The sequence below is a fragment of the Brachyhypopomus gauderio genome, chromosome 10, assembly GCF_052324685.1.
Source record: "Brachyhypopomus gauderio isolate BG-103 chromosome 10, BGAUD_0.2, whole genome shotgun sequence".
Classification (NCBI taxonomy): domain Eukaryota; kingdom Metazoa; phylum Chordata; class Actinopteri; order Gymnotiformes; family Hypopomidae; genus Brachyhypopomus; species Brachyhypopomus gauderio.
The window spans coordinates 16664026-16729025 of NC_135220.1; the positions used below are offsets into that span (position 1 = coordinate 16664026).

A 65000-nucleotide genomic window follows, 5' to 3' on the forward strand; every position below is an offset into this window, starting at 1 on the left:
CATGTGCCTGTAATTTGTCTTATGAATTAGTCAAGCACACCAAAGTTGGGTTAATATTTTTAGTGTCCCAGCCTTTTGTTGGAGATGTGGTGCGAATGGTGTCTGTGGTGAGCTGATCTGTTGCTTCTATCTCCTAAATACTCACGTTTCATTCGCTGAGAAGATATATGGAATGAAGTAGTAGAGGAGGGAGGAGTAGAGAGCGAGAGGGAGTGACAGAGAAAGAGAGAGAGAGATAGAGAGAAAGGGAGAGAGAGAGAGAGAGAGAGAGAGAGAGAGAGAGAGGACAGTGGGGTTTAGGTTACTGAGAGAGATTACATTTCAAAAATATCACCGACAGGACAGACAGGATAATCAATCACTCCAGGGAGTACACACAGACACACACACACAAGCACACACACACACACACACACACACACACACACACACACACACACACACACACACACACACACACACACACACACACACTGTGTTGAAAAGAATTGGAGCCATAAATCAGTGCTAGCTGTCATTGGGGCTAATGTGTGCAGAGTACTGGAGAGGGACAGTCACAAGGCCTTCACACTGTCCCACGCTTCACTGCCATCTCCAAACGATAACAGCCACACTCACTGTGTGTGTGTGTGTGTGTGTGTGTGTGTGTGTGTGTGTGTGTGTGTGTGTGTGTGTGTGTGTGTGTGTGTGTGCGTGTGTGTGTCTGCCTGCATGTGTGTCCTCAACCCACAAAGGCTACAAACCTCATTACAGTGACACAGTGCAATTGGCTTCACTATGTAACCCCATCATTCTCCACTCACAGATAAGGACAGTGATTGCCCTGCATTCTTATAACGACAGAAGTGTGTGTGTTTGTTTGTGTGCGTGCGTGCGTGTTCATGAGCTCATACAGATCTGTATCCAGACACACTTTATTACGACCAGCTCTTCCTGCACACAGCCATGTGCGACTGGACAGGATTATCCCTCCAGCCCTGACTTCCCTGAGCGTTTGCCCCGCAAACAGTGAAACCAGACTACTGTTTTTACAGCAAATCGCCTCGTGATTTATGTGGCTGTCAGAAGTTACGACTCCAAAGGATGGGATTATATAATTAGAGTGACCTTTCGTTTGCTCTGTGTTTAGTTTGCCTTGTCTTCTCGCCACAGAGATACTTATTCCTCCATTAGCCATTCGGAGTGTGTGTGAGTGTGGTCCACTGACACACAGACCGGGGAGGACCTAAACTGGTCATTATTTGTTGGAAGGCCTTTTCACTACACTCTGTTCTCCTCGCAGGTCTGAGTTTGTACAGCTGAAGGTTGTGGGAAGGAAAATATCGCAGTGATGACAGTTGAAATAATACGGCTGAATCAACGGTAACATGGAGCTCGTGCTAAAAGGAACCTAAACTGTTCTGATGTGCACACGCATGCACATTGTCTCTGTCTGCACATAGTCTGTGTGTGTGTCTCTTGCTCTCTCTCTCTCTCTCTCTCTCTCTCTCTCTCTCTCTCTCTCTCTCTCTCACCTCTCTCTCTCTCTCTCTCTCTCTCTCTCTCTCTCTCATATATACACACACTGACACACAGGCTTGTGGGGACCACCCACTGTATCTTCATCTCAAATGTGGCTTTACTGTTTGGAGCAAAATCCTACTTCGCCCACCTAGCTTGAGGGTCAGCTCGATCGGCCTCGTCACACTCGGCTAACGATAGCTGTCAGCACGCCGTGCTGGGTAAAACCGTAACAGATTTACATATTTATTCAACCAAACAACATTACACCTGGTTTTATATCACTTCTGAAAATGTCGTGACGTCTTGCTTGTAAAGGTTTAACTACTGGAGCCAGTAAATGTGATGGGTGACCCATTACTGTCAGCCCTACTCCCCACAGACGGAAGCTGGGACTGTGTAACTGAGGTCGATTTTACGATGAGATGCTGGAGGCTTAGTAACTGTTTCACGACACCGGCGCAGTTCAAAGTAATAGCTCTGTTTAAGCATAAGAGGGAACTCAAAATGTCTCCGTAGTTTCGTGTGCAGCCACTGTTTCTAAAGTGGGGCACGTAATGGATTTATAGCGCGGTAATGACACAGTGCTCTCGTTCAGAGTGTCTTGCTCCTACTGCGGACCCTTAACCACACGGGTCTAGTCCAAACTGACAGAAGTGTGTGAACGTCAACGCTCCTCTTTCAGGAACTGAGACACTCTCTGTGCGTGGACCCCTAAGGCTGCAAATATGTACAGACTCTCCCCCTTTCTCCCACACACAGGAATGCTGAGGCACTTTCTGATGGACGGTCAGAAATAGAGAGGTCAGCACCCGACCAGCGGCCGACGGCCATCCATCATCTCCTTCCCTCGCACGTACGTGCGTGTGGGAGCCCCACGTGAGCCCTTTCTGTTTGATCAATGTCTCAGGGCGGTTTGGAACGGGAGTGTGAACTTCTCTTCTGCGAGCAAAGCAGAGGCCATCTTTTTCTTTCTTGCCCCACCCCTCCCTGGGAGCAATTCTCCCTCCCTCTCTCCCCCCCTCTCTCTCTCTCTCTCTCTCTCTCTCTTTCGGTCTGTCTACCTGTCTGTCTCTCTCCCAGGTGACTTTGTGATTAATAGTGCTCAGCTGTCAAGCGCACTCTGGCCTGAATTTCCTCCCACAGTGACACCTTTCTCAGTCAATCTCCATCTCGCTCCCTCTCCCTCTCCCAGATGAGCAGAAAAGAGCCCACTCACATGTTATCTGGGAGAGACAGGCCCAGGAACAGAGACGGGGGAACAACTCCTCAGCCTCGCTCAGAGCACAACCACTCAGACAGCGTTCAGATATTACACTGCTGCCTGTTCACTCCGGCACGCTTGTTATCCGTTCATCTTCTTTTGTATATTAACAATTCATCCATTTCATTTCAATTTAAGAAGGAATTCGTTTTCTTTAGCATGTTGCATAAACGTGTTAACAGGTCTTTTTATTTCAGTACTGGAATATCAAAGGTACAATACAGATGGCAAATAATCCGGCCTGTTGATTAGCATGCCTGTAGCTAATAAGAGAAGAGCAGTTTGTTAGGTTCACCCCAACTGCCAGCTAGCAGTAAGCATGGCTGCATTAGAAGGCATGTGAAATGCACCTAAACCCCCGTCTCTTAATTATGCTGCAATTATGCAGCTATGTCCTTGCTGTAACTTCACCATTGCCCAAAGCCTGCATTTACGAACCTTAATCTGCCATGAGCTCAAGGGCGTGTGTGTGTGTGTGTGTGTGTGTGTGTGTGTGTGTGTGTGTGTGTGTGTGTGTGTGTGTGTGTGTGTGTGTGTGTGTGTGACACACACACCTGATCCATGGTCCTGGGTGAGCTGTCAGTCTGGGTTGTGGTGGGACAGCTGGATGGCAGGGGCAGACCCAAGAGCACTGACAGTTAGAGACGTCTCCCTCCCTGTCTCTCTCACTGTCTCCTTCCCTGTCTCCCTCATTGTCTCCCCCACTGTCTTCCTCCTTGTCTCTCTCACTGTCTCCCTCCCTGTCTCCCTCATTGTCTCCCCCACTGTCTCCCTCCTTGTCTCTCTCACTGTCTCCCTCCCTGTCTCTCACTGTCTCATTCCCTATCTCCCTCATTGTCTCCCTCACTGTCTCCCTCCTTGTCTCTATCACTGTCTCCCTCCCTGTCTCCCTCACTCACACACACACACACACACACACACACACACACAAACACACACACACACACAAACACACACATGCTTACACACTCAAACACAAATCACGCCGACATGCATGCATGCACAACACAAACTCATGTGCATGTGCACATATGCACATACACACACATGCACACTTGTGAGTGAACTTCAGTATACACTCACATGGACACCTAGATTCAACACAACACAAACAACACACACACGTCTATATCATGCAACTTAAAACCCTCAAACATCAAACCAGGAGGCCACAGAAATGGACCTGGAATTCTGCTGGGCCAGTACTCCACTGGGAAAAAAGGGTCAGTACTGCACTGGTAAACGGTGAAGTTTGATTTTGGTCAGTTGGCATACAGGCCCTGCACTAAAGCTCACCATTATATCATTCACTACTCAGGCATAACAAACAGTGTTTCATAGCATGTACAATTTCTGAATATGTTAAGAATTAATGGCAGTGTGGGTCCAAACATTTACATTTACACTGGGCATTACATTCACAAAGGTCAAATCTTCATTATATTTCTTCATTATTAGCTGCTGTCTGACTTTGCAACTACTCATGAGAAACATTTCTTCCTCAAAACCTTGAACAATCTGCCCCCTGGTGTCTGTATACTATGGTGAGGCATACCTCATGGTGGTGCACACTTTCAGTATATGGCAATGGTTGGCACAATTTGGTGAAGTAGCTGAACACGTATAAACAAAATTGTAGGATGAAATATTCTAACATGCTGAATTTAACCCACATGCAGTTTTCTATTTTAAATGTTTAGCCGTACAGGACGACAGCTTGTCCTCCGGAGGATTGAGGCTGTGGGTGCATGTTGGCCTGCCTGTCCCAGCTGTAATGTAGTGCTGTGTCTGTGTCCCTTGTTTCCTCAGTGGTTTCTGTCCTGGCTCTTCTCTCTCTCTCATGGGCTCTCCCAGCTGATCTCTTTCTCACATTGTCTCCCAGCTCTTCTTTTTTTATGGTCTCTAGCTTTTCTCTTTTCGTGGTCTTTCTGGGCTTTTCACTTTCTCGTGGTCTCTCACAGCCTTTCTCTTTCTCATGGTCTCTCCCAGCTCTTGTCTTTTTTACAGACTCTCACAGCGCTTCTCTTTCTCATGGTCTCTCTCAGCTCTTCTCTTTCTCATGGTATCTCTCTGCTTTTCTCTTTCTCATTGTCTTTCCTAGCTTTTCTCTTTCTCATGGTCTCTCTCAGCTTTTCTCTTTCTCATGGTCTTGCCTATCTTTTCTCATTATCATGGTCTCTCTCAGCTCTTCTCTTTCTCATGGTCTCTCTCAGCCTTTCTCTTTCTCATGGTCTTTCCTAGCATTTTCTCTTTCTCATGGTCTCTCAGCTTTTCTCTTTCTCAAGGTCTCTCTCAGCTCTTCTCTTTCTCATGGTCTTTCCTAGCTTTCTCTTTCTCATGGTCTCTCTCAGCTTTTCTCTTTCTCGTGGTCTCTCAGCTCTTCTCTTTCTTGTGGTCTCTCTCAGCTTTTCTCTTTCTCATGGTCTTTCCTAGCATTTTCTCTTTCTCATGGTCTCTCAGCTTTTCTCTTTCTCAAGGTCTCTCTCAGCTCTTCTCTTTCTCATGGTCTTTCCTAGCTTTCTCTTTCTCATGGTCTCTCTCAGCTTTTCTCTTTCTCGTGGTCTCTCAGCTCTTCTCTTTCTTGTGGTCTCTCTCAGCTTTTCTCTTTCTCATGGTCTCTCAGCTCTTCTCTTTCTCATGGTCTCTCTCAGCTCTTCTCTTTCTCATGGTCTTTCCTAGCTTTCTCTTTCTCATGGTCTCTCTCAGCTTTTCTCTTTCTCGTGGTCTCTCAGCTCTTCTCTTTCTTGTGGTCTCTCTCAGCTTTTTTCTTTCTCATGGTCTCTCAGCTCTTCTCTTTCTCATGGTCTCTCTCAGCTTTTCTCTTTCTCATGGTCTCTCTCAGCTTTTCCCTTTCTCATGGTCTTTCCTAGCTTGTCTATTTCTCATGGTCTCTCTCAGCTTTTCTCTTTCTCATGGTCTCTCAGCTCTTCTCTTTCTCATGGTCTCTCTCAGCTTTTCTCTTTCTCAAGGTCTCTCAGCTCTTCTCTTTCTCATGGTCTCTCTCAGCTCTTCTCTTTCTCATGGTCTCTCTCAGCTCTTCTCTTTCTCATGGTCTCTCTCAGCTTTTCCCTTTCTCATGGTCTTTCCTAGCTTGTCTATTTCTCATGGTCTCTCTCAGCTTGTCTATTTCTCATGGTCTCTCTCAGCTTTTCTCTTTCTCATGGTCTCTCAGCTCTTCTCTTTCTCATGGTCTCTCTCAGCTTTTCTCTTTCTCAAGGTCTCTCTCAGCTCTTCTCTTTCTCATGGTCTTTCCTAGCTTTCTCTTTCTCATGGTCTCTCTCAGCTTTTCTCTTTCTCGTGGTCTCTCAGCTCTTCTCTTTCTTGTGGTCTCTCTCAGCTTTTCTCTTTCTCATGGTCTCTCAGCTCTTCTCTTTCTCATGGTCTCTCTCAGCTCTTCTCTTTCTCATGGTCTCTCTCAGCTTTTCCCTTTCTCATGGTCTTTCCTAGCTTGTCTATTTCTCATGGTCTCTCTCAGCTCTTGTCTTTCCCGTGGTCTTTCCTAACTTGTCTATTTCTCATGGTCTCTCTCAGCTCGTGTCTTTCTCGTGGTCTCTCCCAGCTCTTGTCTTTTTTACAGACTCTCACAGCTCTTCTCTTTCTCATGGTCTCTCTCAGATCTTCTCTTTCTCATGGTCTCTCCCAGCTCTTCTCTTTCTCATGGTCTTTCTCAGCTTTTCTCTTTCTCATGGTCTCTCTCAGCTCTTCTCTTTCTCATGGTCTTTCCTAGCTTTTCTATTTCTCATGCTCTATCTCAGCTCTTCTCTTTCTCATGATCTCTCTCAGCTCTTCTCTTTCTCATGGTCTCTCGCAGCTTTTTTCTTTCTCACAGCCTCTCCCAGCTCCTCTCTTTTTCCCGGTCTCTCCTGGCTCTTCTCTTTCTCGTGGTCTCTCCTGGCTCCTCTCTTCCTCTTCCTCGGGGGGCAGATGAAGGACAAGCATCAGAGCAAAGGAGGTCAAGCATTACTGCAGCTATCTAATAACCGCACGGACCTCAGACAAGCCATCTGTCACCGGCCGTGTGTGTGTCAGTGTGCGTGCATGTGTGTGTGTTTGTGTATAAGCTGGCCTCTCCATTAGCGTGGCACCTGAGTGATGCTCCTGCCCCAGTGCACCCGCCGCTCGTACATCTCTGTGGCCAGACACCTTCCTGTGGAGAGAGGATCAATGCCTGCAGAACCATGCATCATGTGTCACTGGCCAACGCTTGCTTTAATGAGTGTGTGTGTGTGTGTGTGTGTGTGTGTGTGTGTGTGTGTGTGTGAGTGTGGTTGGGGTAAACAGACAGGGGCAGAGAGGTAAAGGGTAAAGGTGAGCTGTAGTGGGTGTGCAGGGTGGATGGGGATTGAATTTCAGGCACATGGAGGTGCTTGGTTAAATAGGATCATTATGGCCTGTGCTATCTATGACTTCATATAGCAGAGCTGGGTTATCAGTCATGAGCAGAGCAGGAGGGAGTGAGAGAGGACAGTTACTTCACTGCTTTGCTGAATGTACTGTATGGTGGGATCACCTTAAATATGGGCAGGTCTACTTCTAACTGAAACAAACAAAATTCTACATATTAAAACATTATATTAATTAAAATCCCTGATAAGTGATAAGCCCTTATCTTAAATGTCATGGTGGCTTGTGTGTGCTGAGAATATTCTGAGACCCGTGTGTGCGCTCTCTTACTCTCACCTCCATCACACACACACACACACACACACACACACACACACACACACACACACACACACACACACAGTTTGCACTTCCATAACTCATTTGTCTTTTTTTAATGATTGAATTCTAGGTCTGCTGCAAGGGGCATTGGTCACCAGCAAACCACCCCCCCCCCCACGTACTCATCTTTCCATCCATCCATTTCTTTGTTAATAACTCCCTCTCCACTCATTTGCCATTAATAAAGATGAACTGACTCATGTCAGCCTGCCCCCCCACCCCCATATGCTTTGCCTCTTTGTCTTCTCTCAGCTCTTCTGCCCTTCCCTTCTCACTTCTCCCAGCACATGCTGCACTCTTTCTTCATCTCACCCTCTCTTTCTTCATCTCACCCTCTCTTTCTTCATCTGCTCTCATTTTTTTGTACCCCTGACAGAGACGTCCATCACACAAGCCGAGGCCCGGACACTGCCTGCCCTTCCAAACCTGCATCATTTGTTCTCCCTCTCCCTCTCCCTCTCTCTCTCTCTCTCTCCCAGGCTTACATATTGGGCCATCAATCATTTTCAGCAGGCAATCAGTTCGGGCTCCTCTCCAGCTCGATCCTGCCCGCCTCACCTATTGCTTTGCCCATGCCATCCCCTGAGTATGCGCTGATTAACTGCCTTAAATCGACAGGTACAGAACCACAATTTTCCTTCTCCTCTTCACAATAGAATTACTCATTTATGTTCTGAATTATATTGAAAGTATTAGTTGTAGAGGTAGTTATAGGAGGCATGGGTGTCCACAAATGTTTTAAATCAAATGTGTGTTTTTTTTAAGGAGGGGGTTTGTAGCACCAGTAAGAGTTTGTTTTTATGGCTTGATTACACTAATTCATATTTACTAACTGGACCCAGCAAACACATAGTGCCTGTATGTGACCCATAAGCTCCATTGTTTCAGGCTGGGAATGTGACCCCTCCCCTGGGCCCGTGACCTGCATGCATGATTCCTGTCGCCATCGTTAGCGCAAAGCGTGACATGCCATCGCTCAGAGCTCCTGCTCATGAGAATCAAATGTGCTGAGACAAGAATGTAATATTACAAGCATATCAATTATGAAAAGACCCTCAGGGGCGGCGACGGAGAAGGGCCTCACAGGCGGGTGGAGGAGCGTGTGGGTGAGAGGAGGGTGGTGTAAGCCTGACCCCTGCATGCTGCTCCATCATTTTCCTCATTTGCTGCTTTAACCTAAAGCAGAGGTTCAGATATTCCGTCAGACTCTGTCCACCCCGTCATACTGCGTGACTCCGTCATACTGCCATGTGGTGTGCGTTGTGCAAATGCAAATCCCTGTTACCCCCCCACCTTTATGTTTTTAAAAGAAAGCAAATGAAAGCAAATGAAACCAGCTTGACCCAGGAGAGCACACCGTTTGACATTCGCCATACTCGTCCCCTTTATTTACCTTGGAAGGACTTCCTGATTTCAGCCTTCCCCTTTGATTAAACCCAACCAGGGTCGATTGTTTCAGGTCCTCTCCTGGGCCACTGAGACAACAGTTTGACATCTCTGAGGCCCAGCCAGGCCTTTATATTAAATACGACCACGAGAGGATAAGAAAGTCGGCATGAATCACAGAAGAAAGAGATCACAATGCAGTGCAGGAAGAGGGGAATTACACTGGTGAAGGAGAGAGAGAGAGAGAGAGAGAGAGAGAGAGAGAGAGAGAGAGAGAGAGGAACATGCAAGCCTGGAAGGCTCACAGTGGAGCCAGTGAAGAAGGAGGCCAGATATAGTGAAGATAGGCTTGATCAGGGATCGGGGCGGCCTGGCGGGGCTATCATTACCATACATCAGCACAATGGATGGGGCTTTCAGTGAGCGGTAATAAGAATTTGATAAATCATGAGCAGAGAATTAACTAGACGTCAAAACAATGAGAGGAGGCCCTGACGGATGGCAAGATGGGACGACACCGATTAGTCTAGCTGCTAGCCAGCCCGAGCGGAGAGAGAGATGAGAGAAGGAGAGGAGAGAGGGAACACGGGAGGCAGTGGGGAGCGTCAGGGCCAGACAAGGTCAAAACAAGAACTCACCGAAGGGAACGGGTGGGGAGAGAGGAGGAGAGAGTCAGGAGATAAAAGGAGGCAGACAGCTAAGAACGAGGGAGGAAGAGTGGAGGGCAAGCATGAAGGTGTGCCCATGCACACACTGTTACGGGGATGAGAAGTAACCAGAATCACATATTCATACGCCGTTGATTATGGTGAACAGAAAGTTTCTGCCCAGTTGTTTAAACACTGAAGTTGGAACTCGAGACCCTGATGCCATGCAAAATCAATAGCACATTTTCTGCTGCTGACCCAAAATGTCATACTGTAATAGACTTTTGGCAAAACACAACACAGAGTTCTCCACATTGGCCCCGTTGCTTAATTACTACAATCTTTTGTGTTGACATGAAAAGCAATGGTCGGTGAGTCAGCACAGTGAAGACGGTGATACGGTACAGGAAAAGGCCTGCTGCCCACAACCACGCTGCACCTGCGGAGGCTGATTGAGTAATCCTTCACTCTGCAATCAGACTGTCACACAAGGCCATGTGAATAATCCTGGATTTGGACGGCAGTGGAAACTTGAAAGAGAAACCCAGGAGAGAAGGAAGGCCGGAGAAGTCCAGAATCGTAAATGGCTTTCGCTGCACGCTGCTTTGTTAACAGAAAGGGTTTTTTTTCCCCAGACATGCTGAGTGGTGTTTAATTAGACCAGCCCTTGTGACATGTGCTTCCTGTCCTCGTATGGCTGTACCAGGAAACAGCAGCAGCTGCTCATTCTCCTGATCTACTGATGCCCCTGCTGGCCATAGCATGTATTTTTCATGAGGCCTGTCTGAGGAGGGTAATGAAATCTGCTGTAATCTTTATTGTACTGGACCTTATCAGTACTGAGGGAGCATGACTCTACACTGCGACATTTGTTTTTGAGATAGGACACCCAGTCACCATCTTTCTATCCTACACTTACTCCGACACAGGACTCCGTGTCTCCATGACCACAGTGACTACTAATCTTAAATCTTTAAGTTCTTTAAAATTTATATAAATATTTGCAGATTGTTTACATTGTATGCTTTTTTCCTTTTAAAAGCATGCATGTGTTCTTACATACCAATAGTTTTTCACGGCTGTTGAACAAACTGTCCGTTCTGCCTGCGCCATAATGACTAAACATCTATCACGTCTACAAGTTCAGAAATGCACATCGGTATTACAATGACCAATTCTTCATTTTATTCTTTACCTTCACCTCCATGTCCTTGTTTTGTTTTCTTAGAATCAATTTAAAGGATAAAATAACAAACCAGCAGCAGTGGTTAGCCCTCCTAATGCACGAGACCAGAGTGAGCTCAACCTTTGTGCAAATATACTGAATACGAAAATACACTTCCCAAAGATCAGCCAACATCGCCCCCTGGTGACCATTAAGAGGCGGTTCATGTCTACAATGGCATTCTAGGTATTCGACACATCCCGTATAAGCAAGTTTGCACCTAATGCGCAGACATATTGATTCACATGACAAATCAACACCTACTACGATATCATATGCAGATCTGTAAAAACAAACAAACAAACAAACGAACAAACAGAACCTACACTAACATGTACATACACAGGCTAATAATGCCCTATGCCGTTGCTCCTGGTGTCTCTGTATATGTGATTATTCCATGTTGATTTAGCTGTCACACAGAGCATGTGTTCCCTCCGTGATTTATAGACTGTGATGTCGAGACAGTGGAGCGGCGTCGAATTGGCCAATATTGCGCCGGGCTCATTTGCTTGGCATCACATTAGCGCGGAAATGATGGCCACACAAAGTCATGTAAATGAGCCCGCAGAGCTCCTCATCACTCAGGCTGTCAGGCCCTTTTGCTCCGTCTTTATTTATGGCTGTAATCACCGCGATCTGCTGCTGGCCATGGCGCACCCGCGCGCCGCCTACCCTGCGCCACGCGCTGATATCACGCGCTCAAGCTCTGCGGCACGAGCCCATTCTACACGCCAGTGAATGTAATCGTGCTGCTTTGCACTTTTGCACTTGCATACGGGTGATTGCATTAACGATCCAATATTTTACATTGCAAAACATGTTCAAGCACACCTTTTAATTGTAAAATAATTAAAGATAAGGTTTGTACATTGTAAGATAAGGTTTGTACATTATATGTATCAGCGTACCGTATATATACTTAACATTAAATGATACAACAATCAGATCCGACCTCACAAGAAGAACTTGTGCTGTTTTGTTTGCTAGCAACAGAGCCAGTTTATGGAATGCTCTTATAATAGCAGAGGTTATCCACACCACAGACGCGGGTTAACCCAATCCAGCACTTTAGTTAGGTAGCTAGCTAACTGTGTGTATACGTACATATGAATATATGTGGATGACTTTTATAAGACAACGTTTGACCTGCAGTTCGTTTCATCAGATTCTGACGGAGAGCGTGATCACAGGCGAACATATGCATATCAACACATACAACAACAAAAACAAAAAAAAAAAACGTTATTTTTAGGTTAATTTTTTTCTTTTCATTTTCATCTTCGTTTATTTTCACTTTGGTTACTTTGGTTTTCGTTTCCCTATGCCACACAGGCTAGCTACTGTTGCATAGCAACAAATGATGTCTTGTGGAACTACTGAAGCGATATGGAGCTTTTTTAGTGTCACCAGAACCTGAACCTGAAATCATTATTACTTGAAAAAACTGTAAATTTTTTGTCTGTAAAATTCATTCAGGTATGCAAAAATTCAAGTTAAAATTCAGGTTCAGGTCGAAATATAAAGTTAAATATACTACAAATGCGATGCCACTCGCTCGCAGAGGTTTAAATTACGCTGATGGTGTGGAGGAACATTCACTGATAACCATACATCTATAATTATAAATCCTTTAAATTTCCAGTGCTGTCGTTAACGGTCTACCACTGTAGATTCGCGTGTGTTTGCTCATCCTAAGTATCCCAGATGCATTCCCGACCCGAATTTCAACCTGAACCTGAATTTCAACCCAAACCTGAATTTCAACCTAAACCTGCATTTTAACTTGAATTTTTGCATACCTGAATGAATTTTACAGACTTTTTTCAAGTAATAATGATTTCAGGTTCAGGTTCTGGTGACACTAAAAAAGCTCCATACATTTTGTTTTTCTTTTCTTGATTTTGTTTCTTTAGTGGTATAAACGTATTCGGTTTGTGCAAGCTATAATTATGTAATGGTAAGTGTAAGGTGTAAAAATCATCACGAGAAGCCCTTTTTGTGCAATATCTAGCTTGGGAGAGAGAGAAATAGATGCTTACGACCGAAAAACAAGGGTCACACACTTCCTTTTAATACATGTGCTGCTTTCTACAAATATGATTATTCAAACTGTTGCTACAAATATGATACAAGTAAGCTATGAGAGAAATAATCAGAACACATGGGCAAAAAAATAAATTAGGTCGACAGTGTGCTCATTCAGTTCAGAAACATATCTTAGCAACAATTACAGATGTTGTTGTTTTATGTAGATCTAATAGAAATTGGGTCCTAAAATATTTTATTATGTTTGCATATGGATCAGTGTTAGGTTATGTTCTCATAAGTGTATTATTTATGGTTATTTTTTTTATTGTTGTGCTTGTCAGACAATAATGTCTCCACTTGTATGCAATATAGTCCCATCTTATTAAGCACTTTTATTTTGACACGTAAGGACACTACAGAAAATAAAGTTTTTTGTGTGTGTATTCATCTGTTAAAAAAGGCGGACTGCTTTTTACTTGTCCTGCTGCTGCTGTGTAGTGAAAATTGAGAAACAAATACACTACAACTTGAAGAGTGTCCAAATGATCTTCATTAACATCTTTATTGGTTTATTGAGAAAGAAAATCTACTCCTAACCGAGATGGAAAGTGAAGAACACGTTCAAGAAAACGCAACAGGTTATGGGCCCAGGCGAGCCAAATCAACAGGCGGGAAATGGGAAAGGTTAGTTTTCAACGGAGACGAAAACAAATACGAACTGTTGGAAGTAAAATTCCTTGGACATTTAAGGATGCTAGGTTTGAAAAACATCATACTGTCCGAAGAAGAAAATGTTGACGAAGAAAAGAATGAAGAATGTTACGCTGAATTGATTCAGTTCCTTGACGATAAGAGTTTATCTCTCGTCATGCACGATGCTACAGATAACGGCAGAAAGGCTCTACAGATACTACGGGGTCATTACGGCAGCGAAGGTAAGCCCAGAATCATAGCCCTGTACACGGAATTAACCTCGTTAAAGAAAGCTGACAACGAGACGGTGACAGACTATATCATCAGAGCCGAGAAAACAGTGACTTCCCTAAGAAATGCGAAAGAAGTTATCAGTGATGGACTAAATATAGCAATGATTCTAAAGGGCTTGCCAGAATCCTACAAACCTTTCGCCATTCATATAGCACAGAGTAGTGAACAAATCACGTTTACACAGTTCAAAAGCAAACTACAAATCTACGAAGAAACTGAAAAGTTTGACGGTAAAACCAAAGCTGACAACGTGATGAAAGTGGACATCTCCACCGTCACCTGCTATGGATGTGGAAACCGAGGTCACGTAGCTCGCGACTGCCGACAGAAAGGGGCGTCGAAGTGGTGCAGCTACCACAAGAGTTCAACGCACAGTGAGGAGACCTGCAGAAGAAGGGAGAAATTCAAAGACGAGGCGAAACAAACAGCAGAAAGACAGGACCGTAACAACTGGTGTAGTTACCATAAAAATTCTACACACAGTGACGAGACGTGCAGAAATAGAGACCAACACAAAGATGACGCGAAACAAACAGCTGAAAGACAAAAACCTGGCAAAGAAGAACAAACTTTTGTGTTTACTGTCAGTCACACAACCTTTCCAGAGAACATCAAGAAACATGGACTGATGGTGGACTGTGGAGCAACCTCCCACATCCTAACAGACATAAACTGTTTCACACAACTCGAAGAGGACTTCAACCCAAGCTCCCACTACATGGAACTGGCTGATGGAACTAGAATGAACAACGTCGCATTGAGGAGAGGAGACGCAGAGGTGCTGCTGCAGGACGTGCGAGGAAGAGGCGTCAGTCACCCTGAAGAAGGCCCTGTTCATACCAACATACCCCCAGAGCATCATCTCTGTGCAAGCAGCTACCAATGATGGGGCCAAGGTGATCTTCAAAGAGGGACAGAATGAACTGATAAACAGAAATGGAAGAGTGTTCAACATTGAAGTGCATGAGCGGCTGTACTACCTGAAAACGGTAAACCACCTCAAACACCATGTCAGTGCCTCTGTTAATGATATGATGTCTCCAGATAAGGTCAATCTAGTTTGTGATGTGAAGACGTGGCATGAAATAATGGGGCACTGCAATGTTGATGATGTGCTAAAATTACCTAAAGTGGTAGAAGGTATGAAAATCACTGGTAATAAGAAGCTAGACTGTAATGTATGCACTGAGGGAAAATTCACAAACACTAGAAACAGGAAGCCTGATTCAAAAGCTACTAAAATTCTAGAGCTTGTGCACACAGATTTAGCTGGCCCCATTGAGCCAACGTCTCATGAGGGGTTCAAATATGCAGTGTCGTTCACAGATGACTTTTCTGGTGCCGTGTCTGTTTACTTCCTTAAGAATAAAAGTGACACTACTGTAGCCACAGAAAAATTCCTTGCAGACACAGCACCCTATGGTATAGTTAAATGCATCAGATTGGATAACGGCACGGAGTACACAGGAAATGAATTCCAGTCACTACTGCGAGGGAGAGGGATAAGGCATGAGACGTCATCGCCTTACTCCCCGCATCAGAATGGTACAGCCGAGAGACAATGACGAACCATTTTTGAAATGGGAAGGTGCCTTCTACTAGAGAAGGGGTTACCAAAAACACTCTGGCCTTACGCCGTCCAAACTGCAGCACACATTCGAAATCGGTGTTTTAGTGACAGAACACAAAATACCCCATACTTCATGTTAACAGGAAAGAAACCAGACCTTTCAAAAATGTGGATTTTTGGGTCTGACTGCTATGCATACAGACATGACCATAGCAAATTGGATTCAAGAGGTGACAAGGGAATATTTGTAGGCTATAGCAGGAACAGTCCTGCGTATCTGGTTTACAACCCTCAAACCAGAAAGATCTCAAAACACAGATTGGTGAAGTTCATCACAAAGAACAGTGTGGAACAACAGACCCAAACTGATGATGATGACTATGAACTCCAAAAACACACAGAGAGAATATGTGATAGTGAAAACAAAAATGAGAAATCACAAAGTGAGAGCCAGGTCATAGATGAAGATAGGAAGATCCCAAAAACACGTGACAAAAACTAATCAAAAGAGGATGACCACACAGAGACAGAAATGAATGACAATGATGAAAATACTGCAGGGACATCAACAGAAACACAACAAAGACACCATTCAGAAAGGGAAAGGAGAGCCCCAAGATACTTGGAAGATTATGTAACATGCTCCAAAGATAAAATGACCATTACAAATGTTGATTCTTGTTACAGGGCAGTGTTTGGACTCCCCCAAACATAAAGGGAAGCGATCATGTCACCTGAAGCTTCTAGGTGGGAACAGGCTATGAAGGAAGAGATGTCCTCACTCAAAGAAAATGACACATTTGAACTGGTGACATTGCCAAAGCACAAAAACACAGTAGGGGGAAGGTGGGTCTACGCTTTAAAGGAAAGGAAGATACAGGCAAAATTTTCAAAGCTAGATATGTTGCAAAAGGGTACAAACAAACAGAAGGAATAGACTACCATGAAACATTTGCTCCTACAGCAAACCTCACTTCAGTGCGCGCACTAATGCAGATAGCTGTACAGAATGATTTGTCTGTACATCAGATGGATGTGAAAACAGCATATTTACATGCCCCCATTGAAGAACAGATATACTTAGATCAACCAGAGGGTTTCGAAGAGTTATAAAAAACAGGTGGAAAATTAGTGTGCAAATAAAAAAAGTCCCTATATGGCCTCAAACATATAGGGACTTGGTACAAACTCCTAAACGACCATCTAGAACAGAATAATTTTGAGAGAAATCAGGTCGATTACTGTGTGTATAAGAAACAAATTGAAAGTGACAAAATCATAGTGATCATCTGGGTAGACAACTTGATCATTGCAGCAAGCAGTGAGAATCAGCTGAACAGGTTTAAGGAAACAATGAAATCCCAATTCAACATGAAAGACCTTGGACAAATATCAAATTTTCTGGGTATACAGTTTGAACAGAAAGAAAGAGAAATTAAAATGAGCCAAGAAAAGTACATTGTAAAAATGCTGGAAAGATTTGGGATGTCTGACTGTAAGCCTAGGGCTACACCAAATGAGTTAAAAATGGAGTATAACAAAAATGTGGAAGAAAACACGGAGTTAGAAAATCCCAAAGATTACATTATTGGAAGCTTGATCTATGCAATGACTTGCACCAGACCTGACATCAGCTGGATTGTCAGCAAACTGTCACAATCCTTAGCAAGACCTAGAGTACAGGACTTAGTAGCAGCCAAACATGTTCTAAGATACTTGAAAGGTACCTCCCACTACGAGCGGTGTTTCAAGAAATCAGATGAAAGCTTAAGTCTGTTAGCATTCAGTGATTCTGACTGGGCATCCTCAGTAGAGGACAGACGTAGTACCACTGGAAAGTGAAGAACACGTTCAAGAAAACGCAACAATCAGTCTAATAAGTGTGTTAAACAAGAGGGGCAAACAAACAAAGAAAGAAATAAACATACAAATGATTTCAATATTCAATATATGTCCAAACCTTCTCCAAAAGCCATTGGATAAAGTCAAAATAGAATGGAGCTTGACTATTCAAATTAATACATTAATTTAGCATATTATGAATAGGCAATCTTACAGATATCGTACCAGAGACAAAGATGGGAAGCTTCTATTACCAATACGTAGGCCTAGTGCCTTTTTAAAAACCAGTGAAGTAGGTCTTGAGCAGTAAATCAGCCTATCGTTTAAACCTAATACTCCCTGCCATACATCCTTTACTATTTTCTCATCTTTTTTTTTTGCTTAAGTACAACTGCAGAATGCTGTAAAACAGTGTCTGAAGGAAAACGACCTGCTGATAAGCTATCAGGGGTATTTAAAAATAGCGTTCAGTTTAGAGGCATGACCGCTGCTCGAGAGCCCGTCGCTACTCAGTACGTCACACCTCGGAAACAGGTCGCGTCGTCTCGCGCGCACCGCCGCTCCGTCGGAAGCGCGTCAGTAATTAGCTAATTAATCCCGAAATGACTTAACCGCTGCATCTATGATTCGTTTTAAAAACAACAACAACAACAACAACCCAGTCCCAAAGATTAATTGGCCTCCGAACGACCCTCTTAGTTTCCACGTCACGGCCAGGGTTAGCTGTTTAGCTGAGGGATAAGAGGAAAGCAAAGCGCGAGCCACTCGCATAGCTAGTGACGTTAGCTTAGCTTAGCTTAGCTTAGCATAGCATAGCATAGCATAGCATAGCATAGCATAGCATAGCTGGTTAGATGGCGACGCTACGTTTGGTTTTGTGAACATGAAATGAGGAAAACATGGGGGCCAAGGAATCAAGGATTGGCTTCCTCTCCTATGACGAGGCAATCAAGAGAGGTGAGTTTGGGCAGTTTAAACGTATAACAGAAGCTTCTCTAACGGCGCTAGCTAACTAGCCGCATTAGCCCGCTGCTCGCCTCAGCCCACCGCAGGCTGCTAGCCTAGCGTGACGGCTAGCGGGCTAGTCAGCTGTCAAGCTCCACACCAGCTAACCTTATACGTCTACACGAGAAATGGATCGCTTAAATGTAGCCAACGAGCCACAGTTGCGTCCGTGTACGTCTGAAAGTGCGAGTACTCCTTCGCACCGGCGTTGACATGTCAGCTGTGGGGTGTTTGGACCCTTGTCCGGCCATGGAGCTGTCATCTACAAGATGGCTAGCTTAGTCACTGGAGCTGCTACATAGGGAACCACGACTAGAGGCACCAGTGCCAAGCGCCCTCCTGAATTAGTGCCGTTCAGTAAACACAATCACAGGTTGCTGCAAGATGTTTCGTTTGTGATACTGCAGTTGAATTTCCTCTTATTTAACTAACGTTAGTTGGCTAGCCGGTTTACAAACGTTTGGATTTAGCCCACACGATTGTTGTTCTTGTGAATCGAGCCTCATAAAATCTCTGCAACGCTGTAACGTTACAATTTAAATACCATGTTTCAACATATCGTTATGTAAACGTTTCTTAGAGTATTGCCCAAATGCTGCTAACACCACTGTTACTAAATACTCCCATGTATCAGCAGTTTCAGTAGCGTCCATAGGGTTTTAGATTATTTTAAATAGCTGTAACGTTACTGTAACTTTATATGGGTTTGCATGGAAGGTCAAATCTTACTGAGGCTTAATTGTCAATACATTGACTTTTCATAATATTTCAGATCCATAAACCGCAGAAAATAATCAGATTCCCTGTACTTTCTTTTATCATTCTGACTCTCTTTTTTATTATTTCCAGGCATCTGTTTCTTCTAATAGTTTTGTTTTCTCACTTAGTGACGGATGTTGAGCTCAAAAGGCTGAGAGATGCTTTCAGGAGGACATGTGGCTTGTCGTACTATATGAGTCAGCAATGCTTCTTCAAGGAGGTGCTGGGAGACATGGTTCCAGTCAATATCTCAGAGGTAAGACCAGTCTGAACCACAGCAAGCTGTGGCTCTTGTGAATTCCTCCTGTGATGGCCTGTTCGTGTCCTGGGCATGTGGAATGTGCCTCTGCAAGTTTCAGCAGGTGATAACTGCCTTTGACAGGTTTCGGCTGAAGTTAGTAGTAAGCTTTCCTAGAAAGATAGTAAGTAGGTTTTCGTCTTTGAGCTTTTGTTCAACAATTGGATGCTTGATTGCCTGTAATTTTTTTCCTTTTTGTTTAGTATGCCTTACCCATGCTGTTTTTTGTTATGATAAAATGTTATTCCAAGCTGATTGTGGTTAGACAGATTGAATTATTTACCACTTTTTTCATTTACTTTGTAACAACCATGTAATTAATGCATTAATAATTAGGCCAACTTTTAATGTTTATAATTGATTAAATTATTCAGATGTGCTGTTTGGCCTTTGGAATTAGCATAGTTAAATATGAAAGACTGTTTTTAATCTACTTGACATGCAACAGAATATGGTTGTATCATAAACTGTTTCAGTGCAATGTTTCAGTGCACCGTTGTTGTAACATAGCACATTTGGAATAATTAAAACACTTCTGGGTTCCTATCTCGATACACTTGGTTGTAGCCTGTGCTTCACCAGTTTGTCTGACCGCCATTAGTCTAGGTCTTCCTGTAATGAACGGTTAGCAGACCCATGTTTATCAGGCATTGAGACTCCTTGTTCGTTAAAAAGAAGACTACATAATTGAACCTTTTGGGTTATTCTTTAAAAAAGCTGCGAGATGAAATTTAGGAGGCTTCGGTTACAAAGTGCTGTCATCTCTCCCTTATAACCCTTTTCAACACTTGTGGTCGACAGCGTATTTCAGACACTGCAGTTTTAGCGTCTAGGGTCAGGAGGAAATGCTGAATCGCTGGAGCTGAAATTCTTGTTAGCGCTAGCATTTCATTAGCAAGGCAAGAAAAGAGCGGAGAAACGCGGCAAGCCCACTCAATGGGTACATGCTCCGGATGCTTCCACCTACCATTATTTCCTTGAAGGATAATTTAGCCAGTGCAACACTTTATTACACTCTTTTTCCCTCTCATCAGGTGATCTACAGTTCCTTCGGTGGCACATCGAAAGGTCTGCACTTCAACAACCTCATTGTTGGCCTGGTGCTGCTCACCAGAGGGCGTGATGAAGAAAAGGCCAGATGTGAGTCTGCTCTATCACACAGTAGCTTTCCAGCGTTCGTGGATGCAGCGATACTGAGGCTGTCCAAAGTGATTCGCATAATTAATGGGACACGGAGCAGCTCGGATAATATTTGTGATATTCGGGTTGGGGACTTGTGTTTTTTTGTTTTTTTTTTCTGGCAGACATTTTCAGTCTTTTTGCCAGTGAATCAGGCAGTTATGCCACACGGGAGGACATGGAAGCCATGCTGCAGGCTGTGGATGGAGAAGTTCATCCCTCTCTTAGGAAGTGCTTCACCGAGGTCAGCAGCTCACAAGTGGTCAAAAGAAATGCATATACATGTGTGAATCACAGCCATGTAATTGTGATGTTAACAGTCCTTTAATAACAGATCCAGTACATAATTTAATAACAAATGCTTTTTGTAGCATAGTATGAGCAGGAAGGATCACCTTTCATTTGTTTGCATTTTATTCATGTGACGTATAGTACAGCTGAGGACCTGTGTTATGGAGGACCTGTGTTTTGGCTGCATTTTAAACCAGACCTTTTTGTTCCCTTCACTTCTGAATTTCCCATCATATGTTGGGACTCTGCTTGATGGTTGGTCTATTTCTCTGGTTCTTTTGTGGTCCTCTGCCCCGGTGTTTTTGACAGGCAGAGAAGGTGAATTATGAGAAGTTTAAGAGCTGGCTGCTTCAGAACAAGGATGCGTTCACCTTCTCCCGGTGGCTCTTATCCAGTGGGGTGTGTGTGACTCTGACCGATGACAGCGACACACCTACCTTCTACCAGACCTTAGCAGGGGTCACACACTGTGAGTACATTGTTACAATTCTGCACAGCGTGAGACGTCCACCGGTGCCTAACAGAGACACGAGCTCGTTTACGAAGAGGTAGTGGCTCAGCAGGCTGTTTGCAATTCCAGTCCAGTACTTTGTGTGATTTTTTTTTTTTTTTTTTAATCACAACAAGCTTGTCTGTGTAGTCACTTTATCGCACGTCCTTATCATCCTCATTCGAGTGTGTGACATAACTGTAGTTAATTTGGAGAACAAGTGTGTGTGTGGGTTGTAATAAAACAACAGCAGTTTGTACCGTGAGCTGTGTGTCACTAAATAAGTAGCTCAAATCCAAGGTGTGCTTTGCCGTGTCTGCTAATTATGAGCACATCATAGTACACATGCATATTCATAACCGTAAGGAATAACTGTAATTGTTTTGTGTTGTGTAGTAGAAGAATCGGACATTATTGACCTGGAGAAGCGATACTGGTTACTGAAAGCTCAGTCACGAACTGGACGATTTGACTTGGAGACATTTGTCCCGTTGGTGTCTCCTCCTATTCATCCGTCCATAAGTGAAGGTGGTTATAGACTTGAGTGTTTCTTAACATTTAATCCATTCGATTTTATGGACTGTTCGTTTCATCAGCTTTTCTCCAGTCATTTTAAACGCGTTGTCGGTAAATCAAGCAATTGACTGCAAACTGCTAATTTGGCATAAGCAGAGGGGACTGAGCTGTGTGTTTTTGCAACCCCTCTTTCAGGTTTGTTCCACGCCTTTGATGAGAACAGAGACAATCACATAGACTTCAAAGAGATCTCCTGCGGCCTGTCGGCGTGCTGCAGGGGGCCCCTGGCCGAGAGGCAGAAATGTGAGTCTGGAGCCCTGCTGCTACAGCAATGATGGGATGGGAACTGGGCTCCCAGAAGATCTGGGACGTGGAGATGCTTTAACAGCACGACCAGGCGGTTGAGCAGAGCACTCGCCGTTTCGTTTTCATTTATCGGCTTTGAATCGTTTTTTCTTTCTCGCATGCTAAGGTCTGGAACTGTTTGTATTTTTAGTATTTTATAAACTTCTTGGTGATCTACAGCGTGTGGTGTGCTTTGAAATGAATGCATGTAATATAAAATACTGTATATGTACTATATGAAGGTCATACATTTTTTTTTTCTTGCTTGTACCCACTTTTTGCCGTGGGCCAGTTTGTTTTAAAGTGTTTGATGGCGACCGTGACGGAGTTCTCTGTCGACAAGAACTCCACGAGATGGTTGGTGCGTTACTAGAGGTCTGGAGGGACAATCGTACTGACTTCATCCCTGTAAGTGACCATGGACATTGATCTCCACATCTCCGCTTCTAATGTCCTATAGAAGAACATTACAATTTCTATATGAACTTTATACCTTTATTTCTCTATTTGACCTCTTTTTGATAGATGTTGGCTTGGTTACCCAGCAGTGCGTATGGTGCTGTTGTCATACTTCTCTTTTGACCTCTTCTTGCAGGAATTGCAGGCAAACGTGCCTGATATCGTCGAAGACATTCTTAGGGTACACGACACTACAAAGGTATATGTGCCTTTTTAATGATCTATTTTGTGTATTATGTTATCTATTATGTTTCTGAAATACCTGGGCATACATTGAGGGGCTGCTGTGTGTTTTTGCTCTGTGGCGTAGAAGGGCCATCTGACACTGGAAGACTATCAGATGTGGAGTGTGCAGAGTGCGCTAGCCGGCGAGTTCCTCAACCTCCTGTTCCAGGTACGCGCGGACACCTGTGGGGTTGTGCTAATGTTGCGCTGTCTCAACACCGCTCTATTACTCTGTGCTTGAGAAGCTCATCCTGCCCTCACGTCTCCCGTCAGGTGTGTCACATTGTTCTGGGACTGCGGCCTGCCAGTCCGGAGGAAGAAGGACAGATCATCAGGTTCATATCAGACCTTCCTTTTCCTTTCTTTGGTAGGCCCTCAGTGTCTGCAGACAGTAAGAGATGACGTGTGTGTGTGTGTGTGTGTGTGTGTGTGTGTGTGTGTGTGTGTGTGTGTGTGCGTGCAGGGGCTGGTTAGAGCGAGAGAGCCGCCATGGTCTTCAGCCTGGAGACTATTGGTTCCTAATCTGCACCCAGTGGTGGCAGCAGTGGAAGGACTATGTCAGATATGTAAGTTAAAAACATGCGGTGGCTTCTAATCAAGGTAGATGATGTGGTGGCTCATAGTGAGCTGTTCACATTAAACAGAGGCCACTATGTTTTTATCACCCTACACAATCATTGTCCACTTCTGCTTTTCTGTTCTACTCTCACTGACTTTCTTAAACCTTCCAAATGTGTTTGATGTGCAGGATTGAGTGTCTTGCAGCTGCACAGAACCTGGTCCTGATTCTCTTGTCTTTGCAGGACAGTAAGGTGATAGTGGTGGAACAGCCATCTGTCTTCGTCGGGGGCAGAAATCCTCCGTCCAGCGCTGGGCAGCACCAGGGTGGCCACGGAGACGCTGTGGTCAGCTCGCACTCGTCCCCCGAGGAGAAGTTCTCTGACAACATCTCCAGCGCCTCCGAGGCGTCCGAAACCACAAGCGGCGGTGAGTGAGTGTGCGGGGAGCCCCTCTCTGGCCACGCCCGTCGTACACGTCTCCTCCTCCTCCTCCTCCTCCTCCTCCTCCTCCTGCACGCTGCTCCTCTCTCACGCAGGCCTCCTTCCCATCGCATCCACGGGCGCAGATGTCTGTTTCGCCCGCCAGCCCGACTCTCCGGACGCGGATGGTCAGAACTTCCTCGGGTCCGACGGGGGCGCTGCTGTGCTCAGACCGGGCGCCATAGACAACCAGCCCCTGGTGACCTCGGAGCCGCTCAAGGTAAAAGCTTTTAATCGACAGCGTCAAACACACTCGTGTACGTGTGTCTGAGATATTATTACCAATCTCCCATTAATTGGTTCTATAGGTACACATACCTGTAGTTCTGTTATAAACATCCTGCACCATTTAAAGTATCGACTTTGTTCTCTGTCTGTCAGGCTCCCACGTTGACGATGGAGGGAGGGTTACTGCGCCGTTCTCCCACACTGCGGCTGGGCCAGGACTTTGAGGTCGTACCCGAGCCGGTGTGGAGGGCTCTGTACCACTGGTACGGGGCCAACCTGAGCCTGCCGCGGCCGGTACGCCCCCCCCCACCGCTGCTGGTCTGCACTGTCCCCGCTGTCCTCTGCCGCTGTCGCTGACTCTCTGGTGGGACTGTAACCCTCGTGTGCAGGTGATCCGGGCGAGGGACGTGGAGAAGGCCGAGCTGGAACTCTTCCCCAGACACCTGCTCTTCCTCAAACAGCAGCCGCCCGCCCGCACGCCACAGTCCAACGGCTGGAGCAGCATCGGTGGGACTGGGGACTGGGAGCTGGGCACTGGGAGCTGGGCACTGGGCGCTGGGCACTGGGAGCTGGGCATTGGGAGCTGGGCATTGGGAGCTGGGCACTGGGCACTGGGCACTGGGAGCTGGGCACTGGGAGCTGGGCACTGGGAGCTGGGCACTGGGAGCTGGGCACTGGGAGCTGGGCACTGGGAGCTGGGCGCTGGGAGTTGGGCGCTGGGAGTTGGGCGCTTGGGACTGGCCAGCGCTGCTCAGCCTGACAGCCAGAGACACAGCCTGGCCTGCTTATTTATAATTAATCAAAGTAACTGCTACACCTGGTGTAATCTGCCCACACAAAACGGTTCCAGTTTTCCGTTGGCCACCAGCCGCTCTGGTCACATCACACCTGCTGCTAAACTGTTGTTGCAAACAGACATCCAGGAACCAGGGAGGAGGTGGCGGTTGGTCATTTCAGAGTGTCAGATGCTTGTATGAAGCAGTGGGATCTGATGGAGCAAGGCTCTGTTTACACACACACACACACACACACAACAACGTACCAGACTGTTATGTTATATGTACACGTGTGGCCATGCATGAGTGTCACAAGACCTCAGCGGGCCCAGAGCCAGTCATGCGGTGTGTCCCACGTGCAGTCACGCCAGGGGACTGAAAGGCTTGTCTTTGGGCTCTCCTACCCCCCACCACTCCCCACCCCCCTTTGTTAACATGCCATTCAAAGCCTGTGTCATATTTTCATAATTATCGTAAATCATAAGTATATATAAAATGGCTCCTGAAGGTTTGTGACTCGTTTTGCTCCCCTTAAAGTCCACCAAAGTTCGGCACGGGCCTCGTGTGTGTGTGTGTGTGTGTGTGTGTGTGTGTGTGTGTGTGTGTGTGAGTTCTGAAGCTGTGCGTCTGCTGTGTGTTAGGCAGCATGCCCTCCCCCAGCGCCCCACTGAAGCGGGTGCTGCTCTACACGGGCTGCTTCAGCCGGGTGGGCACCATCAAGGACGTTCACGACTACCTGTCCCAGCGGCTCCGCATTAAAGAGGAGGACATGAGACTCTGGCTCTACATCAATGACGTGAGGAGGCCCTCAGACATGCATATGTCCACACACACACACTCAGTTACCTATATGTCTGTGTAGTAGGACAGTTTTCATCTAAAGGTGCAAATTGGTGCAATCTGTTCCAAAACAGAATTATCTCACCCTGCTTGATGATGAGGACCACTCACTGGAAGCTCTGAAGATCCCTGATGAACAGTACATGGTTATTGAAGGTACACACCGTTACCAGACGTCTCATTTTTGTGTGGGATGATACATGGAGAGCAGATATCCATCTTGTGTGCATTTGTGTTCGTTTCCTTTGCTGTAGTGCGCAACAAAGACATGAGCTGGCCCGAGGAGATGTCCTTCTTGGCCAACAGCAGCAGGATGAACAGGCACAAAGGTAGACGCCCCTCGGACTCTTCAGGCCCCCCGGGGGCAGACCTGCGTGTTTGTGTGCAGCTTTTGCTCACGCCCCTTTCCCCAACACAGTGCCCACTGAGAAAGGAGCCACTGGCCTGAGTAACCTTGGCAACACGTGCTTCATGAATTCTAGCATCCAGTGCGTGAGCAACACTAAACCTCTGACGGAGTACTTCACGTCGGGCTATCACCTCTATGAACTCAACAGGTGTGTGGGTGTGTGTCTGTGTCTGCGTGTGAGTCTGTCTGTGTCTGTTTGTGTGTGTGCGCGCATCTGTCTGTGTGTGTGTGTGTCTGTCTGCCTGTGTCTGTGTGTGTGTGGGCGGGCGTGTGGGCTTGTTTGTGTGTGTGTGTGTGTGTGTGTGTGTGTGTGTGTGTGTGTCTGTGTGTGTGATTTAGATACATGTGCTCTTTGTTATGCACATTTCAATGTCTACCACAGAACAAATCCTATTGGGATGCGAGGTCACATGGCAAAATGCTATGGTGATCTGATCCAGGAACTGTGGAGTGGTGCACAGAAGAGCATCGCGCCGCTGAAACTCAGGGTAAGAGCAGCACAGAATACTCCTGCTGACTGTAATGGGAAAGTGTCCAAACACACGGTGCATCTGCAGTCTGGTGCCCTCTGACCTCTTGAGAGTGCATGCAATTATGTGAACATCAGAACCGGCCCGTGGAGCGACAGGAGTTTGTGGCCCAGTGTGACACCTCACTTTGTCTTTTCCACCTTAATCCGATCAAGTGTCAGCAAATGCAGTCCACGGGGGTCTCACCTCATAACTTGAATCTCAGGATGTAGAGAACCTGCCGCTAACATCTTGCTGTTGGATGCTACAGGACAGGAGACCTTGTGAAGTTTTGTGAAGACCTTCGTATATCAATCATCTCTCGAGCGCGATATAGTGGATAACGTCCTCCTGCCGTTCTCTCCGCCCTTAGTGGACCATAGCCAAATACGCCCCACGCTTCGACGGCTTCCAGCAGCAGGACTCCCAGGAGCTGCTGGCCTTCCTGTTAGACGGCCTCCACGAGGACCTGAACCGAGTCCACGACAAGCCGTACGTGGAGTTGAAGGACAGCGGCGGCAGACCTGACTGGGAGGTCGCCTCTGAGGTGCGTCCCTTCGTCTTGAGTGTGCTGCTCTTACTTTGTCCTAACACTCGTGACCTCTCCCTCGGCGTCCGGATGGTTTTCAGTTTGCGTGTTGCGTAGTTATAGAGCTGGACGCATGACCGATGCTACATATTCCATCTTAGATCTTTGCCTGCATGTTCTCAGGATAATATACAGTCAGAGCTATTTTGCTTTATATACACACACTATATGTACACTATGATGCAGGAGAGTGAATAATTGGTGGTGGAGATGTGATGCCTGCAGTGTTCTCATAGCTTGTGTCGGCGGTGTCTCGTCAGGCCTGGGAGAATCATCTGAGGAGGAACCGCTCCATAGTGGTGGACCTGTTCCATGGGCAGCTCAGGTCTCAGGTCAAATGCAAAACCTGTGGACACGTCAGCGCCCGATTTGACCCCTTCAACTTCCTCTCACTCCCCCTGCCCATGGACAACTCCATGCACCTCGAGATCGTAGGTGAGTCCTTGTGGGGTCAGGATGGAAAATCTGTATGACGTCTTCAAAACCAGTGTGACGGAACGGGACACCTGTCCTTTATGTGTGTGTGGGGGGGGACAGTTGGTTTGCTGCGTTCAGCAGCACTTAACCAGCCTGTGTGTGGATACCTGTGTGCAGTGGTGAGGCTGGATGGCTCCACGCCAGTGCGGTACGGCCTCAGGCTCAACGCAGATGAGAGATACTCCGGCCTGAAGAGCCTGCTGAGTGAACTGTGCCTTCTGAGGCCTCAACAGCTTCTCCTGGTGGAGATCCACTTGTCCTGCATTAAGGTGCCGGTCGAACAGAGCCCTTGCTTTCCTGAAGCTGTGCTGTCCGTGTCTCGGGCTTAACCGAGTGTTTCTTTGTTCTAGAATTTTCCATTAGATAGCCAGAAGGTGCGGCGTGCTGCCAGTGGTTTCCTGTGTGCGTTTGAAGTCCCGCTGCCCACGTCTCCTTCATCCGCCACCTCCCCTGAAGACGAGGGTCCTGGTGAGAGTGGGCCGCTCTACCCTCAGCACACACCCTTCCATCGCTGACATCGTTTATAGGGACGCACCCAATATTCGCCAACCGAAATTACAATGGCAAAAAAATCTATTCTGTGTTCGGCCGAGTGAAATGGCCAAATAATTTATGCAGAACAATGACGTTTTTAATGACGCTGCAGACGTGAACCAGAGTTGATGTTTCACTCCTTAGCGCCAGGTCTCTCTCGCTCTTTCTCTTGGTTTCAGTGCCCACATCCTCCTTAAACACCCGCAAACCCACGATACAACAGCACGATAAAAACCCACCATGAAGTGAGGCACTCTTAAGGCATCATTTTTAAATTGCAGTTGTCATATATATATATATATATATATATATATATATATATATATATATTATTTTTTTTTTTTTCATTTAGTCCATTGACTATGCAGTGGCATAAAAGTGGCAAAATTAATGAAACGTGAAAAACCATGTTTGGTGTTCGTCATTTGGCTAAATGTTTTCTTTTGTTTGGTTTCGGTTTCGGCCCCATGTCCATTTCAGTGTATCCCTAAATAGCAGTGGTGGCACAGAAGTGTTGTTGGACTTTGTGTGCACAGCCGTCTCCCTGCTGGGTTAAGACTCTAGTTAAAGTACTGAAGGATGGCCAACATCAGTAGTGTCAGCTGGGCTGTAGTCTTAAAGTAGCATTACAGCATAGTTCCAATGCATATGCACATTTCTAATGGAGTGAGTGTATGTTTGTATTTATTGTTGGATGATCTGTGGTCCTTGCTGTGGTTGCAGGAGACCTCCTAAAACTGGCCAACGGAACGAGCCCTCCCCTCTCCAGCGGCACCACCCTGCGGCTGGACATCATCCCCAAGGGCATGCCCAACACGGTGGTGCCCAACACGGTGGTGCCCTGCAGCACAGACGGCAGCCCCGCCAACGGCCTCCCTAACGGCCACACCGTGACCCCCCACACCGGGCCCTTCACCGGCTACCTCATTGCCATCCATCGTAAGATGGTAAGCATGGCGGCTGGATGTTGGCACTACGATCATTCTGCTTTCTTCCGCTTCTGTTTTTTGCCGCTTTCAAACAATGATGCGTACTCCACATGCAGGCTGTGTTTGCTAGTGGTTTTTATTTTTGTGGTGGTGGTGTTCCCCCCCCACCAGATGCGTGCAGAGTTGTACTTCCTCTCATCTCAGAAGAACCGGCCCAGCCTGTTCGGGATGCCCCTGATCGTGCCCTGCACGGCGGATACGCGCGGTCGGGACCTGTACAACACGGTGTGGACGCAGGTGTCTCGTCTGGCCAGTCCGCTGCCCCCGCAGGAGTCCAGCAACCACGCCCAAGACTGGTCAGCCTTCTCCGCCCCCCGCATCTCACAGTGGGTCCTGCGTACGCTGTGGTAGAGTTATTAACCTCAGTGTTACGCTCTTGTGACTCTGTTTTGCTGTAGTGATGACAGCCTGGGTTACCAGTACCCTTTCACCCTGCGCGCCGTCCAGGGAGACGGAAACTCCTGTGCTTGGTGTCCATGGTACAGGTATGAGCTGTGTGTGTGTGTGTGTGTGTGTGTGTGTGTGTGTGTGTGTGTGTGTGTGTGTGTGTGTGTGTGTGTGTGTGTGTGTGTGTGTGTGTGTGTGTGTGAGACTGACTTGACTGATTACTTGTTTATCTCTCTCTCTCTCTCTCTGGTGCTGTCAGGTTCTGTCGTGGCTGTGCCATAGAGTGCAGTGAGGACAGGGTTGCACTAGGCCATGTGTGCATAGCTGTGGACTGGGACCCCACAGCCCTGCATCTCCGGTACCAGACATCCCAGGAAAGGGTGAGATCTGTAGATCAGTCTGAGATCTGTAGATCAGTCTGAGATCTGTAGATCAGTCTGAGATCTGTAGATCAGTCTAGAGCTTTTCTCTGCAAGCTATGCATTTTTCAGAAATGTTCTCAGTTAATCGAGAGTAAATGATTCCTCGCCAACAACATTGTGAGCCATCTTGGTGAAGGTGTTTGAAGAAAGTCGTGTGGGTAAGCGGCGTGGTGTGTGTGCAGCTGGTGGAGGAGCATGCCAGCGTGGAGCAGAGCCGGCGTGCCCAGGCCGTGCCCATCAGCTTGGACAGCTGCCTGAGGGCCTTCACCAGCGAGGAGGAACTGGGCGAGAACGAACTCTACTACTGCTCCAAGTGCAAGACCCACCGCTTGGCCACCAAGAAGCTGGACCTGTGGAGGCTCCCGCCCATCCTGGTAGGGTCCCGCATCGGGCAGCGAGGGTCCTACGTTCGTGGCATCAGGACATATCCCACTGATTTTCTGTTCTGTAAAAATAAATACAAATATATCGGAATATGACACTTTTACAAGACATTTCTGTCATGATGAGAATTACGTGGCGAAATGGTGGTTTAAAAATGCGAATTACCTTCCTTTTTAGTCGTGAGAACTTAATTTCTCGCTGTGTTTGTGTGAAGTTTGTTGCCCCTGCGTGTTTTGTCTGAGGTCAACAGCAGCCTCTCCACTTCCTCTGGTACAGATTGTTCATTTGAAGCGCTTCCAGTTTGTGAACGGGCGCTGGATTAAATCTCAGAAGATCGTGCGCTTCCCCAGGGACAACTTTGACCCCAGTGCATTTCTGACTCCTCGGGAGACAGACCACAGCCAGCACGGCTGGAGGCCCTGTTCAGGAGATGAGCTATCTGAGCAGGAACCTGGGCCCAACTCTACACTGGCAGATCCACCTTCTAACGCCATACCACATGCCGCTAATGATGCAAAAGGTCAGCGCCAAGCCACACACCGATGTGTTCACGTTGTGTGTAGTAGTTCCCACATTGATTCAGATTAAGCTGAACTTATATTCTTTCCAGTGGGACTGCAGATAAAGACCGTTGAGAGAAAAATTGATTATCAGCACCTGAGAGATTTAACTGTGTGTCTTGTGTCTGCACGCACTCCAGACTCTCCAGGTAGTGGGAGGTTGGTCTCCTCCTCCCTCAGCAGAAGCGCCAGTCCCAGCGGGAGCCCCAAAGCCGACGGGCGGAGGCTGACCCAGAAGCGGCCCGACTCGCGGCCGCAGCTCTCCCTCAGCAAGGAGAGTCTAGACAGCGGCAGGGAGAGCCCGTCGGAGCTGGAGCCGGCCGGCGGGAGGCCCGAGGCCCACAGCGAGGCCGACGTGGCGGGCCTGGACTCGGCGCTGGGGGGCGAGGATGCTGGCAGAGACTGTGACAACGCCACGTCCGTGTCTGAGCTGGAGAGCAACGGATGCACCGAGGACAGCATGGACCTGGACGCCTCCCAGGACCAAAGGGACAGGATCTGCCTGGAGCCCGTCTACGACCTGTATGCAATATCAGTGAGTGTCTCCACCCCACGCCTCGTCGTCATTGCATTGTTTGGTCAGAAATTAGCACTAGAGTTCATACTAGCATGACCGTACTCATTATGTTCCTTCCTGACGGACGACATATTCAGCAGGCGTTTCTCTCCCGTGTTGATTTCTCAGTCTTAGAGTTTGTATGGTAGATGTTCCAGGCTTCTTCAGTCCTGAAGTTGTTGTTTGCGTGTGTTAAGTGTCACTCAGGGATTCTTGGAGGAGGCCATTATGTCACATATGCCAAAAACCCCAATGAGAAATGGTACTGTTACAACGACAGCAGCTGCAAGGTAAGCCCCGCCCTCTCAGGTGTGCAGTGACCACGCTCCTCCCTTCCCCTGCGGGGGGGCTCACCTGGGCTTTAACGCTCATCGTGGCTTCGCTTGCGTGTGTGCTGTCCGCAGGAGATGAACCCGGACGAGATGGACACGGAGTCGGCGTACATTCTCTTCTACGAACAGCAGGGCGTGGACCACTCCCTCTTCATGCCAAAGACAGAAGGGAAAAAGGTGGCGGACACCAGCAGCATGGACGAGGACTTTGAGACGGACTACAAGAAGTACTGTGTTCTTCAATGACGTCTGCGCTGGTGAAGTACTGTGTTCTTCAGTGACGTCTCGTGGCGGGGGAGGGGAGACGCCAAACGATGCCGTCTCTCAGATTGAGAGGAGCTTTTTTTTTTTTGCCCTCGTTTCTTTGACCTTTCAGCCAAACTACCGTCCTGTCCCATCCCGTCATATCATGTCCCGTCGTGTCCTGTCCTCTCCTGTCCCATTTTGTCCTCCTGTCCCGTCCCGTTATTTCAGGACTGTGTTTGTCTTTCTCACAGGTTTTTAATTTCTTTGTGTTGACCTGTTGCAGTTGTGAGTACAGGATTCATTAGTAAGTGCCGGTCACATACTCACATATGAACCGTGTGTGACGCACAGTCCTCCACATCCGTGAACACAAAGAGGTTTGGGAAACGAAAGTTGGTACTAGTTTATTTATTGTTTAGGACCATTTAAAGACTTTAATTGTGCTATTTTCTTTGAATTTATTTTTAGCATTTATTGCTATACTAATCATGGATATGTTTATGTAGATTGCATATGTTTCATCAATATTTCTTTGTAAGGAAGACTGGCATTGTATCTTGTTATAAGATGCTAATAATACTGTATGCACTTTTATGCTTTAAGTTGCTATAATTGTTTGGTCCCATTTTGTGACATTGCACATTATTAATATTATTGTTATTGTTATTATTATTTTATTTTTGCTTTTTTAAGTGTGCGTGTGTGCATGTGTGCGTGTGTGAGAGAGAGGGAGGGAGAGAGAGAGAGAGATAAAATTACATACATACACCACAGTGTCATACCACGCAAAGCATCTCATTGTAGCACATTACAGTCAAATTGCGCTTTTATTTTGTTCTGTGCCAACAAGGTTTTTCGTCCACCCTGCAGGACAGTTTGTGCCATTGTACGGTCATCATGGTCTTTGCTCAGGATACTGCAACCGATTACATCAGCATGTCACAGAGGAACCGACCCAGCTCTCTATTTATTCCCACATGTCAAACATTAAGGGGGTGGGGGAAATCGTGTGAAGGTTCGCCACTCTTCCAAGTCTCTGCTACCCACAGCTAAATATGTAATACTAATAATTTTACAGCCTCTGCCTGTATATTTGTGCTCTGATGTTAATGTGAATATTCTCTGTGCCCAGAGAAGTCAGAGACCAGTGAAATAAACAATTAGTATTGTTTTGATCTTGTTACATTGTGCCACACTTTGACATATTTAACATTGGATTAGTAAATCTTGTCTGAATAGTATTAAATATTACCCCACATGTGGAAACCCAGCTCTGTTAATTTGAGTTCTTCAGTCTCTGGGCATTGTTACTGATGCTAATTGATTAGTATTGTCTTGTATGTAGCTTGTATGTACCAGATGGTAGTTCTCCTTTCTCCTACTTCTGAGCTACTCTCGGTTTGTCAGGTCTTTTAACAATCCATCATTGAAATGCTCATTTTTAAATGAAACTGCAAGTTTTTGTTAACTTGATTATATTAAACATTTAATGTAATTCGTAGTGTAGTTGTGTTTAGCGAACACATTTGTCTTAAGAAGGAAGCAGAAGTTGTAGGAATGACTAGAATAGTCAAAGAACACCAGAATAACCGCAGCTCTACATAAGGGTGATGTGCTGCAGACCGTGGGATCCAGGCAAAAGGGTGCATCTAAAATTGTGTTTTGCAAATTAATTCATATGCAGGCCAATACCTTTTGCCAAATTATTTATTATTTATTTGCGTTGGAAACAGATTTAAGCATAATGCCACAATTTTAGATTATAAAGCTGTAATTACTAATAAAAACTTAGTCAGATGTCTCCAAACACTTGACTGGCAATGTACATTGAATTTTCCATGAATTTACATTTTATTCATTCATTTATTTATTCGCAAACCTTTCATATAACATTTTTTATAATGTTAATGCAAGTATTCTGACTAAGGACATGACTTTTGAAACCACAAAAACCCACAAATTGAAATGTCCTACACAGGACTGGGTGTATAGAGGCCACACAGATCTTCAGATATAGCCTGTGACAGGAAATGACCTCTTCCTCTATAACATCACATTTATTTCCACAAGTTGTCGGCCCATGGTAGAAGGCTGAAGCTATTCACGTCTTCTCTAGTAAGTTGATTTGACCTCTTCTCTCAGATCTTTTGCTTATGTTGTACCACTGTCCGGTGGTGCTGTTTTGGAATTGAAAATTACAATATTACAAAAATATGACCGTAATAGAGCTAAAACGTGCCTGAATCAGTGATCGAGTGATTGTTACCTTCAAGTCATTTAATAATGGGTGCTTTTGTCATGTGTAGTGTTTTTCCAACAAGTAACCTATATATTAGTTACATTTTCTATCATTCTAGTAGTAGTGTGGTTGGCTCTTACATGCATACTGAGAGTAGCTTCCCCAACACTGCAGTCTCAGGGAATACTGCATGTACCTGATCTTGGGGCAGATTTGCCACTAGGTGTTAAGTTGCAAAAATGTTTATTGTTGAAGTAGAAAACGCATAAAATTAATGAATAATGAATTCCATGCAGTTTAGAGTACCAGCCTTTCTTTCAACATTCAACAGTGCATTATAGCATTTCTCTAATAGCATTTCTTGTCAGTCAGAGCATTTGATAAGTAACTTTTGAAACAACATAGAGACTTGGTTTTGCAGCAAATCTTTATTTACAGATTTTGAATGTAAAAATGTTGCCCAATCCCTTTCATGCTCCAGGATGGTCTTTAAAAATGTTCTTAATGTTCTTTAATTATTATTATTAGTGGTGGGCCGTTATTGGTGTTAGTGCCGTTCAATAATGTGATACTCTTTTCGGGCGATATAAAAAAATATCGCCATTAATCTATTCTTAAATTTGGGTTGGGAGCTGGGTCAAAATAGGTAAGCAAACTGATGACTTTCACCTTCACCTTAGTTATATCAAGTTGATAGCTCGAGTATATTCCTAACCAAATTGCACAGTAGGGGGCGAGAACGAGTTTTCAAACCTGTGAATTACCACCCACAACGAATCGCACGTGTGCTTACATGGATGCAGCCACGAAGCCACCAGGTTTGCTTCATGGAAAATTCATTTTTAAGAAGCTTCCTAATGGAGACATTGACAAGACTAAAGTTGTTTGCACCTTATGCTATGGGAGGTATTTCCTGCCAATAATAAAACTAAAATGAAAACACGAAAATGAAAATACCGTTTTGCCATTTCTTTTTCCATACATGTGTGAAAATATGACAAAATTAAAAATAAAATGAAATCACTTAATTTGCAATTTAATTTTTCACTCGAGCACGGGTCATATGTGACAAATATAAAATGAAAATTAAAAAGGAGGATTGGCGCTACCTGCTGGTGATTTTCTTTTTCATTTTCCACTTCATTTTCTTTTTCCACTTTTCATTTTCGTTTTCAACTTCACCAGCATGCAAATACATGTAAATGAACAGTAGGCGGAGCTACAACTACAGTACCTCCCGTGAAATCCAGAGAGGGCAGCACACAGCGACATGGCTGACGTTTTACTAGAAACAAATGAGATTGTGAGGTTGGCGAATTGCCAGATTATATATTGCTTAGATGTGAAGTAATCTTGCAGGTTAATAGTGTTGTATGTCGGAATATATGTGAAGTGGTAGAACGCTTAGGGTCTGGAACCATTTCACCTGTGTGCTTAACTACTCAATATGCCATGTTTCCAATTAGATTTGAGGTATAAAATTATGTAGGTCAGGCTAAAATCAGGTTTCTCTTAGGGAGCGACCTGTTCTTTATGATTCATTTGTTATTTATCTGGTCCACTATAACTAAGGCCTTCAATAAGCCTCTGAACCTTCCCCTGTAAATTCGTTCACTGCTCAATATACCATGTTGTGTGCTTGTATATTCTTCCGATTGATTTGTGTTCTAGAACAGCATTTCTGTGTTTTTAGTTTTCAAATTTAAGAATATGTTTCCTTACGTTAGAAATACTGACGAATTCCATAATCATGTACAAATTACATACAATTGTAACGACTTGAAATATAAACCATTTTACAAAAAGGAATGCTTTCCTTATATTTTAATATTTTTTTCTACATTCACAAAATCAGTATGGGAAACAATAACCTCTTAATGTATGCTCCTAGCCTCCTATGCTCGTTTGTTTAATCTATCTCTTTTAAACAAAGTGCGCAGTAAACACGCATCGTGAACCGAATAAGGAGCTGCGAATAAGTAGCCAAACGAATCTGAAACTGCGAATAAGTAACCAACTTCACCGTCGTCTCTTCGCAACGTCCAACCTAGGCCGACCTCGCACTGAGCGGTTTTCCATGGTCCCCGATCCAGACCCTAAGCGTTCTACCACTTCACATATATTCCGACATACAACACTATTAACCTGCTAGATTACTTCACATCTAAGCAATATATAATCTGGCAATTCGCCAACCTCACAATCTCATTTGCCGTTTCTAGTAAAACGTCAGCCATGTCGCTTGTGCTGCCCTCTCTGGATTTCACGGGAGGTACTGTAGTTGTAGCTCCGCCTACTGTTCATTTACATGTATTTGCATGCTGGTGAAGTTGAAAACGAAAATGAAAAGTGGAAAAAGAAAATGAAAAGTGGAAAATGAAAAAGAAAATCACCAGCAGGTAGCGCCAATCCTCCTTTTTAATTTTCATTTTATATTTGTCACATATGACCCGTGCTCGAGTGAAAAATTAAATTGCAAATTAAGTGATTTCATTTTATTTTTAATTTTGTCATAATATTTTCACACATGTATGGAAAAAGAAATGGCAAAACGGTATTTTCATTTTCATTTTAGTGTTTTCATTTTAGTTTTATTATTGGCAGGAAATACCTCCCATACTTATGCAACGCGGAATTAGTTTATTGTAGGAGTTCTACCAGTTTGCTAATGCTGCTGACGCTGGGTCAAGCACTGATGCAGCCCAGGGGAAGAGTCGCCGCCGCCGAAAACAGATTAAATGTACTAAATGTTGGCTTACATTTTAAATCTCATGTTTAGCTGAATAAACATGTTATCAACCCCTTTTAATGTACAGTATGTAGGCTTACAAATTTATGTTTGACTGAATATGCCCTCTTAAAGTATGTAGGCATACAGTACTATTTTCATGTTTAACTGAATAAACCCAGGGTTGCCTCTTTAAACCTCTTTATTAACCTCTTTATAGATTTTTTTCGGCGTGAGAAATCGACGAGGCTGAAGTTGGTTACTTATTCGCAGTTTGAGATTCGTTTGGTTACTTATTCGCAGCACCGTATGTTGGTTACTTATTCAAAAAGGTTATGTTCACGATGCGTGTTTGCTGCGCACTTTGTTTAAAAGCGATAGATTAAACGTTACATTAAACGAGCGTGGGAGCAGACATTTAAGAGGTTATTGTTTCCCATACTGATTTTGTGAATGTAAAAAATAAAAATATAATGAAAGCATTTCATTTGTAAAATGGTTTCTATTTCAAGTCGTTTCAGTTGTATGCAGTTTGTACATGATGATTGAATTCATCAACATTTCTAACGTAAGGAAACATATTCATAGATTTGAAAACTAAAAACACAGAAATGCTGTTCTAGAACACAAATAATCGGAAGAAGAAATACCAGCACAAAACATGGCATATTGAGCAGTGGGCAGATAGGTGAACGCATTTTAAAGGGGCAGTTTCAGAGGATTATTGAAAGCCTTATTGATGGTGGGCCAGAGAAATAACAAATGCATCATGAAGAACAGGTCACTCCCTAAGAGAGGAACCTGATTTTAGCCTGATCCAACATCATTTTATACCTTAAATCTAACTGGAAACACGGCATATTGAGTAGTTAAGTGCACAGAGAGCACACTGAAATGGTTCAGAGGGGCAATTTCAGAGGTGTGCTGTATGCCTATAAGGCGTCGGGCCAGACAAATAACACATGCATCATACATAACTAGTTCCTATATGTATGAGCAACCTGATTTTGGCCTGGCCCAGAATCATTTTATGCCTCAAATCTAACTGGAAACATGGCATATTGAGTAGTTAAGTGCACAGGTGAAATGGATCAGAGGGGCAAGTTCAGAGGCCTGCTGTATGCCTGTAATGTCTTGGGCCAGGCAAAACTCAAATGCATCATACATAACTAGTTCCTATATGTATGAGGAACCTCATTTTGGCCTGGCCCAGAATCATTTTAGCTCTCAAATCTAACTGCGAACATGGCATATTGAGTAAAGCGCATTGGTGAAATGGGTCAGATGGCCAAGTTCAGAGGCCTGCTGTATGCCTGTAATGTCTTGGGCCAGGCAAAACTCAATTGTATCATATATAACTAGTTCCTATATGTATGAGGAACCTGGTTCTGGCCTGGCCCAGAATCATTTTATGTGTCAAATCTAACTGCAAACATGGCATATTGGGTAGTTAAGCACACAGGTGAAATGGTTCACAGGGCCAAGTTCAGAGGCCTGCTGTATGCCTGTAATGTCTTGGGCCAGGCAAAACTCAATTGAATCATACACAACTACTTCCTATATATATGAGGAACCGCATTTTAGCCTGGCCCAGAATCATTTTATGCCTCAAATCTAAATGGAAACATGACATATTGAGTAGTTAAGCACAAAGGTGAAATGTGTCATATGGCCAAGTTCAGAGGCCTGCTGTATGCCTGTAAAGTCTTGGGCCAGGCAAAACTCAATTGAATCATACACAACCACTTCCTATATGTATGAGGAACCTGTTTTTAGCCTGGCCCAGAATCATTTTATGCCTCAAATCTAACTGGAAACATGGCATATTGAGTAAAGCGCACAGGTGAAATGGTTCACAGGGGCAAGTTCAGAGGCGTGCTGTATGCCTGTAATGTCTTGGGCCAGGGAAAACTCAAATGCATCATACATAACTAGTTCCTTTATGTATGATGAACCTGATTTTGGCCTGGCCCAAAATCATTTTAGCTCTCAAATCTAACTGCGAACATGGCATATTGAGTAAAGCGCATTGGTGAAATGGGTCAGACGGCCAAGTTCAGAGGCCTGCTGTATGCCTGTAATGTCTTGGGCCAGGCAAAACTCAATTGTATTATATATAACTCGTTCCTATATGTATGAGGAACCTGGTTCTGGCCTGGCCCAGAATCATTTTATGTGTCAAATCTAACTGCAAACATGGCATATTGGGTAGTTAAGCACACAGTTGTGATCGATGAACTATTATGTAGAATTCCAGTTTTAGTTAATAAACTGTTGTCAAATGTTCAAAAATATTGCACAATTAAAATGGATGCAAATGTTCTTTGTTTATTTATTTGTTTCTGACATTTACATAGCATACCCAAGATGACTTAGCATAAAACCCAGGAGGTAGAGAGAGAAGTAAAGTAGAGAAAGTAGCAGAGAAAATAGAATAGTGCTGAATGAATGTGACAGGTGTAGCAGAGGGACCCTCCAGGAGAGATGGAGGGGGGGTGGAGGTGTTCCTCAGTCTCCCCTTAAATCTCTGAAATCCACCAGTCCTCAGTAGCAATTCATATGGCTCTCCACAACAGTTCATCTACAGAATTAATGCGAAGTGACTCAACAATACCAACAATAATACCAACGGCAGCGAGCAAAGTTTTTACCATTGTCAAATACTACTCTGAACTGTAGGGCTAGTAGGGGAAGGAGATGGAAGGAGATAATAATAATAATAATAATAATACATGATCAATAAATTGTAATGTAATTTTAAAAATGGTTTGTCTCATCTTTCAGGTAGAGTTTCCATGATGCCTCTACTCATAACTGCATATGTCTTCATAATTCTGATATTCATAATTTTTTTAATATGGATAAAAACGTGAGTTTACAGTTGTCACATAATTATAAAGTATATTGTCATTGTTCCCCTCTAATAAAAAAATATTTTGGAAGCTCTTGAATTGGAGGTAGACATGATGCCCTCTTTATCCTACAGATACTACTCTTTGAAGCAGACCCTTAGGGAGTTAAGGTTGCAAGACACAGAATGTTTGGCTGTGTCCCCTGAAGATGTCCGTCAGGAGAACAACTCTTGTCCTCTACAAGACCTTACAGCCAAACTGGAACAAAATACCCTTTCCTGCTCCCAACCCAAAAGAGGGAGCTTGAGGTCTCTTTGGGGATCGCCACAAATGGTAATATAGTTGAATTTCACAATATATTATTACACTAGCATTAATACTATACATTGAACACATTGATATTGACTTTAGCAATGTTAAATTATGGTGGCTATCTAAACTGCATTTCCCAGGTTTCCCAGTTTAATAAGGCTGACATCACTTTGAATCAGCTTATCAAGGCTGGAAAAGAAGGAATATTTTATGAAGGAAAAATGATGCATGGCACTATCAAAGGACATGCCAGGTTCACCTGCAAGATTTCCAAAAGTGATTCAGTTTGATCTTTTTACATTTGTTTTTGGAGTAAATCCAAACCTGATCATTTTGTCACTTTTTGGCTCACTGTGTGTTTTCGTGTTTTTTTTTCCCTCCATCGTGTTTCAGACAATAACCAGAAGCAGATAGAAAAAGAGATTTCAATCATGCAGAAGCTAGGAACACACAAGAACCTGCTGCAGCTAGTGGACTGGGACATCTCTGAGAGTACGCTGTGATCTTTTTGCTCAGTCTTAATCTTCCCTGAAAGCTGCACAGATGTGAACAATTCAGGATGCGTTACGAGGAAAACAAAGGAATTGGGCTGTCTGATGACTGGGCTCTGTGTTCTGCATGATCACACGAGGTCGATGTGATCATGCACTAATCTAATATGAACTGCTAACACATAGTGTTCTCTTCCAGTTCCATATATGCTAATTATGGAGTATGTGAATCAAGGCAACCTCCTCCACTTCTTAAGAGTGAATAAAGACGACTTACACCAGGACAAGGAGCTTCAGCACAGATTCACCATCGTGGCCTACCACATAGCACACGCTATGAACCACCTGCGCTCTAAAATGGTGAGCTATACTCCCTTTATATAGCAGTCGCATGACTTTTTTAGCTGTCACTTCACCACGTGACACTGCTTTGCTGTCTGCTAGTCAGGTTGTGCATTGTGACCTGGCGTTGCGCAATATCATGGTGCACAGTTTCCCCCACGACGTGAAGGTGGCAGAGTTCAGCTTAGCCAAGGATCTCACGAGCAGGCACAGCAGATATCAGAAGACCTCCAGGGTAAGGCTGGGAGGCTCCTACACTTTAAGGGGAGAGTGTTTTCAATGATTTTTCAATAAATATACTGTGTGTGTATGTGTGTGTGCGCGCGTGCACATGGCACATTGTACCATTTTCTTACTGCACCTTGTTTTCTTGTTTTGACTAAATGATGTTGTGGTGGTGATGCTGTCTCCCTGCAGAAACGAGTTCCCTTTCGATGGTACCCTCCAGAGTATTTCAGAAATAAAACCTACGGCTTCAAAGGGGATGTCTGGGCATTTGGAATACTAATTTGGGAGATGCTAACATTTGGTAAGTGTACCTGCAGGAAATAATGACTTAAAAGACAGTTGGCTTTTAAAAATTGTTAGTCATGGGAAATCAGATATTCATACAATATATTTTCAGTGCTATTTGCATTTAGCAGCTGTGAAATAGTACCCTGTTAACGTGCTTTAGGCGTGAGTGTGCCTTACCCACATTTAAACACATCAGAGGACGTGGAACGCTACGTGTGTGCTGGTCACAGAAATGCACTGCCGGAGGAGTGCAGGGCAGAGATGTGAGTATGTGTGTGTGAGTATGTGTGTGTGAGTATGTGTGTGTGAGTATGTGTGTGAGTATGTGTGTGTGTGTGTGTGTGTGTGTGTGTGTGTGTGTGTGTGTGTGTGTGTGTGTGTGTGTGTGAGTATAAAAGTCATAGCTTTTAATGGTCAATACTGTAGTATGTACAGACTGAGATTGCATTTCACTCCTACCCAGGTGCAGCAGTAAACACTGAGTATTAAATAAACTACACAATAAACATGAGCTAAATAAACTAAGTAAACTAAATACACTATAAGATCAAACTACACAAGAGAAATTAACTATGTAAACTAAACAGACTTCAACATTAACTAAGTAAAGTAAAAGACTATAACCACCGTGAAAACTTAATAGAGAAGTAAATATAATATATAAGCAATATAATCCGGTACACTGAGAGAGAAGAGACGTTAATGTATGCTGTATATATAAAAAAAAACATTTCTAGAGAAACAGGCAAGCAAAGAGGTTCCTCTTTCTACTAATTCAGATGCACTTTGCTTGCACAGCTGATGAAGGAAACTTTGTGTACTTCACTACAGTTTTTCAGTTACTCTATGCATCTTACTGAAGTACAGTTACTCACTGGAATCTGGTGTCATTTTGCTATAAGACTAACACTACAAAATATCACTCAACATGTTTATGGTACAATCTGTTATGGTAACAAAGAGTCTAGCGTTCAGTGTGGGCTCTGCTCCTGAAAACCTGCCCTCCCTTGTGCCACAGGATACAAATGATGAAGGACTGCTGGCAGGACCTCTGCTCCTTGAGGCCCTCCTTCATGGACATTGTGAGAGTTCTGGAGAACATTCTGGAAAATGATTGCGTAAGTCTTCATTAGTTATCACGCCATGAACCATTAGTCAGTGTTTTCCATGTATTCTTTCTTGTAGACCGAGATGATGTCATGTGTGACTGAACCATAGTGGGTATTTAGAAACAAATGTGTTTGTAACAGGAAAATGCCAAACAAAGACACGTTCCTGTTTGTCTCTGTTTAGGACTATGTAAACATTGAAGGCACAGATCTCACTGCATCGGTGGACACTGGAAATTAAAAACCACTTACTAGAATTGTTATATATATATATTTAAAGCCTCTGGAGATAGACTGGTCCATTGAGCTAGACTGGTCCCTGGAGATATACTGGTCCCTGGAGATATACTGGTCCCTGGAGCTAGACTGGCCCCTGGTGCGGGACTGGTCCCTGGTGCTGGACTGTCCTGGACGGAGATTTCCAAAACCCTAGACTGGTCCCTGGTGCTGGACTGTCCTGGACAGAGATTTCCAAAACCCTAGACTGGTCCCTGGTGCTGGACTGTCCTGGACAGAGATTTCCAAAACCCTAGACTGGTCCCTGGTGCTGGACTGTCCTGGACGGAGATTTCCAAAACCCTAGACTGGTCCCTGGTGCTGGACTGTCCTGGATGGAGATTTCCAAAACCACCAACCTTGTGGAGTGTTCTCATGCAGCTGTGTCAGGAATATACTGTTCATGGAAAATCATCCAGCAAAAGGGGATTTTTTAAAATCCCGTGGACATAAACAACTAGACAAAAGAGATGAGAGGAGAATGTCAGGAATCACGTTGATGAACAGGCAGTGCACAGTGAAGCAAACTGAAGCTCAATACAATGCCTATGCTCTAACTAATGTGTGAACCATAGATTATATATATGAATGGGTGGTACATGTCCATTGACATGGGGGTCATGTGGGGTCTCTGACTGTGTAGCACAAATCATGACACCCAGTTTTACAGAGGAAAGTACAATTAATAATTTCTGCTGTAAGTTTTTGTACTACATTTTTTCCCCTCTGTCACACAAAATACTGGTGATGGACAAACAAATCCTAGTGAAAGTTTTGAGGATTGTGCCACTAAATGATTATAACCTTCCAAACAATGAAAAATGACACCAGAATAATGTCACCTGGTGGTTAGCAGAAATGACAGGAAGCATAGGGTCAAATGGCACTGCAAAATTTACACTTCACAGATGATCATATTTCACAAAGCAGAATCCGATGATGATCATTAATGATGTTCAATGATGATGTTTAATAATAAAAGTGCTGGAACCTATGTAATTTTTTTTCACAACTTTTACTTTTTATGTAAAATGCAGTGAAATAAAATGTTGCAAAATATACTGGCAGAGTACTGGAAGGTGAGTCGATGTGTTCTGAAACTTTCTAATGTTTCTTACCCCTTATTGCGTCCTTATTTCCCATATTTACAATCACAAGGACAGTGTCAAACCTATCGAAACGGCATGGATCCGCCAGTATTTCGGTGACGTTGGAACCTTTAGACATATTTAGGCAAGTGGTCATTTAACTGTAACACAGGGTCCGGTACAGTCCACTGATCTATAATAAAGGCAACGTATCGATATATAATTATTTTAACAATAATGTGTCAAATATGTGTATTTTCCAATAGGTCAAACGAGGTTCCATCATTTGGTAGTGAACGTCATATCACTACTAAACGTTTTTGGAAAGCGCAGGCAAAGAGATTCTGCTGTAGACAATAACGTAAAATAAAAAACGTGAGACAAACGCTGCGTCGAACCACGTCTCCAGCCCGCTGGACGTGACCATCCCGGTATGGAAGTTATTCTGTGTCAATATTCAAATGAAAATGTAATACGCATTTACATTTACATGTTCCACTCTTACAAGCAACTTTGAGCTCAAAATTCAAATTCAAATGCAATAATTCCATTTACATTTGTAATGTGATAGACGTCTATTCATATTTCATTTACACATACATTTTGATGCTTTATATGTGTCTTTATTGAAATGAAAATGTATTTCCCGATTTGAAATAACAAGTTCATGTGATCATGCAAAGGTTGTATCAAAATTATAATTAAAATGCTATTCGCTTAATATGCTTTGCATTTCGTCAACCTCACCACCAGGCTAAAAAGATGTCAATATTCAAACGTTAATGGAGAAATAGCGCCACCCCTGTTTGCAATAACATTACGATACCAACAGCGCTCAAAATGTGTCAAAACGCATCTTGAAAATGCAATCCGAGCAGATTGCATTTTCATTTCCATGGTCTTCCACTATAGCCAAATTATAGTCAAATTAGATCCCATAAGCCTTCCAATCAGATTCCACAGCCCTCCACTTTATTCAGCCAATCGGGTTCCCCTTTCCACTTCAGGGAGCCAATCAGGACGGGACTAAAGCACGCTCAGCACAGAGCCATATAGTTTCTGGCTCTGGCTCAGCAGTACAGGCGAGTTTTTGGTCTTGATTTATGATCCCTAATGCCAGGTTCATACTGCACGACTTTTCAGTCGTCAGGTTTTGTGCCGTTCGCACTACACGACTGGTTGTGCTGTAATTGCGAGTCTTTCAGTTGTTGTGGCCTTCACACTACATGACTGATCGGCGACGCGGGCTCACGAATTACACAACTGGGGAACCGCAGACTCATCTGGCTGCCGTCCAAAAACACGAGAACACGAAAACGAAACTCGCGAGAACCAGCAACACCACATAAAGAAAAAAACAATGTACATGTACTCCACATTTTCATTATTATTTTTTTTTACCGTTTAAACACTCCATAGTCCCAAGTTGCCAGAATTATTTCATCTCTCCGTTGCAGTGAACATAGATATAATCAATCACACTATTTCTCCAGTGCTGTCACAATAACTTAAACACAGTATTGTAGTAAAGTTGTAAGAAAGGTGAGGATTGTGTGTTTGCTGGGTTACTGTTTTGAAAGCATTCTTGAAAGTTTTTTACATTCTTCAGAGATATCTTCAGCGGTGCCGCGGTTCTCTCTCCGCGTTCACATTGGCTGTAGCTAGACGCTGCTGTTGACTCACAGTCGCCGACTGGGTTAGATATTAAACATGCTAGATATCTGCTGGTCGTCTGCGATGAGTCGGCGACCACTCGGCGACGGCTCGGCGAGCGTCTTTCAGCAGTTCACACTACACAACAGAGCGAGCGCTGAGTGATCGCCGATTTGCCTCCGACCACAGTTTGTGTCGGCGACTGAAAAACCAGCCTAAAATCGTGTAGTGTGAACTGGGCATAAGGTGTAGTCTGAGACCTAGGCAAACTATAACGTAGAGGGAAAGAACTCGTACGAAAGACAGACCAAAGAATAAAAACGTACACTGAACACTCGATTAAACAAACACAATCTATGAACCCCAAAGGTATAGTCTGAGACTAGGGAAAGGCATGAAACGTAGACAACGGAAGCTTATACTAAGGACTTACCAAGGCATGAAAACATAAGGACCACTCGACTCAAACAAGGACAATCTATGAACCCACAAGGTGTAGTATGGAGTGAGATTACGGTCTTTAATATGAGAGCGCAAAGATAAGATTCAATCAAGCAAGTCAGACACACTGAGCACACAAAATCAAGAAAACCGAGCGCTGTTAAGTGCGCTCACTTCCCTGTTTTCAGCGCGCGTTTCAGTTTTTTGCTCGCTTCTAAAATTTCTGCTCGCGTCATGATTACAAGTTACAGATCAAGGCTTGGTAGAGGATTACCTGCGGGTTCAGGTAATAATGCCGCGTCTGTGGCATTAACCACACTGAACAGGGACGCTGGGGGATTCTGGATAACATCACTCATCGAGGAATTACCGCTTTATAACTTTAAAAATACGACAGCACAAATGTTTATTTAAATAAACCAGCATTAACGAGCAGAAATGGTTTTCTGTTTCTGATCACACGAGACGCTTCACGGAGGTCAGCCGTTCTACCGCCGTAGTTTGAGGCACACAGTTGCTCTGCCACAGCGCTCAATTTGGCAATAACAGTCACATCAGCGCCAGATAAGGCAGAGATGTCCGCCACTTGATCGATTAACATTTCACACTAATGTAGTGTAAATTCACCATAAGGACTCGTCTGCTACCCTTTGAATTAATCTAATGAGCGCTTCTGCAACCATGTCTAAAAAAAACTCGCCTGTACTGCTGCGCGTGCTGTAGTCCAGTCCTGATTGGCTGCCCGATGTGGAAAGCTGTGGAACCTGATTGGCTGAATAAAGTGAAGCCGTGGAATCTAATTTGACTATAATTTGACTATAGTGGAAGACCATGGAAATGAAAATGCAATCTGCTCGGATTGCACTTTCAAAATGCATTTTGACACAGTTTGAGCGCTGTTGGTATCGTAATGTTAGTGCAAACAGGAGAGGCGCTATTTCTCCATTAACGTTTGAATATTGACATCTTTTTAGCCTGGTGGTGAGGTTGAAAATTAAGTTTCAAACGTGTTATCACGAAATGCAAAGCATATTAAGCGAATAGCATTTTAATTATAATTTTGATACAACCTTTGCATGATCACATGAACTTGATAATTCAAATGGGAAATACATTTTCATTTCAATAAAGACACAAATAAAGCATCAAAATGTATGTGTAAATGAAATATGAATAGACGTCTATCACATTGCAAATGTAAATGGAATTATTGCATTTGAATTTGAATTTTGAGCTCAAAGTTGATTGTATGAGTGGAACATGTAAATGCAAATACGTATTACATTTTCATTTGAAAATTGATACAGAAAAACTTCCATATCCCGGCGCGTGACGCCCCTCTAACGTGGGAGGTATGACGTAGGAGAGGCTAACCGTTAGCCGGCTAGCCGATACGCTCTTACGAATACACCGCACTAGATGCGCTGTGGAGGGGGTCGTTTTTTCGATTTTGGTTGTTTAATTATAACAATTGCGGGGCGTTAATGAAGGATACTTTGTAAAAAAAAAAGGTGAGTGCTGAGGTAAAATTGTTTATTTAATGTGTGAAATTTACGGTTTATCGTCGTTGGGCGCTGATAATGTAGTAAGTAGCTAGCTAGGTCGGCTAAGGGTGTGTTTATGTTGTGGGAAGCGAACAGCGAGTCGTAGATTTATTCGATGATTATTGTTTTTATGTCGGTACTGTAACGTTTAGCTGGTCGTAGTAACCCTGTAGGATGCTGTGTTAGCCGGTCACCCTCCAGCTAACGTTCGGCCTTTGGTGGTATTGAGTTGGGAAGCTGGATAAGCGGCTAGCGCAGTAGGTTTGCTGTGGTGTTGCGGGGCTCCTCCACACACAACGGGCGCTTCACGTCGTAGAAGTCGCGAGTCTTTTCTACACTTGATAATATGGTGTGTTAGTTTAACATCAAGATGCGTATTCGTCTAACGGTAGAGTCGAGGAGGTTTTACACGACCATTTTACACATCGCCTAACGATGCGCACCAGAAAATGAACGAGCTCCACGAACAGCAGTACTAGGCCTTGGTACTAGTCATTCAGATGAATATGAGCGCAAATAAGTTTTCCGGATCTTTTATTCCCCTGAGTCGTCATGTCACGACTTTAATACCTACCAACGTGAGCTAAGAATAAATGTAACTTGGAATGTGTTTATTTATTGGATTTTGCTACGATGTTTATCAATCAGTGCAGTCGGACTCTGGGTTGAATGCAGTGCTGGAGTGTCAGTTTCTTTCTCCCTGGCAGTTAATTTCTTGCTTCTGTGCTGTTGTGTAGGTTCCTATCTCTGTGCCATGTCTTTGGAGAGCACGTCAGACCTGGCTAACGAGAACACACGTGTGCCACCCTCCCTGAGCCTCGACCTGCGCTGCACCCACAGCGCCTTTCTAGACTCAGATTTAGGACCCAAAGGCAAGGCTAAAGGCTTGTGTACCGCCTCTCCCAAGAGCCGCCGCATCTACGCCAGCACCACCCCCGCCCAGCTCCTCAACGGCATGGGTGGACTTGATGACGACACGTCCCAGCAGCACCGCGAGGAAGAGCGGGCCAGGAACCAGGAGAACGAGCAGGGTCACCCCGTGTCTGGGAGCCATGCCAAGTGGATGAAGGAAGGCCAGAACCAGCTGCGCAAAGTGGCTGAGAAGCAGCAGGACTTGAACAGGAATCCGGACCAGAACCTTAACCTGGTCGAGAACGAGAATGAAACCCCGGACCGAAACCCAAACCACAACTCCATCCGTGGGGACCCAAGGGACGATGTGGAGAATAACAAGACCCTGAAAGTCCTGTGCTCTGACTTTGTTAGGAACACTGCCAACGAACCTCTGCTTATTGACACGTCCGAGGTCCCCAAAGGCAAAGAGCATAATGAGAAGGAGGAAGAGGAGGAGGAAGAAGAGGAAGAGGAGAACCCCCCTTCTAACAGTGGAGAGAAGGACACAGATTCATCTGAGACGCAGAGCACCAGTGAGCTGAAGAAGGGCAGTGAATGTGGAGACCAGACCCCATGTTTGCTCTTCAGCAAGAACGGGGCCAGTGATGAGGACTCCAGCTGTATGTCTCTGTCCCAGGGCAGCACAGCCAACAGCACTCCTGATGGAGACCCAGGTAGCTTGAACGTTACCCTCTCTTATGCTACTTTTTTTACTGCTTTCACTGCAATACCTTGTGTGAGAGAATTAGGCTGTTCATAAAGCTGGTCATGATGTAAATTATTTTTCACAATTTTGTGCCATCATATCTCAGGTTTGCTCGACTTTGAGTGTTCTTTTCCTCAAGAAGTGTCACTGCAGACAAGCAAAGTGTTAAACGTTTTAATGCCTCTTTATCAATGCCATTTCTAATTCTTCTTTGGGAATGTCAGAGTCTTATTGGGACCGCAGTGCATTCGAGACGGACACGGACCTGCCGGCCGGCTGGATGCGGGTGCGGGACACTTCTGGCACCTATTACTGGCACATTCCCACGGGCACCACGCAGTGGGAGCCGCCTTCTCCCTTAGAGGAGGGTGCAGCCCAGGAGAGGCCATCCAGCACCTCCCCAGCCATCACCCCCTCGGAGGAGCCGCAGGTACGAGTGACCGTTCGTTGTCATCTCACCGTATTAGCGTGTGAAAGACCCCAGCGCTTTTTATGTTTAGAGCTTTTAGTAAAGCATGTTGTGCAAGAAGGAATAAAAAATTGAAGAGTCATCTAGTTGTGTTTGAGTCCAATATAGGGTTTTTTTTTTGCTAATTCTGGCACTTCAAGCAATTGCATTAATTTAAAGCAAGTTCACCAGTCTCTGGGTTCAAGTGTCTATATCAAGCATAAAACATGTTTTTGTTCCCTATTTAGGTCAAATGGAACGGTGTGTCCCGTCCAAACAGATTTAACGACGAACTGTGGAAGGTAGGTACAGTGATTTTCATTTCAAACTGCCCACTGTTGTTTTTAACCGTACAGCAGCTGGTGACCACACACTAAGTCTTGCGTGTTTTGCTGCTATCCTGTTGCTTAGGAGGAGGAGGAGGATGTAACTTCTGATCAGAGTCTAAAGGAATTTGAGGGGGCTACACTGCGCTATGCCTCCATCAATCTCAGGTGGGCCTACGTTCACTAATACATATAGAAATATAGCAAAGTGGATTGAAGCTGAGTGATATAACTGTGTGTCAGTGTTTCCCAGTCGGCGACCCCATATTGTCCGGTTTTTTCCCCCATCATACCTGAACCAATGGAGACCACTGCATGTGTGATACACCAGCTCCAAGCACAACTGTTTCACAAACACATGGACAGTATTGTGTTTCTGAGGAGTAGTTCAGCAAACCCCTCTATGTTCTTATTGTCGGATTCAAACTTTTCTCTGCCTGTTTTTGTACAGCTATTCCCAGTCGGAGGGAGACGAGAAACCAAACTCGTACAGCACCGACGCGGAGGCAAAGGTACGGGCCTGGACATGGGAGGAACCCGTCTGAAGTGCAGGGCCTTTGGCTCCGTTCCTAATCCTGTGCTGCGTTTGGTTTCCCAGTGCTTTGCTGTGCGGTCTCTGGGCTGGGTGGAGATATCGGAGGAAGAGATGGCACCTGGCAAGAGCAGCATCGCTGTCAATAACTGCATCAGGCAGCTGTCCTACCATAAACACAACCTGCACGACACCGCTGGCATCTGGGGAGAGGTGCGTGAGCTGCTCGGCGTTTAGCGCCCGCGCGTGTTGAGGGCACCGGCGGGACGTTTGAGCACGTGTTCGTGTTGTGCAGGGTAAAGACATGCTGCTGGTGTTGGAGAACGAGATGCTGAACCTGATCGACCCGCTGGGCCAGGCCATGCTCCACTCCCAGCCCATCGTCAGCATCCGCGTGTGGGGTGTCGGCAGGGACAACGGCAGGTCAGTCCGGTGGTCGAGCCCAGCTCTTCATCAGAACCGGTGTCTGGACTAAGCAAAGAAATCAGATATTTCTGATTTTAACCTGTTGTGTTCTGGAGTGCTTTATACCGCGTAGGATCATAGGGTCTTGTTCTAAAACTCCTTCTAATGGTGTAACCCAGTGGTTCCCAAAGTGGGGGGCGCGCCCCCTAGGTGGGGCGCGGAGCTATTGCAGGGGGGGCGCGGAGCTTGAAAGTAAAACGTGCACATGTGTCAATATTAGGGATGCACCGATTCCGATATTAATATCTGAAAAAATTCTAGATCGGGTATCGGGGACAATGTGACCGATCCATAAAAACAGATCTATTCAGTCTAATTCTATGCTTGTATTGCTTGCTTTTCGGAGTTAGTTCAACCTTAATACTCGTGCTGGTGGTATTCCACTTAGTCCGTTTATTTGCTGGTTGACCAAAATAAACCTGGGCTCCAGCACTACTTGACTGTTTATACATGAACTGGTGAGTTGTCCAAAGCTCATTTAATGCGTTACTTACAGAAATAAATTAAAGAGCAGTGGTCTGAGTCGGTCTACGGCAGAAAAAAAAAAAAAAAAAACAATATTCCATATGCGCGCAACTCGCTCCCTTAAAGAGACAGTACACATATTTCTGGCCGTTACATGCTTTGTGCTCTGCGTGATGTCTGCACTTGCAAACTAGCCGCATATGTATTGCTGTTTCTCATATTTCATCTCCTTATTTATTTTAAATTATATTTAGAATTCTTGAACCATTTAAAAGGTTTCTTACAGTTTATTTTTTTCATGTTTGACCAAAGTTGTGAACCTATTGTTTTTGTAAGTTTTCAACACATCCCTAGTCAATATGGGGTGGGGGGGGGGGGGCGCAAAAATATTCTCATCTACTAAAGGGGGGCACGGCAGAAAAAGTTTGGGAACCACTGGTGTAACCAAATGTTAATGTTCTGCATTAGTGTTGAATTTTTACTATGAATTTTTAAATGTTTTTTTCTGAGTTTTTCTTTCCACACGTTGGTTCCTCACACCACCACTGTACCAGGACTGACCAGTTTTAAGTTAAAATGGAAGTTGTGACATTTAGCCAGTTTAAATTAAGCCACCAAAGATGATGTCAGCTAAACAGATGCTATAAAGGACTGTGTACTGTGGTCTTTAAGCGTCCATCATCGGCAAGTCTCCACGGGGGCGTAGCTGAGCTGTCCGAATGTCTGAAAAGATCTCTGCCACTGAGCTTGTGAATTCGTGCAGTTTTGACTTTGACGGGCTGCGCTGGCCGTAAGCGCTGCTCAGTGACTCAGTGTGTAGCGTCTGGTTGGGTTTTACGTTCTCTTGCTTGTTCTCCCTCCTTCTGATTGGCTGTTCAAACCTTGTTTGATTTCTCTCTCCGCTGCTTCCATGCGGGACTCAGGGAGAGGTAGCGTATCGCTATTACCGTGCACCATTTTCCATAAGTGTGGTTGTCATGGCAATATGTCGCTGTGGCTAGTTTTCACCTTACCATCTCCGCCACTCTCATTCTCACTACCGTAGGAAAGATGCCGTAGTGATTTTTTAAAAATATATATATGATAAATAGAAGTTTCAGTTGTAGAGCTTAAATTCATAATATATTTAAATGATTTCGTTTTCCTGTTAAGTAGCAGTAGCTCCCATTTCATCGTGTGGACTCCCGCTCTCACCCATGGATGCCTGTTTGTCTTTCGTCCCTTCATCTCAAATGTGTGTCTCTTCGTTTGTTTACATGCGCGCACTTATGAACGTTCGCTTCTCACCCCAGGGACTTTGCATACGTGGCCCGAGACAAACTGACCCACGTCCTGAAGTGTCACGTGTTCCGCTGCGACACGCCTGCCAAGAACATTGCCACCAGCATGCACGACATCTGTTCCAAGGTGAGCGTTTCTCTGGGAGGGAAGATTCACCCAGTTTTATGGGTACTTTTAATTCCTCAGTCTGGGACTCGAAACCACTGTGTGATCTACAAATCATAATTGTATAATGTTTTTTATATGCAATTCGTACTGTTGTCATGGCACAATCATACTGTTTAGAAATGATGAGCACGTGATTGAGCCAGGTTGCTTCAAAGTATGGCTTCTGTTTTTATAGTTAAGTACTGCATATCAGGAGAGGATGGTGTAACATTGCTATAATTCTCAAATACTGAAGTGGAGGGGTGTTAAAGGTCACTGTGTGTAGTTGGCGGGGGTTAACTGGGTGTGGTTTGCCTGCCTCTTCCTGCAGATCATGGCCCAGAGAAAGTCCTCAAAGTCCAGTCTAACCAGACTGAACATCGACCCCGCCAAGCTAGTGGACATCCCATTCCAGGGTAATACACCAGATTATGATGCTAACGCATCTACCACTCCACCCACTATAAAGAATAATTCTTACTGTTTGCAGTTCCTTTTACTGTAAGTACGTATTTCCTCTATGGCTAAAGTAGATGCCCCTCAGCCTTATTAATTAATTGATTGATTTATTGATTGATTCACAAGTTATTTATTTATTTTAGAGTTCCCAGCACCAAAGAATGAGCTGGTCCAGCGTTTCCAGGTGCGCTACCTTGGCAACGTCTTGGTGGCAAAGCCAGTAGGTAAGGAGAGTTACATTTTTGGTCTTTGATGGCACACTGTGCTGTGTGCTTCCTGGTCCACTGGTACTTTCCTATCCAGCCATTCTGGCTGGGGTCCTTGGCTTGGGGATTTGTGGCATTAAGTTCTTGTCTGACTCAACCTTAAAGCTTCTCTGTTCCTCTTTCAGAATATTGAATTGTGATACAGGATGATGCAACAATTAAATTTATTTTGAGTGCAGTTTTGGGAAAAGAATAATCACTTATGGTTTCAAAAGTCCCTTTTTGCACCAATGCAGAAATGGGTCAAATTTGAACATCTATGACTAAGGCTGGATCCTGTTTTAGTTAAGTCGTGTGTGTGTGTGTGTGTGTGTGTGTGTGTGTGTGTTCAAAGCAGCCTTTGCTAGAGTGAATCACCTGTTGAGGTTGTTCTGTTTTTCCATGGTGGTTGGTATTAAGTGGTGGTTTTGAACCCACTTAGGCATGGACACAGTTAACCTGGCACTGGAGAGCGCCCTCCTCACCAAACACAAAGACGAATGGACCCCTGTAACTGTCAATGTGGCCTCTGCTACTCTCACAGTTCTGCTCTCAGACGTAAGTATTGTCCACCATTCCCTCGTCCTCCATCATTCCCACAAGGCCTACACTAACAAGCCCCAAGCCTATTAAACCTTTGTGATGCGGTTTATTTTTCGCTTGTGTGGGTGCGGATTAGACCGAGGAGGTTCTGTCAGAGTGTCGCGTGCGTTTCCTGTCCTTCATGGGCGTTGGGAAGGACGTCCACACGTTTGCGTTCATCATGGCGGAGGGCCCCGGGGACTTCATCTGCCACATGTTCTGGTGTGAGCCCAACGCAGCCAGCTTGAGCGAGGCTGTACAGGCTGCCTGCATGGTGAGTGAGCAGAGGGGACTGGACAACACGTGAGATCTGCACAGAGCCTGACTGTCCAGTGAATACAGCACAAAGGGGAATGGTTGGGTTTCAGTTCCAAAGAACATCTAAATCTAGAATGCTTCAAGGTTTCATAATGTGGTGATGGTGCAGCGGGCAAACAAATCAAACGCACCAAAGATTATATTTCACGTTTAAACGTATATGGCAACTTAAACACTACAATATTACCGCGTTCTTTAAAATATCGATTGCTTGACTTGAGACGTTTGTCATGCTGTAAAGTGGTGCAGGAATCGTGGTCTTGTGTTTGTGTGTCTAACTGCATTTGTGTCTGGTCTCAGCTGAGGTATCAGAAATGTCTGGACGCCAGACCCCCGAGCAGCAGCGGCTCCTGTCTGCCTGGCCCCCCCGCTGACTCAGTGGCCCGCAGGGTGGGCTCCAGCGTCAAGAAGGGCGTGCAGAGTCTGCTGGGCACCTTCAAGCGGTCCGGAGCCCAGACGCCCTAAAAGAGTCCAAAAACAACAGCCCCCACAACCCACCCGCCCCCTAGTGCTGCTTCTGCCCTCCCCCTCCATGTCCTCCACCTGCCCCCTGCCCCTCTGGGCTTCTGAACAGTGGGGCAGAACAGGCCATCGTTGTTTCACTAATTCTGGCGTCTTCACGTGAACTCAGGTTTGTGAGTGAGCACAGGTGAGGGATGTGAGGAGGATGTTGGTTCTTGTTTCACCACACCTAAGGCAAACCTAAGAATCACCCACACTCCAAACGTTGGCCTAGAGCCACACCGGTTCATTACCGATAGCAATGATCATTAAGTAATGTGCATTTTGGGATTGTGTGTGCGCGCGCGTGTGTGTTTTATCTACTATATACAGCATCTGTCACCTTTAAAATTGGACCAAAATTGATTAGTGTTATAACAAAACAACAAAAAAGACATTGTGTGCACATGTCAAGAATGCCACTCAAATACGCATGCTAAAACTGAACATTACTACAGTCAAAGCAAAGGTAGGGACCATATGTACTGTAACATTACTGTTGACACTCTCCTATTTATTGTGAACTGGGAAGATGTCTGGACACTAAGCAGATATTTGAGGGGGGTCATTTCCTTGTGGTGTTGCTGCAGGATCAAAGCAAGGCCTCCACACACCGCTTCACTTTGACCCTGCTTGCAGAGTACAGAAACTGACTAATCCGTAATCACTCTGTACCTGATGCATCAGATCACATGTCGATTTGACCTAGTCATTGTTATCCGAGCCGTTATTTACATGTTTAGATGCTTTTGGCTGCCTGGAATTATTTAAGAAGATTATTTATGTTCCTTCCTGAAATAGCATTAATGTATCGTAGTCTTCCAAAATAACTTTGCTCAGTGGAGAGCCCCTGAATATCTCACGATCATAGATGGGCATTACATTTACAATATTATTTTTTGGTTTCATTTTTGTTTGGTTTACTTTTTTTACAGATTGTATTCTCTATAATGTTTTTAATTTTCCCTGCTTGGTGGGAATTCTGTTCCTGGACATGTGAGGTCTTGCCACTATGTGGTTTTTGGCAAAAGAGAATATATATCTTCTCTCTGAGTGTGGAATGCAGGACTGTAAGAGGTTTGATTAGCCCGTCCCTGTCATTCCCTGAGTTTGTGTAGGAATATGTATAAAATAAAAATACATCTGACAATGCCGACATCTGTAAGGGGTCCAGACATTTCAGTCTGCAGATGTGATGCTGCACAGGTAGAGGGCGCACTTTGCTTTGCTATTCTTCACTCTGCCATCGTACACTACTGGAAGGCCTGTGGCTTAAACATATGCGGCTTTTGTTGTGTTTTATTTTTTATGGTGTGTGTTTTTTTTTTTTTTGGTTAGTCATCGTGTGAACAAAAAGAGTTTCGAACATTTCAGAAACGTTTCTCAGACACTTCAGAAAGCCATGTGGAAAAGTCCTTGTCTTGTACATATCTACTCTCAACCTTAGTGCTTTTTTCATGCATTGTTATATAGTGCACCATTTCATCATCAGGTTCTAAAAAAAAAAACCATTAACAAGAATTCACAAATATCATGCTCTATAATGATCCACTAAATGTTATTGTATATATTGACACTAATATAGTCAAAGTAGCAGAATGCACCCGTATCCAGTAGCATATTTCTTTGAATGCTATCTGCCCGTTTGTTTACTGTACTCCAGAAGAGGTGCTTTTGTGTTTACACTCCCGGCGCGTATGCGGATGAGCGATAGCAGTTAGCGTTGCTGCTATTGTTGGGGAATAAACCTGAAGCCTGTGTCTGAAAAAATGACCATGATGTGTGGAAGGACCCGTCTCCCTTTTCTTGTAATCACCTTGTTATGGAGTAATTCACACTACAGTCACTCTACTAAAAAGTTGTGTATGTGATTGTGTCTCACTGCATTTCGTGTATATAATATAAGGGTTTTCATTCAGAATACACTTTAGCGAACTCTAGAACTAAGTCACTTAATGTGATAGCTGAAAAAAAAAAACAGATTGGTAACAACATGGAATAATATCTGTGTATTGTACCTTATTAAAGGATTTTACATGTAAGGTGCTTGTGACTAATCCATTGCAGGAAAATATTTTCACTTAAGAATGCCGAGGAACTGATTACTGGCAAAGATCTGAGAGGAAACATCATAGCCAGCCTGCCTGTGAACTTCACTTTCCTCTATGCATAATAAAACCATCTGTGATTTGTATGGAAATGAATGTTTATGGTAGGACATTTTATTACACAGGTGCAGATATTCGAGTGTTGCTGTTTCGTTAGGCTGTACGAATGCTTTTTAGTTTGACTAAAGGCTATGGTGCAAGAGAGATCGGTTCTCTGCTTTTGTTTTTTGCTTGTTTGGAATTACTTTCTTAAAATGTAAATTAGGTGTCATGCACTGTATATACATGTATATTAATATGTGTCGCTGAGCAAAATAAAAAGGTAATGTCTGTTTTTGTGTCTCCTTGCTTTGGTCACTGATTCATTTTAAAAAGCACGTAGCAGCAGTTCAGAAGAAGCAGAAATCTTACTCCTGCAAACTACAATAAAGGAGAGTAGTTTATTTTAAGTATAAATACTGAAAAAAGTAGAAAGGCTAAAATGTGTTGTCAGAAATATCACTTTCATACACTCGCGTGGAACAAATGCTATGACATCTGACCTTTAACCAATCCAGATATGGTAAAAATACAAATAAATAATAATGCACGTGATGCATTAGGAGGTGTGCTCATCCCTAACAATAACATTTTAACTTAAAAAAAATAATTTTTAGAAGTCGAAATGGTACAAACAGCAAACGGATTGAAAACGGGTCTTTAGGGTTGGTGTATATTTTCATACTTTGATTCTTGTATTAAATGACTTAAATGGCAGAAAAACTATTTTATTTTTTTCTCATAGATGCCTAAGATAAAATATTTAAACATTACACCTAATCATTTTCTTCTTGGCTAAAAGATGCAGTTTGATTATTTGATTGACAGCAGCTAGCAGAAAAGTGGCAGGTCACATGTCAGTCACCAGGCGTTGTGACGGCTTTGTCAGGTCTAACACTGATTTAACCTGTGATTTATTTATCTGCTGGTTCTACCAGGTGTTGCTTCACATGCACACATCACTATTATGTCAGTTTGTTGTGTTTCTGTCAATGTTTCAGTTTATATTGTCTTTCCGGCTACATACAGTGAAATGAAATAACATTCCAAGACCACAATGCACCATAGACACGAGCGCAAACAACAACAGAAACAAAATACAGCACCAGTAGTCATGGTAACAGTGCAACACTGACCTTACATGGTATTGAGTAAAGTGGGTGAATGTGCATCAGTTGCAATACTATGACATCAGTCATAACATTAAGACCGCGTGCCTAATACGGTGGCCCTCTTGCACCACTAGGGGCAGGTGGTGTCTGAAGGGGGTTATATCTTCTACACCCTCATATGGTTCAGGCTTGCACCACAACCACCTAAAAGGAGTCTTGGAAATTCTGTGACGGTTAATTTCTGGAAAAGGACGCGTCTACCCAGCTCAGAGACAAATTAAACTGTCCATGAAATATATTGAGTATATTAAATATGTTTATTGAATACAATTTGAATAGTTTAAATATAAAAAGGAGGGAGCATTGTATCGAGAATTTTAGGCTTCATTTTGATTTCATTTGATTTCTGACCATCCATGAGAGAGTATAACAGGGCTAACGGTGAAAATGAATGGGAAAAAACATGCATTTTACAGGCATGATGGATATTAATAAGAAGTCAGATCCTGTGATTTAATAAAATTCTAACTTTAATCAATGTGCACGTCCAGAGTTTGATCTCTGGATGTGAAATGAGCTTTGACTGACTTCTCAGGGCTTTTCGTACTCCGAGGCGTTTCCCAAGAGCTCTTCTAGTAGCAGCATTCTCTGAGCAGCACGGTGACACGGCGCCTCACATGTCTGCCTCGCAGCACTAGGGTGTCAGGATCAAGCCCTTATATGGGTGGAGCTCCCATACTTCCCCCTCTGCTATGATTTCCTCCCCCAGTCCAAAAACATGGCTAGGTTGATTAAAGTCCTAAAGTCCTGCAGAATAGGTCTGTATGCCCAGTGATGGATGGTCCTCCATCTTGGGATTTGTCCTCCTTCTCCTCCCTACACCCTGTTCACCCAGTACACCAAGTACACCCAGGATACGACTCCAGAGAGTATGCTGTGTGCGATTGGCTGCTGCTTCTCACAATGCAGGACTCCTGGCTATTTATTGCAAAGGGCCGAATACAAAAGAAGAACCCTGGACGCCAGGAAGAGGGAAAAATCTGTACAATTTCTCCAATAAAGAAGAGCACTCACCCACTGTGGGGATAATAGTGCATTCTTCAATAATAATATTAATAATAATAATTATGCATTCCAAAGCACTATGAATGGTTCAGGGTTGGCCTTACCTTCTAGGTTCTGAAGAGGTCCAGGCCTGATATGTCTGGAGGCTGGCTGCTAGCTATCTTGTACATCATAGCTACCCAGGTGCATTGTGGGATCTCTCAGTGAATGTGGCAGTAAACCATGCGTGTGAACAAAGCAGACTCCATGAGGTGATGGAGGCGCTCAGCTATGGATGAGAACATGTGTTTACAAAGTATGAAAATAAAGGATGGATATGTCCTTGCAAGACGTTTTGTGATAAAAATGCTTTATGTAGTCATGCCATTTCCTGCAAAAAAAAAACAAACAAAAAACCCTGTCGCATAAATTTGACTTTATCAAATAAAAAGTCGTTTGCTATGTTCTCATCAAGAATATCATGCATGTCACAAATTCTATGTCATTTTTCTTGTTTCCCTGGCATTTCCACAACCTTGGGTGACACACAAGGTTAGAGAATATAGTGAACAAATTGGACAGTTTGTTTTTCTTAATGGCCTCAGATAACAATATGATGACAAGAAACAGCCTACAAGAAACTGCCTTAATGTGCTGCAGAGTAGACCGTAAGTGGCAAGCAGACCATGAATCATGCACCCATTCAGCATACCAAAACCAACAACCAAAGTGTGTGTGTTGCACACTGTTAGCCAACCATACCTCTCATAGTTCATGTTACAGAAACTATGTCTGTAACATTTTCATTTCTGGCTAGCTAATGTCCTCAATGAATTATTAATTATTATTTGTAAGACTGTTATTGAAGGCCTTGAAAAATGCTTTTCAATTAGGTACACCACAGTGTCCGTCTCATTTGTGGTTGTCATTTAAAGCTAGCTGTGTAAGGTACCATGCACATAGACAGCGACATTTTACCAGTGGTGGACAGAAACGAAGTAAATGTAACTTGTTACTGTACTTAAGTATGACTATTTTGTTATGCGTTTCTGTACTTTACTCAAATATTTCCATTTTTGTAACTTTTTACTTTAACTCCACTACATATCAAAGTCAAATATTTTACTTTTTACTCGACAGCATTATGCGTATCTGTACTTTAACTCAAGTACGTGATTTGTGTACTTCGTCCACCAATGCATTTTTACGAAGAATGCCATCCCCTCTTCTTCATAATGATGAGAATGGCCACGCCTCCATAATGAAAGTGATGAATTTCATTGGACAGATTTCTTGTCATTTTGCTAATAGAATTTCATTACCGAACACTTCAAAATATCACTAGAAAGGGCATCTAGACACATGTATAGCAGAGAGTCCCTGCAGCCATACTAATGAGCAGTTTTGATTAGTACCATTCTCAAAGATAAATAGGAACCAATAATATGTAAAGTAGTATTTATGGATAATGTATGAGGGTGCACTGCCTGCCTTCAAGGTACACACACACACACACACACACACACACACACACACACACACACACACACACACACACACACACACACACACACACACACACACACACACACACACACACACTCATTAATTATTGCCTACCTTTTGAACGGATTTAAGGATACTTCATGCACAAGACTCAGTCTAGCATATAGCTCTGTTGCACTTGGCTTCTGTGCTTATTATTTGTTTGAGGACTTTACCAAAGAGGAGAAATGATGTGAGCTGACTTAGTAATTGCTGCTTTTACAACTTTTTGTTGTCGGCATCGTAAAGTTTTTTGCAAGACAGAACAAACAAAGTTAAGGTACACAAGCTACAGATATCATCAGGTAGCAGAATATTCAGCAGCATGGATGTATATTCAGGAAAGTGACTATTCATACACTGCACTGCTCTAGTTTGCTAATTCATGAATGAATCAAGTTAACAACTGTGGTGTATTATTGTGATAGTGTGATAATTTGGTTTACTCATTTGAGCACTAGGAATGCCGATCATGTCCTGAGTTGTCTCAATTTACATATTAGAGCAAAAATTCTCTTAATGAATATTTATACATTCAAATCAATAAAACAAAGCAAACAGGATCATCCCTCCCCCATGTTCCAAGTCGTTAATATTCAAATAGTATGATGTGTGGATCCAGAGGCAAATATATTCCCATGTAAATATGCTGTGTTTTCAGTTGACACAGTTGGCAGATTTCACATTTCCATTTCCAGTATATTTGTTTTTCACTTACCTAGGATTTGATTATTTCAGCAGTCTCTTTTATAGACCTGTGTATTTTCCCATATAAATCCCTTGTCAAAGAAACATTGCCTGCAAAATAATTGTTATTTTTGAAGGTTATGCTTCAAATTATCCTCTCAGTTCTAAGGTATTACTGCATTGTGATAATAATTATATGAACTCTCTTTGGATTGGTTGAATTTGTTTGTAATTACATGAACTCTCTTTGGATTGGTTGAATTTGTTTGTAATTACATGAGCTCTCTTTGGATTGGCTGAATTTGTTTATTTAGGAGCACAAAGTAAGTCAAGCTCTTTTTAAAACTGTTGCCTGTAAAAGAACTGTTGCTTGTTTCTAGTCATGAGCGACGAGAATTAATAGGCCTGATAATTTTTAAAACCTATTATTAAAGGCTTACTCACTGCAGGGGCTTGGCGAACACTTGGTGTGTGTAAAGCACCTCATTGACTGCCTTTCGGTTTTGTTGTTTTGAAATTTCCAGTAATTCATGGGTAGAAGATCAGATGCTGTGTTCTACCACCGTAGGAATAAATCATATAGTTTACTGAGCCGTTGAAATGGCTATCGGCCCACAAGCCCAACTAAAATTATATTTTTTGATTAATGTGCCATGCTTTTGGGTTTAAATATAATTGCGGCACCAAGCCAATGTACATTTCTTCTTCTTTGGGCTGCTCCTTTTAGGGGTGGCCACAGCAGATCATCTCCCTCCAATTTGCCCTAAGTCATTGTACTAGTTTAATCACTCTATTTTTAAATATAAGCAATCAGATCTTACCTTTTTAATGCTAGTTGACCAAGTCGCCAGTTCTCCAGCTATTTCATGAACTCTGTTCCTGTCTAGTGCTACCTCCCCGGGGCAAAAGAGAGCTTTTCATCAAATCAGTGGTGTAGTATCTCAGGCTGCAGGCTATGTTGAGGAAAGTATGAAATCAACGAAAGAGAAAAGCAAGTTAGCCTGGAAGGGTTTTAGTCTTAGTGTCTTTAATGGTGTCACAGTAGTCTGCGCCTAACCATGTTACTAAAAATTGCTGAACTTCAGCTGTTTCAGAGATTTCACCTTCCGAGTTTAACTTCTCAGACTCCAGCATCTCTAAGCATGTCACGTAGACGTGATAGAAATGTTTCCTCACGTTGTCAGAGCAGTTTCAGTAGAAGCAGTATAATCAATAGAATAAATATATTTTTAAATATCCAACATCAGGGGTTTCGACTAAATATTTTTTACAAAGTGCTGCCACACAAGTGGACAGCACAACCATCTCGAGCTCCTCAAAGGTTTGATCTCTCAGTCCAGACCCAGTTTAGGCTGCGTCTGGAGTGGGTTTTGTGTGGCTGTCGAACAGCGTTTCCGCTGCCGTTATTAATCACACGCCCGTGTAAGCAGGAGGCTCGGGGTGTTATCATGGGCTCCCACCCTCCCACCCACCCAGCAGGGCAACTACAATCCCTCAAACGTGAAGCGTGCTCACGGTGCCTGTCAGATGAAGAAAACGCAGGACGTGGCAGCGAGGGCAGCAAGTGACATGACACAAATGGCCTGTCACTTTTATTTCACTGACGTTCGTCTCCAAGTTCCTCGTCGCGGTGTGGTTGGACGCAGCTTCCTAGCTCAAAATGAAAGACGATCATTTTCACCATACCAGAGGCATGAACCAAGACTGCTCTGTTGTACAGCCATTCTCAACAGTGCCAATAAATGCTACTTTGTGGTTCAGGTGCGTTTAATCTTCTCATCTCACTGCTAACAGCCCTTTTGTCTTCTCACTGCACACAGAGTCGTGGAGGAGGTGGATGACTCGATGAGGAAGGACTCAGGTGACTCAGGTCTGTTGATATGTGACTGTAGGGGTAGCCACCCGTCTCTCCTCCAGAAGCGTCCCAGAGTGACACAGTGCACATAGCCCCTGGGGGTTTTGTTTCAGCAGTGCAGCGCAGTTCGTCCATCCTAAAGTCTCTCAGGTTCTGCCTCTCCTGCTCATGTGTTTCTGCAATAAGGGTGTGTGTCCTGCTTCAGGACTATTGTGTCATGTGGCTGCGGGATTCTAGTGTTATTTTCAGCTCGTGCCATGTTTGGTTCACAAAGGCTGTTCCGCTTTTGGAGTTGGTTTGGTGGCAGGTCACGGGACAGGCAGGCTTTCTGTTTGTGCACAAATGTCTTCATTGTGATTCTTGCATTAGTAAGGCAGTGACGCTCTGATCCCTGTAGGGGAACAGTCGGTCCTTGGAGACCACCTTAATTGCTTATAAATGCGAGAGTTTAATGAAAGGCGTAAAATCACACATTGATGATGATTTATTGTCAAAACTGAGAGATGTTTGCAAGGCCCACGGGGGACTGGAAACAAACCAAGCATAAAAGAAAAGAGGCACAATGCACAGACAAGCCCTCCGGATACGAAAGTGTACGCAACACCCAGTCTTCTACACTGCCCTTGTGGCTTTGAGTGTTTGCTTTAATAATCAAGGTTTTATAGCATTCAATTAACATATAGTCCCGAGGATAAGAAAGTTCTCTCTCATATACACTTTATATCCCAGTGGCCCTATGCATTTTAACCAGCAGGATTCTCATTTTCTGCTTCTCTTTGTGCTGTACTGTTCTCTGCTAAAACACTGTTGCCCTCCCACTTGTCCTTTCTCAGGGATGTTTATGTGCATCTATTCATTAGACTTAAATGATCTCCTCCACCATGATTAAAGATTCAGACGGGCTCCATTAATCACTTCTCACTTCTTGGCCAGCAAGAACATTCTGGCTGGTATAGACATGCATGTGCACACATGTATACACACACACACACACACACACACACACACACACACACACACACACACACACACACACGCACGCACTTTGACTTTAACCTCTTACTGTGTGTTAAGTCTCTCCTATCAAAGCCCGTTACAGGGGGTGGTGTGGACCAGGATACAACCATCAGGAGTGTTTGATGGCTGAACAAGTGGTGAGGGTTTCGGCAAAAGAGACTCTTGCTTTTCTCCACCATTAGGTGTAGGCTAACGGAGGGACTGATTAGTTTGATAGCAGAAAGGATCGACCTTTCGCAAATAATGGGAAGGCAAAATGTGTTTCCCATTGAACATCCGAGAAGGGACTCTTGGCACTATTTAAACGTGCTGTCTGGCTGTGATGCAGCCCTAGGAAGATCTGTTATGAAGACAGGCAGAGAGATGGGGGAGCCAGGAGGCTTGGGGACGGCTTAATGCAATCTGCAATGGAAATGTTGCCGATTTCTCACTTTGAGCACTTTTGGATGAGATTCTCTGTGTTAATGTTGCACATTATGAAGTGGGTTGGAAGTAGAATCAATACGAGCACCTGGATCACATTTCCGCGGGTCCTTATGAATTCACGCTGCCGTTGACTCCTAGCAGACGTTTCACTATGGTTTGTTCATGCATGCTCACAGTCAACTGTT

At 44.1% G+C, this 65000-nt stretch overlaps 3 protein-coding genes across 3 annotated transcripts; all 3 read left to right on the top strand.

The window, feature by feature from the left end:
• The first annotated feature begins 17683 nt into the window (after positions 1-17683).
• LOC143525745 (ubiquitin carboxyl-terminal hydrolase 32-like) lies at positions 17684-33205 on the top strand. Its single transcript, XM_077020017.1, has 34 exons — positions 17684-18134; positions 19070-19197; positions 20274-20379; positions 20544-20662; positions 21019-21178; positions 21596-21727; positions 21911-22018; positions 22353-22468; positions 22656-22718; positions 22830-22913; positions 23018-23079; positions 23208-23310; positions 23548-23731; positions 23841-24004; positions 24166-24306; positions 24402-24519; positions 25430-25584; positions 25703-25784; positions 25883-25957; positions 26047-26185; positions 26420-26525; positions 26920-27093; positions 27396-27570; positions 27730-27881; positions 27963-28080; positions 28870-29093; positions 29247-29431; positions 29534-29620; positions 29782-29902; positions 30127-30318; positions 30605-30848; positions 31029-31423; positions 31642-31734; positions 31849-33205. The coding sequence occupies exons 1-34, from the start codon at positions 18077-18079 to the stop codon at positions 32020-32022; spliced, it is 4737 nt and encodes a 1578-aa protein (XP_076876132.1). The 5' UTR covers positions 17684-18076; the 3' UTR covers positions 32023-33205.
• A 452-nt stretch (positions 33206-33657) lies between these two features.
• LOC143525746 (tyrosine kinase receptor Cad96Ca-like) lies at positions 33658-43852 on the top strand. The gene is made up of 11 exons (XM_077020019.1): positions 33658-34137; positions 39774-39858; positions 39976-40174; positions 40294-40429; positions 40547-40645; positions 40844-41004; positions 41093-41221; positions 41404-41515; positions 41663-41765; positions 42521-42620; positions 42796-43852. The coding sequence occupies exons 2-11, from the start codon at positions 39785-39787 to the stop codon at positions 42850-42852; spliced, it is 1170 nt and encodes a 389-aa protein (XP_076876134.1). The 5' UTR covers positions 33658-34137; positions 39774-39784; the 3' UTR covers positions 42853-43852.
• A 3589-nt stretch (positions 43853-47441) lies between these two features.
• apbb1 (amyloid beta (A4) precursor protein-binding, family B, member 1 (Fe65)) lies at positions 47442-57424 on the top strand. Its single transcript, XM_077020020.1, has 14 exons — positions 47442-47580; positions 48351-49181; positions 49438-49643; positions 49910-49963; positions 50073-50155; positions 50439-50499; positions 50586-50732; positions 50815-50942; positions 52742-52856; positions 53209-53293; positions 53480-53560; positions 54024-54139; positions 54261-54437; positions 54782-57424. The coding sequence occupies exons 2-14, from the start codon at positions 48368-48370 to the stop codon at positions 54944-54946; spliced, it is 2232 nt and encodes a 743-aa protein (XP_076876135.1). The 5' UTR covers positions 47442-47580; positions 48351-48367; the 3' UTR covers positions 54947-57424.
• Positions 57425-65000: the final 7576 nt, after the last annotated feature.

What these genes read in the sequence shown, in the direction of transcription:
- LOC143525745 (XM_077020017.1), top strand. Translation starts at nt 18,077, where the DNA reads ATGGGGGCCAAGGAATCAAGGATTGGCTTCCTCTCCTATGACGAGGCA. An exon ending in TGATGAAGAAAAGGCCAGAT is followed by an intron (nt 20,380 to 20,543) that starts GTGAGTCTGCTC and finishes TTTTTCTGGCAG; the next exon opens with ACATTTTCAGTCTTTTTGCC. An exon ending in ACTGGGAGGTCGCCTCTGAG is followed by an intron (nt 27,094 to 27,395) that starts GTGCGTCCCTTC and finishes GTGTCTCGTCAG; the next exon opens with GCCTGGGAGAATCATCTGAG.
- LOC143525746 (XM_077020019.1), top strand. Translation starts at nt 39,785, where the DNA reads ATGATGCCTCTACTCATAACTGCATATGTCTTCATAATTCTGATATTC. An exon ending in CACCTGCAAGATTTCCAAAA is followed by an intron (nt 40,430 to 40,546) that starts GTGATTCAGTTT and finishes ATCGTGTTTCAG; the next exon opens with ACAATAACCAGAAGCAGATA. An exon ending in GGACTGGGACATCTCTGAGA is followed by an intron (nt 40,646 to 40,843) that starts GTACGCTGTGAT and finishes GTTCTCTTCCAG; the next exon opens with TTCCATATATGCTAATTATG.
- apbb1 (XM_077020020.1), top strand. Translation starts at nt 48,368, where the DNA reads ATGTCTTTGGAGAGCACGTCAGACCTGGCTAACGAGAACACACGTGTG. An exon ending in CCGCTGGCATCTGGGGAGAG is followed by an intron (nt 50,733 to 50,814) that starts GTGCGTGAGCTG and finishes CGTGTTGTGCAG; the next exon opens with GGTAAAGACATGCTGCTGGT. An exon ending in TCACAGTTCTGCTCTCAGAC is followed by an intron (nt 54,140 to 54,260) that starts GTAAGTATTGTC and finishes GGTGCGGATTAG; the next exon opens with ACCGAGGAGGTTCTGTCAGA.